The sequence below is a fragment of the Saccostrea cucullata genome, unplaced genomic scaffold (assembly GCF_032062105.1).
Source record: "Saccostrea cucullata isolate Sc308-1 unplaced genomic scaffold, CSIRO_AGI_Scuc_v1 ctg720, whole genome shotgun sequence".
In the NCBI taxonomy this organism is placed as follows: Eukaryota; Metazoa; Mollusca; class Bivalvia; order Ostreida; family Ostreidae; genus Saccostrea; species Saccostrea cuccullata.
Window position 1 is genome coordinate 1 of NW_026923311.1, and position 52787 is coordinate 52787.

General features: G+C 32.9%; 3 protein-coding genes across 4 annotated transcripts in view; all 3 read left to right on the top strand.

The window, feature by feature from the left end:
• Window positions 1-7529: 7529 nt before the first annotated feature.
• Window positions 7530-22842, top strand: LOC134263716 (prostaglandin E2 receptor EP4 subtype-like). 2 transcript variants are annotated; one of them, XM_062746098.1, is made up of 3 exons: window positions 7530-7891; window positions 18885-19838; window positions 21941-22842. In XM_062746098.1, exons 2-3 carry the CDS (start codon window positions 18897-18899, stop codon window positions 22577-22579), a joined length of 1581 nt encoding a protein of 526 aa, XP_062602082.1. In that variant the 5' UTR covers window positions 7530-7891; window positions 18885-18896; the 3' UTR covers window positions 22580-22842. The 2 variants fall into 2 exon arrangements, with proteins under 2 accessions (XP_062602082.1, XP_062602081.1); XM_062746097.1 differs by lacking the exon at window positions 7530-7891 and adding an exon at window positions 10040-10512.
• Window positions 22843-33653: 10811 nt separating this feature from the next.
• Window positions 33654-38818, top strand: LOC134263717 (xylose isomerase-like). Its single transcript, XM_062746099.1, has 15 exons — window positions 33654-34027; window positions 34972-35048; window positions 35216-35288; window positions 35634-35775; window positions 35983-36120; window positions 36288-36397; window positions 36513-36608; window positions 36692-36775; window positions 36907-36962; window positions 37091-37161; window positions 37265-37370; window positions 37807-37909; window positions 38002-38081; window positions 38315-38389; window positions 38522-38818. The coding sequence occupies exons 1-15, from the start codon at window positions 33934-33936 to the stop codon at window positions 38606-38608; spliced, it is 1392 nt and encodes a 463-aa protein (XP_062602083.1). The 5' UTR covers window positions 33654-33933; the 3' UTR covers window positions 38609-38818.
• Window positions 38819-47378: 8560 nt separating this feature from the next.
• LOC134263718 (protein HID1-like) overlaps window positions 47379-52787 on the top strand; it is a 13467-nt gene continuing 8058 nt past the window's right edge. Inside the window, exons 1-11 of the mRNA XM_062746100.1 lie at window positions 47379-47487; window positions 47808-48021; window positions 48600-48727; window positions 49067-49111; window positions 49387-49440; window positions 49624-49792; window positions 50028-50085; window positions 50445-50667; window positions 50871-50927; window positions 51153-51293; window positions 51756-51846. Of these exons, the coding sequence (XP_062602084.1) occupies window positions 47422-47487; window positions 47808-48021; window positions 48600-48727; window positions 49067-49111; window positions 49387-49440; window positions 49624-49792; window positions 50028-50085; window positions 50445-50667; window positions 50871-50927; window positions 51153-51293; window positions 51756-51846 (1246 nt within the window). The 5' untranslated portion in view covers window positions 47379-47421. The remainder of the gene's footprint in view (window positions 47488-47807; window positions 48022-48599; window positions 48728-49066; window positions 49112-49386; window positions 49441-49623; window positions 49793-50027; window positions 50086-50444; window positions 50668-50870; window positions 50928-51152; window positions 51294-51755; window positions 51847-52787) is intronic.

The window sequence follows — 52787 nt, forward strand, 5'->3', positions numbered from 1 at the left end:
TATCAGAAGGTAATTAGTTTTTCAAATGACATTCATGCAGAAAATGGGGGTAATAAAGGTAACTGATTATACTTATGATAGTTTTTTTTAACAATAAGTGAATTAGAATCAATGGTGCCCTACAGGGTGAGGTTACTCAGATGTTGTGACTCATGGGCCTCTTGTTTCGTATATTCTTTTTTTGTTGATTGGATTTCTTTCCTCAAATAACGGTATGTCTTTGGAGTAAATCTTTCCTTTAAATCTGGCAGATCGAAAATGAGCCAACCAGTATGAACGACTATGTTATCTCACGCCACATGGATAATGTTGATGGTGATGTGAACGACAACGATGCAGAAGATATCGAGACAGATGAGGATCTGGATATAAACAAAGAGTCAATGTTGAAGTACTTGTGATAAATTTCTTAATATTCATTACTATCAACTGGAATGGTGTCTGAAAGTACAAATGGTCTATGAAGAGGGATATTGTTTTCCGATCACATCATAATAAATTTATAGTTTCAAATTGAGAATGAATATATTGCTTTTAATAGATGTTCTTCAAAACTTTGTTTTATAATACATGTGTATCATACAATAAACTTTAGAAGAAGTTTAGAAGACAAGTTAATTAACCTTTGACGGGAGACAAATGTTTTCAATTATTTCTAATATCTACATGAATGTCTCGACAATGAAAAGTTTTGTATTTTTACATATTTGATAATGTACCAGTCTTACTTAAAAGTAAATGTATTCCATATCTTACAAATGCAGTTGTTCTTAAGTACCTGTATTTATTTTTAGCTATATTGGATTAACTTATTTATAATAATTGATACCCCAGTCCATCTTAGACTTAAATTTGTAATTACGACTAGTAGCCGTTTTTCTACCAGAGACACATCAAACATCACATTACACAAGATGCGGTACCACAAGATACGATGAATAAGAGCAGGGACAAGATCAAACAAAATATAATTTTTTTTTATTTTGCATCTAAAATCAATTACAATTAAATGAAACAAAAAGCGATATTATACGACAAGAAGTAATTAGAATTTAACTAATTCTTCACAAAGAGGGGAGGTCCTTAAGATGGCGTGTGCTGCAGTGATGCTTGAAGAGGATATTCCTTCATGTCATTGATGATGATAAAGTATTTTGCAACTTAAACAAAACAAACGAGAGTATTTTTAAAACCCGGATAGCTTTACAATTGTGGTGTCTTTTTAAATGACACTAAAATAATGCAAAGGAACATGCAGCATGACAATCGTATTCCCCATTTTAATCTGATGCATTTCAAATGACGTAAGCGAGATAACTCTAAATAATTTGAAAGTATGAATCAGAGCAGTGCGTAATTTGATTGATATTTTAATTTTTTTTTCTATTTCATCAAATGTAGACTGTTCAATGGATTAAATCTATTATAAACTATTAAGAAGGGAGACGTAACAAAATACCAGGTCTAAAAAGGTTTGTCATCTTTGGTGGACGTGCACTCAAGTGGCAAGCCTAATATTGTTCAGACCTGATACTTTATTCTTAACATTCCAAAATTGTAAATGAAAGTAAACATTGTGAAGTAGCGTATTTAAATGTTCATGATTATTTTGAATCAACAACAATAAGATCTTTAAGAGTTGCAAAAAAGTAAACATACTTATTGTACAAAGTCAAATGATGTCGTTGCACGCTTCCTTTTGAATCAGGGTGCAACGATTACTCCAAAATTAAAAGAGATATCACAGGACATATGTTCAGCATTCATTCATATAAATTCATTCTTTTTTCTGGGAAAAAAGAAGTATTTTTATAAACACATAGTAATAAAGTAAGTAGGGCTGGGCAATAATATCGATATTTCAATATATTGCAATACAATGACAAAAAATATCGTATCGCAATACGATTTTGTAATATCGATATATTGGCAATATACTTAGATTAAGGAATTTTGTCATTAAATATAAAAATGGACTTATGAAAGTTTGTTATTAAGCCAAACAGTAGGTCAGAAGTTGTTTTGGGGGAACATTTCAGAGCATAACTAAAAGGAAATCAACAAGATTTTTTTTTCGTGTTGGTTACTTATCATAGTTATGTACATTCTGCATGTAAATTAACATAAATATAGTAAGAAAATGCCATTTTTATTACATTGAAAATATTGCAATACGTATCGCAATACAGTTTAAAATATCGCAATATATCGCAATACGAAATCTCGGGCCAATACCCAGCCCTAAAAGTAAGGAATAGCAGTAAAAGTAAAATACATTCATAAATGTTCAGATCCTTTAAAAAAGTTAAAATATGCAATATTAATTTGAATATTGCATTAGAACATTTAATAGGAACCATAAATCACAATCGCTAAATAATTCATAATCGCTAAACAAGGGATGGAATATGAAAAAGGTTATGAGCTAAACCTTTGGCCTTGAGATTTGTTTATTATAATAGTCGATAGTATTATCATTCACGCAGTTGCATCTTAATTGAAACATATAATTTATTTCTCTTCAGTAAATATTATCGACAAAACATCACATATAAAAAAGAAGTTTTTTTTAATTTGAATTTTTTTGAAAAACTTTCTTTGGAGCATGTACGACTCTATATCAGACACCCTTACCACTGCGCCACTAGGGTGACTGGAACATGTAAAGTGTAAATGTTATCAAATTATCTAATATGATAACGTTTATTTTTCCAAGAAACATATTTTAAATTCTAATCAATATGCAATAGAAAAACAATATATTTCTGCAAGCAAAGCATTAATATTACACTTAATTATTAACAATTGATATCAATTACCTTAAATCAAATTTTCCGTTTCCCATACACAGTTCACTAAACCACTTCTGACATGTATTGTTCGGGATATAAAACATGATCAAAAAATGCAATACAAACCGTCAACAAAGATCGCTCAGCTTTAAAATCAATTAAGCAAACAACTCTGATTGCGATGTGAATATTTGACAATTACTCTCCTCCACTTAATATACAACTACAGCTATCCCATCTGTGGAAATTATTTGTTGTTTTCTGTGCTGACCTATGGTAACCATGAGGGCCAGAGAGGACAAGAAGCTCAGAGGTAAGAGTTTATCTCGACATTGGTGGCGAAAATTCAGAGAAATGTCGATAGAATTGATTGAAGTCAATCATTATAAATGAGTGATAGTAACTTGACAAATTTCAAGATAACTATTTATTATATAATGAACACGTATTCAGTCACGTCGTAGGTTTCTTGATAGGGTTTTGATGCTTACTCGGGCGGCCGGGTTTTGTAAACTACCATTGGCACTTGGAATGCACAATCCTTCTAACTCGAGCTAACTTCGACTGAAATCTTAAGTGAGCGATATTATTCGTATTTATCACAATTTTTATGTCCTGTAACTGAAAATACACCGGTTTATAGTTTTTATCTTACCCGTCCTTGACCTTGGAGTTTGAGAGTTGACTCACTTGCAAAACATTAACTTAAGAGGGAGTCCTTAACCTTGGTCATAACTTTTGAACAGTTGCTGGGTTTCAGTCTTAAAATTGTATTTATTGTGCCAAGATCTTTGTATAAATATTTTCAAACTTGACTTTAAAATTCGACCCACAGTTTACAAACTAAACTTTTGCCATATCTTCTAAACAATTAATATATGGGCTTATGTATTTCACAGATTTATTAACTGAGAAAATTCCTTCCATAGGATACCAACAATTTTGACCTTGACTTTGGAGCTGGGCCTACAATGAAAAAGTGAAACCTTGGCCAAAACTGTTAGGGCTTTTATATTTCACTTGTGTATTTCTTGTGACAGGTTATTTCCCTTTTTACCATTAACTTTGACCCTTTGATATAACATATAAGTTATAACCTTTTTTAAGAAAAACGTTTATCCTACCGAAAACTTTTGAGTGGTAGGCGCTTAGGCTTTCAAAAAGTCATTTCTTTGAATAACAAGATTTATTCATCTATTGGCCTTGAGAAGGAGTTTGAACTTTAACCTTCGCTATAAAGTGCCAAATAGGAGTATAATTGTTTACAAAAACGCATCTTTTTTTTATTTTATTACCGTAAACAACTTCGGAACAAATTTCAATCAAATTTGCCACAAAACCTATTTTTGTACGGTAGACAGGAATTCAAAATTTGTTCAAATGGAAAGAGAAGCTTTATTTCAGCTGCAAATAAGTAAGAAATGAGAATAATGTCATTTACAATGCTTTTAGTAATCCAATGGTCCAGAAAAGGCGAACATTATGTGAAATATTTTTAAATATGAATAGTTTTCTTTAATGTTTAATGGTATGGATGTTAAGTTTTGTAGATTTTTGTCCTACCCATTTAAGGTGAGGCGACACGTTTCCTAATTTTTCCAAAAACAATATGATTAAAGTCTAGCCATTTCTAACAACATGTATTCTCACAACAATTGAGATACGTAATCAGACATATGTGCAAAATATGATTTAAATGTATTTCGTATTCTACATCCATGAATTGCGTATATCATTTTTTTTAAAAATATTTTAAGACATAATTTAAACAAGTTGGGAATTACAAAGTATATAATTTTAATATTTTTGGTATTTAATAAAGAGAAATAAAATGTGTTTGTGAAGCGTTAACACTGGTCTTCCCTTATTGCAAGTGAAATCCAATGTAATAACTTTTGAAATGTAGTCAAGGTTGAGAGTTTTAAAAAAAAAAACTTTAATGTAAAAAAAATCATGCAACAAAAATACACATGTGAAATCTAAAAGTCTCGGTAAAAGACATTCAGATAATGAAGCCAAATTAAGTTGTTTTTTCGTCAATGTCAAGAGGTCAAAAATAATGATACAAAGTCCTGTCACAATGAATTCATAAATGAAATTTGAAATGTTCAGCAATAATCGTTCAGAAGTTACAGGCAAGGATAAAGTTTTCTTTCTCAAGTCAAATTCCAAGGTTAAGGTCATGATGTCAAAAATGGTGGTCTTGTCACAAAAATACACATAATTATGATATATATGAAAGTCCTAGCACCCAAAGCTAAGATTCAAGCTTTTAAAAAGTATGCCAAACTCCAAAGTCAAGAAGTTAAATACATTGTTATCAAGAGATAAGTTTTGCGAAACGTCTTGCAAAATATGAAAACTCTCGCTCCAACCATTCAAAATAATGGGCATAGTTAAAGTTTTTGCAGACAAACATATAACAGAAAAGAAAGACTGAGAAACAAACCAAAAAATATTAACATTCGAGGAATGTGTGGAGAGACATCATGTTGAAAATTTACAATTTCAACTTGGTATACAAGATAAAGTATTTTCTCAATGATCGAACAAAAGAAAAATATACTGTATATAACCATTACCTGTACTTGTTTGTTATCGCTCTTCGATTACAGGTTACTTCAACTACTTAGATACATAAACACACACAACTACGTAAATACGTCTGACGCTTTATTTATTAACAAACAACAGATGCGCGTGGGCGTGAAAAATCTTTGTCAAAATTTACATGAGGCTGAAATTAATTTCCTCCACAAAAAAATGTAAATCTATGGAACCAATATAATAAAAATATTTGATTGATATTGAAGCATTAATTTGTAATAATTGAAACAACCACCAAGCATCTAAAATTATATTACATTTAATATTAATCCATATATTAGTGAGCATATATATATATATATATATATATATATATATATATATATATATATATATATATATATATTTGTAAGTAATAGTAATAAAATACAGGTGCCATATTGTACTTTTATCTCTGACAATATATGCCGATTAATTGTTGTCATCATTTTAAAAAAATCATCTAGCGTGCATGGATTTGAAGTAGCATTTCTGAAGCCTTACAAGAGACGTTTATAAGCTGAAATACCAAAAAAAAAAAAAGAAAAATATTCAAATAGAAAAACATCAGTAGTTAATTTTCTTATCACAAGGCCTCCTAATCCATTTGTCTTCCTGTATGTATTAGTATGAACTGCTATTACAGCGAGAGAAAGAAAGCAATGTGGATAGGTAGCTAATATGCACTTCACTTAAAAATATTTCTTTGTTACTATAAATGAATGGCATGATAATTAAGTTTGCTCTCTTAAAAGTTAATCTAACTTTAGATATTCACCATATTTTACATTTTCTTCTCGAGTCTAAACTCAATGAAATTCGATCTATCTGTCATCGTGTATTTAATGATGTTTATATTTTCTATAGATATCTGCTTCAGTCACGTTATAAAAAAATCAAATTTTGCTTTCACTAAGGAAACATTTGAGAAGTTTATCAATTGAAGAGGATCAAGCTTTATGTGCTTTATATTAAGTTAAGCGAGTGTCTCTCTGACAAACGAGAAACACCTTGATTCCAAAGCTCAGTAAGTAACAAAGGGTCGTTACAAAGTTCAGACCTCCCAAGTCCTTCAGGAACTATTGCTCGAGTTTTTATGATAAATTTTGCATCAAAATTTTCTGTTCTCTTTCATACCTTTGATAATGACTGACACAGTTAATTTATCATTTAGAGACTTGCATAAGTTAACCTTTTACGTAGGCACCCAGTTTTGTTTCCGTTATCTTGTTCTCCATCACTTTAAGGTGTACTCTTCCTTTCATCACCGAAGAGGTCTACATTCTGTTTCTTTACTTGTCAACTTTTTTGATTGCCCACAAGAATCAAAACCTTTAGAATGAGTCGTAATGTATTTGTAAGTTTATTTATTTTTCTTTTATTTGATAAAGTCTAATCAGGTTGTTTGAATAATCGTGGGTAGTATTTAACGTCTCCTGCTATAATCAGACTAGATCTTGCTAAATGGTCTAGTTAAACAAGCAATTGTCATCTTGTGAATATTAAAAGAATTACCATACAAACCCTATTTCACAGAAAGAAATAGCTAGCAATGTTAAAACACAATTATCTCTAGATTTATTATTAAACCCCCTTCATTGAAAAGCGAAGGGGGGGGGTAGTTGTATATAGTAATGGAGCGTCGGAGTAGTCAGTGTTCATTCTACTGTAACACTTTGGAGTATCCATCGCTTATAAAATTGCATTTACTTCTACGCCACTGATAAAAATTAGAGAGGCTTTCATTGAATCTTCCCCCTTCTATCTTCCCTCTTCCCACTCCTATTGAAATGTGTTGATAAGAATTCATTGATAATTTGTCAGAGAGATAGCAGCACCCTCTTGTGCTTAGATCTTTGTACAATGCATTTAAGAAATTTGTACTGATTTGTAAAGGGGATAAAAAATGTTTATACTATAACAATTTTGCCAAAAGAGTTCAAGCATTAATACAAAAAAAAATAGTTTCGCTTCAAAGAATTATTCTTGATGTGTTTTTTGAAGATGTTTCAAACGGGAAGTTTGATTTCTGCTGTGCAAGGTCTCTTTATGTCTCTCTTTTGGTCTAATTTTAGTCAAATTTAAGTGGAAAAAAATAAACATAAATTGCTGAAGTTGAAAACATACATTTAAATAGCTTTATTTCCCGATCTTGATCGATCAATTTTCACCTTGTTAATTACATCCTTATTTTGGCTTATGGGTTGAAATATCATTTTGCGTTGAATCGCTTCATTTGGTATACTTTTATCCGAGGAAAAAATTCTCAGCTTACGAAACAGTGACGCAAATATTTACTTAAAATATGTCAACGGAATATCGCATACCCCGATAAGCAAACATATATACACAGAATGTCAACGGTGCCATTACAAGATGTGAACCTCGTCAAAATTACCAGTGTATGATAAGAAGATAAACTTCCCTTCTGATGAAGTAGAATTTTACCACACTAGTCAACATGTCTACCTATGTAACAAAGTGGAAAATATTTTCCAGCATGATTGATTACTGTAAGTGATTTTTTTCCTCTGTAACGTTTAATATCAATAGAATTTGCTAGTTGCTGAAGTAGGCTACGATTAAAAGTTCACGAGTTTTCAGTCTTTTTCCAGAAGATAAGAATTTATGTTTATGCATATAATGAGCAGTATGGTTTTGGGATTTTGATCCTTTATCATTTATTAAAGTTTGGGCTATCAAATATTGTATAGATGCAGTTGATTGTCTGTACTAATGCTGATGTATAAAAGTTAGAAACACAAATAAAACTTTAAAAAGCGTTTACTACAAGTATCATTAGATGTTCTATTGCAGAAATTTTGAGTTTCCCATGTTAATTAACTTTTCCTCTAGTGCATTTGAATTATAATGCTTTACTTTGTTTTGCATGAGAATATTGTTTTTTTTTTTAATTCATACTTGCTTTTACATTCCTGTATGTGCACGCATAATGTATTAGTCATTTTAACTAAGCAAATATGTCTATTGTTAAATCAATTGTGATTGAAATTCTTCAAAAATCAAGATATATGTACATTTATACTATAATTAAAATACTGGAGAAAATTAATTTAAAATCATGTACATCAAATGTAAAAGCTTATGATTTCTTTATAACTGACGTACTTTATTGCAGCAAGTATAAGATTCATTCAAAACAACAACAAAGTCCAAAGTTTTGCCACCATACTAAGATTTTCTTCTTTCATTTGAGACCTTTCAAGTTCCAGAAATAATTAGTAAATTAACATTCTGAAATCATTTATTCAATTTCCCAAAGATCAAAAAAAGAAGAAGAAGTAAGTTCCAATTAATTTATTCCATATTAAACTTGACAAAGCTTACCCCAAGAAACATTCTTTTAGCCATGATTACATTCAATAATGCATATTTTTGGTAAATGTACATGATCATTTGCAAAACAGATATATTGAAGATCGCCTTATTTTTAAAAGGGTTAAAAGGACGTTAAAAGTGCGTACTTAATAAATTAAAAAGGAAAACTTATTTATCGCTTAATACTCCAAAGCTTTAACGCAAAGTATACGTGTCAGTTGGTTAATGAAACATATCAGAATGTGTGAAGTTTATCATACCTGTATTATGTTTGGAGTTAGGCGTCTTAAGGTCAAGATCTAGTAAATAACTTTAGGCTAATTATTTGATTCATTTGCTCATAATCAATTTAATGATAGAAAACTAATGAAAAAAGTATTTTCATGACATTCAATTTGAAATCATATGAAAAGTAAACCGGATACCTATATTAAATTTGATATTGGTTTAAAGAAGAGGCCATGAACATACTAATTACCGTTTTCTGTGAGACTGTAGGCAAATACATTGTTTGCATATGCATGAAATTTTTCATTGAAAATGACAGTTTAAAATGCACAGTCAAAAGCCCCGAAACACCTTATTTGACCAAGCTAAATACACATGAATTTACATATATAGGCATCCTGAATACTCTGATTCCTGATCAAATAATGATACTAATGAAAAAAGTCAGACACGAGAAGAAGAGAAGACCCATACGAAATACATTGTTTGCAAATGAAATTCTTGTAAGCACAGTCAAAGTCAAATACACATGTACATATATACAGACTTTTATTTGTACAACCTTATGAAAAAAAAAACAGTCAAAAGAGTATTTAATTCTTTAAATTGAAATCGAATATAGTATAGGATGGTTCTTGGAAAAAAAAACTTCACGAGTTCAGGGAAAGCTGGTGACACATGGCAGACGAAGTAATAGTCATCATCAAAATTTCATTAGATTCCTGTTTAAAAGCTGCAATCACCCTGTCGACCAGTTTTGATATCTGGACAGCTTTCGACGCATTATCTCAGAGTGGAAAATATTTGAGAGATTATTTGCAATTAATTTCCGTTCAAAAAGTATTTTTTATCAATGTCAATATTTTTGTCATCTCAAATTGCGTGAATGGCACTGAGTTGCCATCAAACAAATTACATTATGCAATGCAATAGTGTTTGATGGGTTTGAAGATTTCCCTAAGTGACCATCGCATTGAACATGATGTTGTGCACGAACGGGTATCCCCCCAAAAACGATTCACCGAATGATACTAAGTTTCATCAGACTAAAACGGTAGGGACGAATACACCACGTGAAGTCTAGAGATTGCCCTCATTTGTTTACTTTACGAGAGCTTGGGTAAGGCTCAGTGATCGGACATTTTATAGATGCTAGGGAGTTTTTGATAAGCAGTTTGCAGGAGCTTGAATGATCAAGTATTGATAGTAAAGCTTCTGTATGTTTCATCAAATATAACTAGAAGATCTGGGTGAAAGTTAAAGCACGTGTGACTGTTTACAAACGTCTTAAAGTTATTGACAAGAGTTTCGCCGTCCCTCCCGAGCAATCTATTGAAGAATAATTAATCACCGGCAATCTTTTGTGGAGTAAACATGGAGTTCATATTGAAATTCGGATTATCCTTCCTAATTTCTACATAGTCTTCTATTTAACGATAAAGTTATATGAATATCAGCTGATTTAGGATTTTGACCTTCTGAAGACAAGGGCTCGAAGTACTTTTGGCTAGAGTTATCCGAGTACCCATTTTTTCAAACTGGATTAAATGTGTAAATCATCGATCAGGTAAGAATCTGAAATAAAATTATTTAAACAAACTTTATTGTAACAGCATTTTTTCTTACACATTCAATTTGTAATAAAATCTTTACTTAAAATGGATTCATTCTTCCTTATATTTCCAGTTCACTGCAGATTGCATTTAAAGTAGAGTAGTAAAATCGAAGTGATAAATCAAAATAGATGTTTTAGTGCTGAAAATAGTTGTTTGTTTCTGTTTATCATTATAATCCAATTTCCGATTCTATCACCGCGGACGACATCATATCCGTGTTTCGAGTGTTAAAGTTTCCTTAAGCTTTACGAACCTGCATCTCCTCCGGGAGAAACAAAGAATGATGCATGTAAATTTTATTTTAATCTTTGGAAAATGAATAATCCTTACATGAATAATTGCAAAATGAATGCATTTTTCTGTTTGTAAAGTGATTGTATTGAAGCTGGAAATAATTTTCTGCCGCAATTTTTTTTTTGGCTGTAAAAAAGGATACATGGCATGTGTTTTTTCACAAATCATTTTAACTAGATACAGAACTTGTTAAATACACCTGTGAGGCGAATAAATTTGGTGTTTTGTTGGAAGCGGGACAAACCCAAATCTTAAGTTTGTAAATAGAAATCGAAACTTGAAAACTAGACCTGTTAATTTCCATCTCAAACTATGCATGTAACATCTAAGTGTACTTTTCATGCTTTGAATAACATTTTATCCTGTACTTGCTTCCCTAAAATAGCAAGACAAGTGGTGTTTCCTTTTCCATTAAATCCAAAAGTTTTCTTTAAAGAAAATCTTTAAGTTTTTTTTTTTTTTTTTTTTTTTTTTTTTTTTTTTTTTTTTGGAGAAGGCGAAGTCTAGCTTCATTTCATTCCTTTTCATTATGATTTACTTTGCTTAACACTGCTGTAATATTATAAATATGTAGTAATTGTACGCTCTTGTTAGGTAATCCATAGTATGAATAACACTTCTATTTGTTTAATTAAAGTTAAGCGCTAATTTATAGATGAAATATTCGGAGATAGCGAACAGTATTCGAGCTCAAAAGTCCATTAAACATTACAAAATAGGAGCAGAGCAAACACGAACCTCTGTACATCAGAGGTGGGATCAGATGCCATGGAGGAGTTAGCATCCCTGCCGACCAATCACACCCGCTCTGTGCTCTTTGTCATATTCGGGGAAGAAATGGAAAAAAAATCCATGGACAACTCATTGTGTAAATAATGACCTAACTTTGACTTAATGATAAATTGTATTTGCTGACAAGGTCATTATATCAACCAAAGAACTTGCGAAATGACTTTAAACTAGACTGCTGATATTCTTGCTTCATCAACTTTTTTGTCAATGACTTACCCCATTTTAGAAATTGTTCCTCCGTATCGAAACTGAGAGATATAAACTACGTGTGCACGCGACAAAGGTATATTGCTGCATATGTAAGGGAATTTGACGACTGAAAAGTTTAAGTCATCAAGTTTATCATAAAGCTTTGTTGTTAGATAAACATTTAGGTCTTTTTCTAGTAAAAGATCCAAATATGAAGCAGATGCGTCAGACTTTGTGGTATCTTTTATTTCAAGGTCACTGAGATATATCGTATCGTCATAAAAATGAAAATAACTATTTTTCATGAACAATGCATCGACGATATATCTAAATGTCGAGTTGGAAACGTTTTCTTCTTTTCACGTAAAAGATTTTGAACATATTCTGCTTCATAAGAGTACAAAAATACGCAATTGGTACCCATTAGAATCCCAGTAGATTGTTGGAAGACATGGTTATTCAAAAACCATATATGTAGAATTAATCAGAAACTCTAGCATCTTTTTAATATCTACTTCAGAGTGCTTGCACGAATAATCTGAATGTTTATAACAAATTAAAGTAATTTTGCAAATGACTAATGACAAGGTGAGCTAATTTACGTTCAATTTTTATTGAAAAAGCAGCTGTCAATGATATCAAAAAGCCTGGACTTTAATTTATCGTGGGGAATGGTTGTGTATAAAGTTGGAAAGTCATGAGTTTTCGAGTTGTTTATTTTGGTAAAGTTTTACGATTTCAAATATTCCAAAAGTTGGATTTTTTTAGTATCCACATCTGATTTACACCTATTTCCGAATATATTGTTGAACAGTACTCTTAAAGTAAGTTTCTCATTCACTACTGTTAATAGTGTGAGTAGTAAAGAAAGAGGTTTGGTAGAACATTAACTGGAACATGCTTTGTATCTTTGTAACAAAAAAGAACGATTTTGGTTTAAGAATTATCAAAATATATCAGAGTCTGCTTACTAACTGGTAACTTTTTGTGATTCTCGAGTTTTGTTGTACCTTTTTAGCGATACAATATATAATGATAAAATCATCCCTCTTATATTTTTGTCATCTTTCACAAAAAAAGTAAACTTCGACTTCCTTATTAGACACTTGATCTATTTATAGAAAAGATGGTAGAGGTAATGAAAGTATGACAGGCTTCTTAAGTGGAATGCAATATTTTACCCTTAAATTTTCCTGACTTTTCGTCAACTTGGATCATTACAATTTTTTGTTTGTAAAAAGTTTATGCATATTATACAACAACAAAAAATCCTTCGAAATGCAAAATAATTTTCAAATCTTCCATTACCAAAAAAATTTTGAAATATTGTTTGATTGCCATCTCCCGACCTACTGGCTAAGAATGACCAGACTAAACACTTTTCTTATCTTCTAGAAATTATTATTTTCAATCCCTTTTAATTTCTGAATTTATAATGAAATATTTTTGGAGGAAATATGGAACGCCAACACTGCCTTATAGCATACAACTATGCATTTATTATGTCAATTTATCATTACGTGATGTGAACATATCTTTACGTTATGTCAATTCTTTATGAGATTATGTAAAAATATCTTTACATCATGTCAATGCTGCATTACATGAAGTAAATACACCCTTTCATTATGTCAGCACTTCATAACTTGAAGTCGAAAATTCATTATGTGAAGCGATAATGTGTTTACATTGTGTTAAAACTTTATTACGTGAAATGAATGTTTCTTTACATCATTTCATTTCTTTAATATGAGAGGTCAAAATTGCATTACGTCAAGTGAATTGTGTTTTATAATTAAACTTATCATTACATGAAGTCAAAAATCCATTCCTTTTCGAGAGTGTATATTTTTATTATATCAAAGCATTATTACATGATATGGGTTTATCTTTATTTTACGGCGAGAGCATCATGATGTGAGGTGAACACATCTTACCTTTATGTCAGTGCTTTATTACGTGGTGTAAAAAGTGTATGACATTATGTGAACATATCTTTATATTATATCAACACTTTATCACATTATGTCAAAACTCCATTCCGTGATGTGGATATATAATTACGTTATGTCAACTCTTTCTTATGTGATCTTAAAATATCTTTATATTGTGTTAACTCTTTATCATGTTGATTCCAAAAGTGCATTACCTGATGTAAAAATACATTTACATTATCTCAAAGCTGTATATCTGGTATAAAATGAATGTTGACGACCGTGTTTTTATGACTGGTAAGAGGGGGGGGGGGTCCTGATTGATACGGAAGAATTAGAGGCACAAAATATCAACCCCCCTCTTTTCCCAAACATAACTTTACAATAGAAAATGTAATGTTCATTGAAAGTACAGCCCCCACCCCCACTTTTTGTTGAAGTATAGTCCACTGAGGGTAATGTAGTATATCTGACAAAAAAATTAGGACTGATCGAAGTTGGACCCCCCTCCCCGAAATAGGATTTTTTCGGGCTTGGATTAGACAATTTTTTTTTGGCTTCTCAAGTTTTTTTTTCGGGCGAATATTTTTTTTCTGGCTAACCCCCCTCTCCTTTCGAAAAAGATGATACGTCACGCACTGGAATTAGTAATTTTTTCAACTATTCCAGGGCCAGAATTCTATTACAAAAAATCTACCAATCCCTCATCTAAATCAATTGAATATGCCTTAGTAAGCATGCATGAACACATGTCAGTAGCGGATATGAGAATCTTGAACAAAAAAAATTGTCCAAGCCTGAAGGGGGACGGTTTATGGTTGGAGACCAAGGGGAAAGCAGAGAAGCTCTCAGGCTTTATAGTTTTATAAAAAAAAGTTTTCAACTTAATTCAGCTAAACTTAATGTGAAACTAATGCAATGTCCTACAAAGTAAAACCAATAAATTTATTAATTTTTTGTACATGTAGATTTTGGTCACTAAAGATGGTAGGGCGGGATTTTCCCCTCCCCCCAACCCACCAGTGCACGTGTGTTATACGATGTGTTTACACTTTTAAAAAAAAGGAAAGTTCAAGACTGATAAAAAAAATTATGACAATGTTCTTAGTAAGATCAGAAGTTTAAGACTTTTATCCAAAAAAAAAAAAAAAACCAAACAAATAAACAAAGAACAATTTAAAATAAAAAGAAAAAAAATTGCTGCACGACTCATAATATTTGATTTATTTAATTATCAGATTAAAGTAAACGCCATTGAATTTCGACGTGACTTTAATTCACAGTCGCAGTGTTAAGGCTTTGCACGTTTCAAGATTGTCAATCCTTTGTCGCTTAAAATTTTTATTTAAAGATGCCATTCCCAAATCGCTGAGATTTCTTCTACGGCAATTTTCTCTCCCGCCAATTTTAGTGCTCTCGGAACGCGGAAAATACAATCGGAATTCCTCGGATGACTCGTACCTATAACGTTTGAATGGAGCGTAGCGGAGTCAGCCGAGGATTGCCGATTGCGGAAAATACGGTATGCTCATATAAAGGCCGAGGATACCCGTGTTCGCATAACGTAATAGTGAATCGACATAATGTAGTAGTGTGAGTTAATATCATAAAGAATTGACATAATGTAATGATAGGTTAACACAATGTAATTGTTGTTTAATTAAATGTCATGAACAGTAAACATAACGAAATGCAAATGCAAGAATGTGTAAATGTCTTAAAGTGTTGACATAATGTAAAGGAAGGTTTACACGATGCAATAGTAGTGTGGGATAATATCATAAAGAATCGACACAATATAATGGAAGGTTGACACAATGCAGTAGTAGTGTGGGTTAATGTCATAAAGAGTTGACATAATATAAAGGAAGGTTGACACAACGCAATAGTAGTGTGAGTAAATGTCATAAAGAGTTGACATAATGTAATGGAAGGTTGACACAATAAAATAATAGTGGGAGTAAATGTCATAAAGAGTTGACATAATGTAAAGGAAAGTTCACACAATGCTATAGTAGTATGAGTTAATATCATGTAGAGTTGACATAATGTAATAGAAGGTTAACACAGTGTAATAGTTGTGTGAGTAACTGTCATATGGAGTTGACATAATGTAATTGAAGGTTGACGCAGTGCAATTGTTGCGTTCTGCTATAAGGCAGTGACGGCGTTCCATAAGGAAAGTTTCCGCACCTGCCCTGGTGACTGGCCCTTATTTTAAGCAAGACTCGGAAGACGGCAAACAAATATTATTTTTAAAAGTAATGGGAATCGAAATTCGAAAAATAGGCCTATTTATATCCCAAACTAAGCAAGTAATATCAAAGTGTAATCTATTGGCTATGAATAACATTTTACCTTGTATTTGCTTCCTTAAATAGTTAGATAAGTACGTGGTTTTTTCCTTTTCTACTAATTTCAAAAGGTTTTTTTTTTTGCTGAATATTTTACGCTCTTTGGGAGAAGTCGGAAGTCTAGCTTCATTTCAAGCTTTGTATTTCTTATATATTCTTTACTTGATACTACTGCAATATTTATTATGGTTGAATAACACTTTTTTTTATTAAAGTTAAGCGCTAATTTAAAGATGTAACAGCAAAGAACGATTTGGGTTAAGAAACCTGAAATATATCAGAGTCTGCTGACTACACTTGTAGCATTTTTTCATTCTCGAGTTTTATCGTACCTTTTCAGTAATACATTATATAATGATAAAATCGACGTTCTTATCTCTTTGTCATCTTTCACAAGAATTGTTAATTCGACTTCCTTGTTAGAAAAGTTCAAGATTTATAAAAAGACAGCTGTCACTTGATCTATTTATAGTGAAGGAAGATGGTAGATTTAGAGGTGATGAAAGTATGACAGGATTTTTAAGTGAAATGCAATGTTTTACCCTTAAATTTGCCTGACTTTTCGTCAACTTGGATCATCACAATTTTTTGTTTTTAAAAAGTTTATCATATAATACAACAACAAAAAATCCCTAGAAATGCAAAATAAGTTTCAAATCTTCCATTCCCCAATAAATCTTGGAAAAATTGTTTGGTTGCTCTCTCCCGACCTACTGGCTAAGAATGACCCGACTAAAAACTTTTCTAAGTGAGAAACCTCGAAGAAACGATAATTTTCAATCCCGTTCAATTTCTGAATTTCTAAAGTTTGTTTTATTTTTACCCAAAATTTTGTTGCATATACTGTATTATTTAGGTTGTATATATCCAGGCACATAGGAAACAATTTCAGGTCGGGGAAGGAGTGGGCAATTAGTTTCAATTTGGATGGTCACTAATTACAGTATTACCAAGCAAATTAAAATTCCTTGACGAGAAGAAAAGTTCATTAAATGTTTCATAAATCCACAAAGAAACTTTGTTTTGCAGTATTCTTTAGAACAGCACAATTAAGAGAGGGTTCACCCCCCCCCCCCCCCACCACCACCACCCACACACACACATGAAAAGTTAGTTGATTCGTGATGTAGTGTTGTTTTACTTCTAGTTCTAAATTTGTACTCACATGTGTACGCTGAGGAATGCTCACGTAAAAACATCAACTTCAATATGTAAAGAAATACAGATCATAGTAGCAGTTGTTTTAATTTTATAAACAGTGAAAAATATGAATAATGAAAAGAACCAACTTGAAAAATAATAGAACACTTACAATATATGTATATACGAGTGTATGCAATTACCGAGAAAATCTCAGAGTTTTCCTTAAATATTTAATGTCACTTCTACTTTTTAAAATGGTTAATATTCAATGCCATTTCTGTTTTTTAAATCGGTTAAGTTTTGGTTGCGAACTTAGAACAGTGTCCATGCAAACGGTGGCTTTGGAATTTCATGAAGTATAAGTACATGTTCATAGCTTACTTTTTTGGTTTAAAGAAGTCATTTTGCGTCAAAAAAAAATCGATTGATTGCCTTGCAATTACGGATGATAGTTGTAGAGTTAATCTTTCATATATTTTTTTTCTCTCTGATAAGTCGATATTTTAGTGTGACATATTGCATGCTGACAAGCAATTTGATTCATTACAAAAGAGAATCTCACACAGATGCAAGAGCTGGTCCCATGAAACTTTTTTCATATAACTATTGTTTTATTTCCTGAAAGATAGCACAGGAAATTAATATTTTAAACTTAATGGTACATTGTTGTATGTTTGAAATGTAATTGTGTAAATGGGCATCATCAAAGAGTTTGCCATTCAGATTTTTTGCAGTAATTTCTTTATTTTCTTTTATACCCTCTAGCTTTTGGAGATATATTCTAAAATAAAGTTGGGGAGACCAGTGTTCATTCATTTTTTTTTAATCTTGGAAGCTGTTTATATTTTTATTGTCTTTAAATTACTCTTCCAACAAGCTTTTTAATTGTCTTAAATGTCACGAGGGCTTTCGTAATTTATAGTTCTTTGTTATTTGAATGAAATAATTTCTAATTAAAACACCCCCACTCGTTTGTTTTCTGTTGAGATAACTCGTAGAAAAAATAATAAACTTTTCAAGTTTGGCTCACTTTGATTCTGTGTATTAGCGTGAAGCAAAATCCGAAGTAGAAAAATGAGTTAGTGAGCACAATTTTGAGTTAAAGGGCAAATTAAGTCATATGAATATCAGACTACTATCAGACTAGTATTTCATATGATTTTCACAGACAATGAATGAATTTTTCTTTATAATTACTTATGGAACAAAACTTTTCTTAAAATTTTTAAAGACCATCAAAACCACAAAAAAAAGAAATTAAAATGCTTACAGATAATAGAAGGTGAATGGGTGAATGAGTTCCTAATGGGGGAATGAGTTAATATGCATGGGTTGGGATTCTTCGTTAGAGGCAATCGCCTATAAGTAGAGAAATTAAAAGTATCGCTGCATTAAACAAACCTTGAACCATCCATTTAATTAGTATCTTATAATTGTTTTTTAACTGATCATATTTAAAGCTTTTTTAAGATTGGTGAACTTCAGAATATCTGTATTTATATTGTAATTGTCAATCGTGTAGTGTACACGCACATTTTTAACACGTTTCCTAGAGAAAGAAAACAATCAAGGGGAAAACAATAAATGGTAAATATCCTTATTTATATATAATTTCAGGTCGTACAGACGATGGTATTAGACAGAAAAATGGAAAGTACAGAGGTAACAAGTTACCACGTCACGCAACCAACGGGTTTGTTCTCTCTACTCAACACTAATGGCATAACGCAAGATCTTACCACAATCATGGCGGACGATCGGACTCGAATGGATAATCCTTGTGATTCTTTCAACAAAACCGGATGTCGTCAGGAAGGAATGGGAATCAGTCTTTCTACTCCCATTATCATGTTTACTACTGGAATTCTGGGAAATATTCTAGCACTTGTAGTGTTGTATACGTCACGCAAAGAGGCCAAAAGGACGGTATTTTACACATTACTGGCCGGATTGGCTTGGACAGATTTGATTGGCCAGCTAATGACGTCACCGATTGCAATTGTTGTGTACGCCAACAATTTAAAATGGGTAGGAGGGAAACCCCTTTGTCGTTATCATGCTTTTGCTATGATCCTATTTGGAGGCTTAACGCCCCTTCTTGTGTGTGCTATGTCAGTAGAACGATTACTTGCTCTACGGTTTGCTTATTTCCATGCAAGAGTTGCCACGAAGAAAAAGGCTTTTATAGCTATCGCAGCTTGTTGGATTATTGTGATGTTTTTCTGTTCATGGCCATTTGTTGGAATAGGAAGCTATGAAATTCAATTTCCAGGATCTTGGTGTTTTTTGAACTTTCATAAAGAAAGTGTGAGTGACATCATATATGCATCAATATTTGCATCAACCAATATTGTGATAATTTTATTGAACCTCGGGTGTAATATCGCTGTTGTTGTGACATTACTACAAATGAGACGAAAAAGGGTGGCGAACAATTCACCGTATTGTCACAGGAGACACAACACGAATCAGAGTAAAACAAAGTCAATAAAGAGAGAAGCTGAAACTCAGATGGTCATTTTCCTGTGTGCTATCACTCTTGTCTTCACAACTTGTTGGTTGCCAATCAATGTAAGTTTCAAAAATTAAGTTGTTATACCATTTATTTTTATTTTCAATTTTTTTTTCAAAAAAAAATTACATTGTTAAACATTTTCGATGTGGTCATAAAAAAAAACTAGAGGTACTGTGAGCTCTGAGCTCACAAAATGATACTCCCGCCTTCCGTATGATTATAGTGGCAAATTCCATGTTTTGCTGTGGGAGACTCGAAATAAGTGTCAGATCAAAATGTTAAATAGGAGGTCATATGGCATTTTTAAATAAAGAATCTGTGAAATATAAGTATTCAGTGATATAGGAGGAGTTGCGGATATTATAGAAAGAATGACACTGTCGATGTTTTTCTATAGGAAACACGAAATATGTGCCTGATCGAAAAGTAAAATAGGACATGCGGATAAGAGAAGGGTACCCTTCAATTTTATAGAAAGAATGGCACTGTCAATGTTTTTCTATGGGAAACACGAAATATGTGTCCGATCGAAAAGTAAAATAGGACATGCACGATGGCAATATGTAACAAAAATATTCTGCGAAAGTGGGAGGTTATATAGTGATCGGGATGTCCGTCCTTCCTTCTGTCTAGCTGTACCTCCGTCTGTTACGCTTTGGGATAGCTATCTCTTATCCGCAAATCCTCGTATACCACTGAATGAATCTTAATGATGCTTTCATAGAATCTTTCAGTTTGTTACATAGCTCCATTGTGCACCTCATACTTTACTTTCTTTATCCGATATATATTTTGGGTTTTCCATTACAATAATATTGAAGGGTACCCATCTCTTATCGGCAACTTCGCGGATTCTTTATAATATAATTGCCATTGCACATCTCCTATTTCACTTTTTTGATCTCTATTTCGGGGTTAACCATCAGTTTCCCAGAGCCTGGATTTTGCCATTAGGTTCATATGGGAGGCGGGATGGGGTATCATTTAGTGAGTTCAGTACACAAAGTTCCTCTAGTTGTGATGAAAATAATTTAATTACAACGGACTTTTTCAAACGCAAAGAAAGGTCTTTTTAAAGATGTAGCTAACTCGTGCATATAACTCGTTTTAACGAGGTACTTAATCCGGTATAAAGAGATAATCATCTCGTGTAACGAGATAACTAACTCGTAAAAATGGGAAAACTGTCTCGTTATAAAGTAATGCTACATTTTTTTTAAATAGAAACTTATCTTTTTAATAAGTTTATAAAGAAAGTAACGTGAAAAAACTATTTTTAATTACTCAAAAATGAGTTTATCCAGCTTTTGTTAATATACAAAACCACGGATTTCGTATTCTCTCGTTTGTTTGTATGCATATTGTTTAACGTCCCTCTCGAGAATTTTTCACTCCTATGGAGACGCCATGCACCACTTGCCGGTGGAAAGCTGCAAATTTTGTCCTATATTCGACACTTACGGCCATTGAGCAGCGATGGATCTTTTTTGTGCCAGCATCTACTGGGTAATGGGATCTCGGTTTATATGGTCTCATCCGAAGAACCGGCCTGGAAAATTACCCTCACTAATGACTTATATGAATCAATAAACTTTGGTCAAAATACTTATTGCATTATTATATTCGGTATCTGTCAAAGGAAATCCCAATCAACACAGATGCTACTTTTAATTCAATGTCGTAAAAAAAGTCGAATCTCGATCGTGAAACTTATTAATAGTATTCAAGATAATCTCGACTAATTTTTTGGTTTTATCAATTATTCATAACTATCACCTTAATCTGGAAGATCTTTTCCTTGACTAGCCAAATGTCTGGTAGCATACAGGAGTTTTACCTACGTCTGGTAAAAAAATCACTGCTTTTAGATGCAGATATCTTGAAATCTTCGATGCTCATTACTCTCTGTACACTTACACGATCATAATGCAACAGACAAGTGCAAAATTAAAAGGATAAAATTCTTCAGTTTAATGAGTACACAACATTCTTATGAGCAAGGCATTAAAGAAGATATGCATGTACATGTTAAAAAAAAAACTCATCTGCTCTTTACATAACCTGTAAATATTGTTTAGCATCTCGTAGAAAATTTTCCACTGTCACGGGAATTTATGAACGAATTAATTGCATTCTTAAAGTATTTTTTTTATTTCAGATAAACATCATTATAAATCAGATCACAGGTGTAACAAATAGGAAAGCAGATCTCCTGGGTGTTCGATTTGCAGGAATAAATCAAATTCTTGATCCCTGGTTGTATGTTCTGTTGCGGAAAGCACTGATCTTGAAGCTAGTGAAATATCTTCACCAGAAGCTCTGGAGCCGCTCTAAAATCGACGGAACTGGTAGACAAATCTTACACTCTTACGAAAATGTTCCAGTTGATAGAGAACATATCTCACTCGGTGCGCTCGACGATCTTCAAATCAAAGTTTTGTGTGTGAGCAATGACAAGCATCCATCTAACCACGATTGTGAAAAAGAAATGGAAAGTAGTGACGAAAGTATGTCGAGCGTGTCAAATCTCATTTCAGCAAACCAACATACAGATAGGGGATATCATTCCAATTCATCTGAACTGCGTAAAACTGTAACTCTTAATGACAACACAATACACCAAAATTATAGTGACAATCGGCTCAGTCAGTCTACACAAGATAGTTCTAGAAAAAGAGTCAAGTTAAAACGTATCCATAGTTCCCCTGCTTTTAATTCTACAAAGTGTTCGAAACCCCATAAAAAATATGAAAAACAAAGTAGCTCACATAATGACGACAGTGTAATCACGATATGAATTACAATTCGCAAACTACCATTCAAGTGGGATAAATTGTTTTATTCAATTCACCATTTTCTTGAAAGAAAAAAGTATGTATTTTCAAATGGACGCTCATAAAATATGTACATGGGTCCATGTATAAAAATAAGACAACTGTGATCAAATGAAGGCTATTTCATAGCATCTTTTGTTTAATTTGTTTCAAGTAACATGCTATTTAGCATATGAATTTGTTGTACATTTATTTTTCAAAGTTTTCAAATAAAAGAAAATCCAGATTTCAAGATAGTCCAATCTTAAAGTAGATAAATGTACTTTGCTACATTAACTACGTACAACTGTAGAGTTGGGGTTGCCTAATGGCCAAACAACTATAACTTCAACTTTTCTATAGTCAAGTTCTTTTGTTTAAGTAAAATTATACCATTATCTTCATACTCATTTTTTTCTACTCCAGATGATTCGATACGCAAAGTATGCTCTACATATGAACAGTTTTTACAACGAGACAAACTATTGACAAATAAGTTAATGAAACAAGAATATCAACAGTCTCGTACAAATAAATTCAATTTTTCCCAATTTTTTTAGTTGATACCATGACCTTGTCAGCAAAAACTTTAAGTCGAATGTTGACCGTCGTTTTTAAAATTGTTACATGAAAACTTTTATTTTAACACTGTTTATTTCCGATCATGACAAGGAATTGGTGTGACCCGTCAACAGGAGATGCTTAGTGTTCCCTGGTATCTGATCCGATCCTTGTTGTGTTTGTCGTCAGTGTTTGCTCTACTTCCAATATGAATTGTTTCAGTGGACTTTGAGCTTGATTACTTGACGTGTTCTTCATATTTTATGATGGTACTAAAGTCCATACATTCTGATTTACGTCCTCTTTAAGTAATTTGCGGTCCCATTATCTCTAACACATGAAGCAATAATTTCTACACATTCAAAATTAAAATTTTAATTTCTTCAATTTATTTTTAAGCATATCACCAAAATACTACATTTTATCAGAAAATGACAAAATTACAGTGATCATTTCATCAATAACAAACTGAAGTTTTAGGATAAATTTTTATATTTTCTAAAGGGTAGAGCGCATAACCAGAAATTTTATGGCTTTACGCTGCTTCAAACAACGATCATTTTCCTAGAATTATTCCACACTTTATTGAATAGTCGTTGATAGGATACGATATGCTTTGTTAATCGTAATTAACTCAATAGTTAATCACGAAAGCCGAGATAGATGCTATGAGTGCCTCAAATAAAAACAGAAAATGAGATGAGCCATATGGATAACACGAAAAGCTAATTCACAATCTGAAATTTATGGGATTTTAATCTCATGGAATAAAACACACTCACTTTAGTATAATTTGATCTTGATGTAGGTCATTATAAGGATTAGTTTAATCATTCATCTTCATATTTATGGGAATGGTTGCAACATGATTATTTGTCATCTAAATATTATTTAGATGACATATAACCATGTTGCAACCATTCCCATAAATATTATTTTGTTAATCAAGAAGAAAAAAAATCAGTAATCAAACACAATCCATTTTTATTGATTCATGAATCGTTTTCCAGAGTGATGGCGAATATGAATGTGTACAAGAGAAAATAAATAACAAACACGTGAAAGCTACAAATCAATCAAATCAAACGACTACCACTGTCACAGAATGATGCCAACGAAATCGGTCCACGAGGATGTGTTCTTTGAAAGAGGAGGACAACAAAAAGAAAACAACGTATAAAATGGAAGAAAACGTTTCTTTTTCATAAGACAATAAGACATGGAAACATTCTATTCCCAATTTTTAATTGAGCACACAGTCAAAACCAGTGATGGGGAGGACAGCAGATTTCACGTCACGTCATATCAAAGAAAGAGTTAACACGTCCATGTTTATTTGTTATAACCACATCCTTAGTGTTTGTTGACATCAGGTACTCATTATGCAAAAGATACACAGTTTATAAACAACTCAGTTTCCTCTGGGAAATAAGTCACGAGATCATGATTATCGTTCAATTACTGAAAACTAAATTATACGAAATTATAGTCAAGGGAATTTGATGATATGTAATTCTCACTTTGATCATTTTGAAATTCTCACAAACAATTCAAATTTTAGTAATCTTGGACTCTGTCAAAATACAAAAAAAAATAATATTGCACATCTCAGTGTACCGACAAAATGCAGTAGTAATAACATTTCAAAAGAATTTCACAGAAATTTAAGTAACATCCAATTTAAATCCCTTTATTGCAAATCAAAATCAAAAACCCAGCTGAACTATTAATCCCCTTGTAGTTTACATGTACAAAGTCTTATTAAGAGTTTTAATTAGCTTCACAGAAAGGTCTATATTTAATCTTTTTTTTTACAATAACATCCTTGGGAGGGAGGAAGCACCTTCATCTGTGCTTGTAGAGGCTGTCCCTGGATTTCTGTTGTCTGCTGCAGCCGTATAAGCCTCTTGAAGTTGCTGTTGTCTTATTACTCTTTCTTCTATTCTTCCTTCATCTGTTTTCACCTCTTTAAATGAGTAGTTTCTAGGCCTGTTCTGACTGCTGCAAGTGCTTCCAAACAATACAATGTATGTATCAACGCCGAAAGTTTTTGTCACGTCTAAGAAGTGGGGATGTGAACGATGTACCCTTCATTGACTGCTTAGTGTTCTCTATACAGGATATCCTAGGACATGCGTCCTTCATCTATTCTATGCACTTGACTTATTCAACAAGACAGAGGAGGGTGTTCATAAAATATATTCATGTACCTGCTTTTAATGACACATTGTTGTTGATCCGTCTTGTCGGGTGTACCAAGGATTCTCCATTAGTGTTGTTCCATGGAATCAGATTGTTTAATTTCCCATACAGCTTTGGATATATTGACCGGTGTTGGTGCGGCTTAACTGATGTATTCACTGCTTTTGATGTCTAGAGGTTGTGTCTGTAGCTTAAGAACTCTGGTATTAGAATGAGTTGAGACTTCCAGTTGTTCCACTCTTTGGTGTAATTGGTGTTCCTTGGCCTATGTCCTGAGTCTTTTGGACTAAAAATTAGCCCAAATAGATAATATATTCTTGAAAACTCGTCCATCAGTTTCTGGCGTTCAACCTGAGTATTAAAAGCAATTGCTCTTTTATATGCCTATACATTTGAATGTCTCCAATAGCGACATTCCTTTCCTTAGATTAAGAACGCAAGTAAACCATAAAGAGGCAGCAATCTATCTAATGTGAAGGTAGATTATTTGATGACCCAAAAACAAATTGAAAAAAAAGAGCAAAGCAGATTTTAAACGCTTTAGGAATAGTATACACCCTACTTAAATCCACGTACTACTCCAACGTCATCTGAGATGTCGCCGTCAAACTGAAAGATGCTTATTGAAATGTCGTAAATTTACTTTACTAAGCTCTGCAGTTTAGGTGGGCAGTATCTCGAAAAGGCGTTTCCTGATTGTTCGGTCGACCACCTATGTCAGATTGATGAATGCAATGTAAAGTAGATTGCTCTGCGTACTGCACTTTTGAAGTAAGAAGATGACTATATTCGCTTATGTTTTGTTCACATGAGAAAAATTCATAGCCGTTTAAATAACATTTCAAAGCAATTTGTATCAATTTAGAATTTCCAGGTCTATTTTTAGATCAATGTAGAGGAAATAAATCCTTATATTCACCTGGAACGTCACGTGTAGGTAAATATAACGTAGTATTTCTTCCACATAGTTGGATCTCTGCCAATCAGAAAAATAGGAATATTCAATCATATAATAATGCTAGTTGTTTGACTTTGTCCAATTCAACATTGCCTAACTTAGACTTGAGACAGGTGTATTTATATGTGGTTGGATAAACTATACTTTCTAAGTGCCATTGTACATGTATAGTCTTGATGTTTCCTGTGCCTGAACGTCTTTCGTATGGAGCTGCAGAGACTAGTCTAATAGCCATTTATCCATTTCCTCAATGTACAAGGGATGTTCAATAAATAATGTCCTCGGTGCTCGGAAAGAAACCAAAAACGTTTTTCAATGATTTAGTCTTAATGATTTCTTTTAAATGCTCTCTTTGATTAAAATCGATGTCCGTAACATTTTTATCAAATTTTTTTTATTGTTTTAGAACACATTTTTGAGTATGGCCCTTCGTAAACTGAAATATGGTAGATCCTATGATTTCCTGGACTTGTTTCTTCTTCCTGAAAGGTGTTTTTTTAAGTTTGGAAAATGAAACAAGTCAAAGGGTGAAAGATTTGGCGAATATTGTTGGTGTGAGAAAACATTAACGATCTGTTTATCTCGAAAACTCCTTTACTTTTCATGGCGTGTGGGTTTGGACGCTGTAATGAAGAAATTTAAAGTATTTGATTCCTGATTCTGGTTCCATCCTTTCATAAACCTTTTGATTTTTTGCAAAATTTTGCTTTGTAGATTTCTCCAGAAATTGAGTCGTCTCCCCGAATAAGAATTTGAACGACAAGACCATCAATATTTAAGAAAATGGCATATAAAACTGTTTTTGTGATTTAGCAATTCTTTGCTCTTCTCAGACTTTGGCTGTTTTTGTCGAGTGCATCTTATTGTGTTTTTTAAGGTTTAAAGCAATGGATTCAAGTTTCATTATCTGTTTGAATTTCAGACGAACGTGGAAGACTAATTTTTTTTATTTTTTTTAAATAATTGTTTTGATATTCTCACACGCTGTTGTTTTCGCTCATTTTTCAAAACATAGGGTTACCATGGAGTACTAAGCTTTTTTACTGTCAAGTGTTTCTTTTAAACAGTGTAAGCTATACCCCGAAAATGATGCTTATCAATTTTGCTCAGTGTCTTAAAGTCAATCAAACATCACCAGTGTTGATTTGTTGAATTTTGACAAACAGTACATTGCTTGTTGTAAGTCCTTGTTGCCAAGGACGGTACACATTTTCGATGCCCATTATATCATTTTTGTTCATTGAAATCAGTCGATGCATCCGCGAAAGAAAATAGCAAAAGTCCCTCTAGTGATAGTTATCTCTAGAGCGATAATTATGTAAACATATTTCACGTACAGGTTTGTGATAACCACTAAAAAGAAAGTAGAAAGTTGTAATAATTGAATATAAAAGCGGACAATGAAAATGTATTTACGAAGAAAAAATCACTTTTTCCTCATGATATTTACTTATTTAGACAACAATTTATTACCTTTAATCAAAATGTAAGCAGTTTAAACACCAACACTTGGAAAAAATTAAGAAAGACATAAATGAAGTGAAAGGTAATAAGATACTTACAATAGGAGAAATTGGGATTGACAAGCATTTAAAACATTGCATAATCAATTGTAATACGGAGTGTGTATGGTCTTAAGAGTGAATTCAATTCCCCTTAAGGACCCCCCCCAAAAAAAAGCAAACAAACAAACAAACAAGCAAACAATCAAACAAGAAAAAAAATATAATAAAATTCTCTTAAAGGGAATAGATTGAGTCTCTTGTAACTGAGAGGAATTTAACAAATAATCCATTCTCTTGATCACACACACTTCATTTTGTACAAATGTCTTTTTTATTTATATTTTATATCTGTAATAAATGAAATAGTGTTTAAACTCACATTTTCTCTAGAAAGTTCGGGTATATTGTATTTATTCCTTTTCGTCTGTATGTCACACATTCTTCTTTCTGTAAGCCATCTTACAATTTAATAGCCATATTTGAAACCACTTAAACTTCGTTGCCACGCTGACCTTCAACTTTTGGAAACAATCATTGCTAATTGTTTGCTTTGCCGCAAATGTTAATTATGGGGCTCTAAACATGTTTTTAAAAAATGCCATTTTTCGACCTTTAAGACATGTTGCCATAGTAACTATAAAACATAGCAACCAATTTTTGCCCGATTTCAGTTTAGGGTATCAATGACTTTTATCATAGAGAGTTTGAAGAAATTCTGAGAATATGCGTGCCACAGCTCCTATATAAAATTTCAAATCATTACAGAGAATGGCTCTTAAGCTGTAACCAATTCACATTTTGGAAAATGATATATAGTTGTTACATGTATTTAAATATAGTGGTTGCGATGTTTCATCCACTTTTTTGATAAAAAAAAAAACTCATTATTGAAATGATTGTTTCGATCGTGAAGTTTTTTTAATAGTCGTGTACTAGTAATTATTGCAACCTGGTTTTGGTTTTGATTTGCATTTTTAACCTCTTTTAAAACGATTATTTTAATGAATAGTTGAAGTTTTCAACAGTGGTTGTAACAATGCTAACTTCGATTCATTACCCTTTTGTTTAGAGTTAAGATTATATTTAGCAAGCTAATTCAGAGAATCTATGTCCCCGCTTGAGGAAAAAAGAAGAGCATGCGCAGGTCTAGGAAGATCGAGAAGGCACTTCGAAAAGGATGGGCAGGGGGCATAGGATGTTATGGTAAAAGAAATATATTGAAAAAAATCAAAAGCTACTTGAGATATGGCCCGGAATGGGTGACAGATTCTTTTCAGGTTTTAATTTTTATCTTCTATTTCAATTCCTCCTTACACAGGGTGAAAAGAGGAATATTTTAGGATTTTATATTCAAAGATTCATTTTATTTAATAATGACATAAGATATCCATATATGGTTGAAAGTAACAAGATACACTGGTTTCGGTAAATTTTTCATAATAATGCAAACTATGCCCCCGTTTAAGTGCAAAAAGATCACAAATCTGGCATATTTCCAGATTTTTGAAAACTGGTGAAAATATTCATTTTTCAAAAACCTAGAACTCAGAAAGTGACGCTTAGAATCAACTCAATCTCATACCAATTATTAGACAACATGACTGTCTACATTATATAAAAAATCTGTCTTTGGACTCTCAAAATTTTTGGCTGTATTTTTTATTTAAAGTTGGACTTTTTTTTCAATTTTCAAATTATCTCATCCCTGAACTTCGGAAAGATTTTTTGCTTGGTTAAATATTTTCAAAAATTAAAATTTTGCTGTTGAAAAAATACCAGTATGTTGTACATCTTTGTTTTTTAAATCAATTTAAGTATTTCTTAGGGGGTTAAATGGGGTCGGGGGGTGGTGTATACCAGAATCCTATAATTTTACATTTTCCATGAACAGGGTGATATTCACATACTGCTTGGCACCTGTTTGTCTGTCAATAGACCAAGTGTGTTCTCTCTTATCTTAAAAAACCATTTGCTTGACAGACAATAAACATAGTACACTGGTACCTACTAATAAGTAGACGGCCCCTCTTAACTTGCAGATCACAAGGTCAAAGGTGAAGGGTTATAATTCTCTAGATATATCGGTAAGTAGATTTTAATCATTCAAAAACATGAGGACCCATTGCATGACAGACATCAAATTTAGTACACTGGTTTCTTGAAAAGTAGGTGACCCCTCTAGATTTTGAGGTCACAGGGTCAAAGGTCAAGGGTCAAATTAAACAAAAAGGAATATCAGAACCATTTTCTTGACAGATATATTGTCATGGCAACAAAATCAAAATTATTGAACACCAAGTTTTAAAACTCAACAAATTAGGATATTTCTAATTTCTTATTTCATTGCAGATTAAAATTTGAATATTACTCAATTACTAAGTACATTCAACAACAACACAATTACAATGTTTGACTGCTTCCTGATATTTTATATTCACTTCCAAAATTAAAATGACCTTGAAATTTTGTATGCTTGAAAAAATTCTACTTGCTTGAGTATACATCATGGTTCTAAATTAAGATAAGATCTAAAAGAAAAAAATCACAGCTTCCCAAATTAAATTCTAAATTATTTGCTATACTCTAGATCACTTAATTTTCGCTCCACCTTATTTTCGCGAGATAGTCATTGACTCTTTATCAGCGAGACAAAATTTTCACGAATTGTGTTCGTTGCTCTATATAATCTTGAGGAATTCTATGATACTCGAGAATGAAATTTTCGCGAGCATACTGTCTTGCGTAATTACGCGAAAATAAAGGTATCGCGAATAAAAACTGATTTACAGTACCTATATACAGGAAATTAGTCTTTATAAGAGTGTTATATTTGGTAAAACAAAAGCACTGTTGACCTTGATCTTTGACCTTATCTAATATAACAAACTCTGATAATTTACTCTGAATTTTTGTGTATTCCTGCAAGTGATACCTGATACATATTTAATATTAAGATGTTAACAATGTTTATATTAAATATGTATCAGGTATCACTGGCAGATAACTTAAAGATGTTAACAATGTTTAAGTACATGTACCAATAAAATCGTACAAGTTAACATATATAAAATACCCTGAAATATTGGTCACTACACAAGCTTCTTCAATCATAAACTGTCTTTTTTTCTTCATGTTTGGTATACCATTTGCAGGTTGACCTTGAGGACTCAAGCTTTCAAAAGATATAAGGTGTATCCAAACTATTCTGTTCAGTATGAACCCATTTTCTTCCACTGTAGCATCCAATAAATTCTGGACAAGCACTGAAGTCTCGTGGTTTAAAGAACAACTGGCCGTGGACTGTCTCCAAATACACTTAAAGTAGTACTCAAAACATGTACATTGTACCTGTGAAAAAAGACAGTTTTAAGATTAAATTGAAATAAACCATACAAGACATATTCTAAGATTTTTTAAATAAATGTCATGTTTATGATAATGCTACATTTATATATTACAATTTAAGAAAATGTCATCAAATAAGATAAGATTCTTCACAAATTCTTCTGGTAATCTTTAAAGAAAACAAGAGCTTCTTATCTCCTTGATTGATTGTATACTGTTTAACGTCCCTCTCCAGAATATTTCACTGATATGGAGACTTCACCATTGCCGGTGAAGGGCTGCAAATTTAGGCCTATGCTCGGCACTTACGGCCTTTTAGCAGGGAGGGATCTTTATCGTGCCACACCTGCTGTGACACGGGGCCTCGGTTTATATGGTCTCATCCGAAGGACCGCCCCATTCAGTCGCCTTTTACGACAAGCAAGGGGGAACTGAGGACCTATTCTAACCCGGATCCTCACTAAGGGCTCTTATCTCCTTGAAGCAAAGTAACAGAGTAGACAGACAGGGCAATTCAAAAATTTTACTTTCTCTTTACTTCTCTGTTTACAGTACCGGTATATGAATTGCAGTTAGTGTGTGATAGGATTAAATTTAATTTGTAGAAATGGATTTTGTTATGACATATCTTAACCATTTTATCAGCAGCGGCAAGTAATTGGTCATGCTGCATCTGCATTGTCTCTCCTCTTCTTATTTCTGGATTCTGTTCACAAAACTATACTGGAAACCTTGAATTTAGCGCCCTTTGGTATTGGTTGTCATTGACTCTTGATTAGCGATACAAAATTTTCACGAATTCTGGTTATTGCTCTATATAATCTTCAGGAATACTATTATACGCGAGAATTTAATTTTCGCGAAGACACTGTCTCGCGTAATTATGCGAAAATAAAGTTCTCGCGAATAAAAGTGATTTACAGTAGTTAATAGTTTAGATATTCAATTTCAAATTCGATTTTTGCATCTTATGTATCCAACATGTCACATGATCGTTCTGGGCTCTCGTAATATTGTAACAAAGCGAAATCGGAAATAAATTTTTCGGTGAACATGGATTTCCGTAAATACCGGTTATAAAATTAATATGTTTACATTTTCAAATACGTTATGTGACGTTGTCTTACAGTATCTACAATCCTCAATTTTTTTTAATTAGAAAGTGGAAGAGAGAATAGAAATCACAGCGTAAGTAAAACTGTCTGGAGAGTTCATGTTGATGTAGGCAGACATAAGAGGGCGGGGGCAGCCCAACCCCAATCATGAGAATGTTTATTGAAAAGCCTCTTGACACCTACCCACTTTAGGTTTGTTTTGGTTGCAGCATAATATGTGTAATGGTAGTAGTATGTATAACTAATATTTGGTACTGAAAGAAAAACTGGAACCTACCGCTCCTCCCCCCCCCCCCCCATTTGTATTTTCGAGTTTGGATATTGCAATTTTCCTTTTTAATAGATTTAGCCCTGTCCATCCGTCTGTCTAGCTGTTTGTCTCTTTGTCCGCAAAAACTTTAACCTTGCCTATAACTTTTGACTGGGTGGGACTATATGGCTTTCATATTTCACAAATGCATTCCTTGTGACAAGACCTTTCTTTGGGTGCCAAAAATTTGACATCTTGACCTTGACTTTGGAGTTTGACACTTAAACACCAAAATTCCAAACTTTTACTTTGGCCATAACTTTTGAACGGTTGGTGCTTGGATTTTAATTCATACTTTACAAATGTAATTCTTGTGACAAGAGCTTTCATTGGATTCCAACAACTTTGACCCTGACCTTGTAGTTTGGCCTACTTTTCAAAAACTTTAACCTTGGCAATAACTTTAGAACGGTTGGTGCTAGGACTTTCATACTTCACATATGTATTCTTTGTGACAATACCTTCCATTGGATACCAACAAATTTGACCTTTTGACCTTGACTTTGGAGATTGATCTACTTAAAAAAATTAATTTGCCCGTAACTTTTGAAAGGCAAGGGCTAAGGCTTTTTTACTTCACATGTGTAATTCTTGTGACAAGACCTTTCATTGGATACCAACAACTTTGACCTTGGAGTTTGACCTTCTTTAAAAAAAAAAAACTTTAACCTTGGATGCTTGGCAAATACTTTTTCAATGTTTAGGGCTAGGGTTTTCATACTTCCCATAAATAATCTTTGTGACAAGGCCTTTCTTTAGAAATCAAAAATTTCGACCCTTTGACCTTGACCCCAGAGTTTGGCTTACCTTTAAAAAACCGTTAACTATAACTTTTTAACAGGTGGTGCTAGGGTTTTCTATTTCATATATATATTTCTTGTGAAAAGGCCTTTCTTTGGCACCAGGTATCAACATGTTTGATTTGCATTTAAAGAAAATTTACCCTGCACTGTGTTGCCATACGGGATCATCAGTGTTTCTCAAACATATTGTTTTCTGTTTTCATTTTTTTTTCAAGTTAGTTGAATTTTCTCTCCCCCCCCCCCTCCCTTTTTCAAAATTTTTGCTTTTTCCCTGTCGTAAATTGTACAAAGTCCGAGTGGCTTCACGATTTGAAGACATACACTGTATAATCTCATTAGTGAGAGGTCCGGCTAGTTATCTGCTCCATGCGACTCGTTCCTGGGATAAATAAACTCCCTGGCCGCTATCTCGTAAACTAAATTGAAGCATTTCTGTTTATCTTAAATTGTAATCAACACGCATCGACCCAGATTTTGGCTGCGGAGTGTGCCTTTGGAGAAGTTTGCAGGTGTAGTGATTTGAAATCCAGAGAGAAATCATGTCTTCCTTTGCTCCGACGTCAACGAGTGGTTCCAAAGATGATGAGGCAAAATACAAAGAATTTGATGCACCAGATGCAGAATTTTTCAAAGGTAAGGTTTATTTCATCGATAGTCTGTTGATTGATTTCTCCAGTACGTTCTTTAACTTCTTTAACAGGTGCCTCCCAGATCTGAATTTATCTCTCAATGCATTCGTCAGCATCCATTCCATTCGCCTGCCTACAGCATGAAACCGGTCCCTTAACTGTAAAATATTCCTCACATTAATCATGTTTAATTGTACCATCAGAGCCCCTACTTGACATCGAAAACTGTACCCAGATAAACTAATTAAGTAATGTTAAAGTACATCATACGAAAATAAAAACACTGAGTGCATCTCTGGAACTAGCAAATATATTTATCATTTTCCAGGTTGAAATTTTCCGGTTTTAAAACATTGTCGATTAATTGTTAGATGTATATATGTAATAACTTTTTACTTGTTGTCAGAGTCAATAAACATGTAAAAGTACTTTATCATATAAAAGTATCGTGTGAACTAAATGAATTTAAAGTCATCAAGGAAGACTAATTTATGTTTCCTCATTGCTTAATGTCCAGACCCTCAACATAATCGTTAATAATCGTTAATATAATACAAATTTTATTTCATGAAATAAAAAAAGAACTGTATAGAGAATGTTAATTCAAATACGTACCTGTACCATAGACGCAATAGTGTTTACTTTTGTATCTTGAATATATTTCATGAAGAGTGCTTTACAACAGGGTTTATCTGGTCTTTCTTTTAAAAAGCTTATGTAAAACCTATTTTTGAATTTAAAACTTTAAAGTGCTACGACAGGAAATTTTTTTTTCTTCTTTATCAAAGAAATCTCAATATTTTTTTCTTGTTCTTTGTGTCTCATGCGGGAACAAGTACCTATTTTTAAACCAATAAAAGTATGTTCAAATGTGTGAAACGTGATGACATTCATGTTGTTTAGTGTTTTCTTAATTAACGGCGTTAAATCCGTCATTACTAATTTCAGGAATCGGCAAAATCCCTTTGAAAAAGGATGCTGGTGCCGGAGAAACAATGGTATTCAAAACATACGAACCAGAAAAGGTAATATGTTTGAATGTCATAATGAATTTAGAAACAATAAAAAATAAAAATGGCTTATAAATGTATCGCCTTCTGTCAGCCTATGATGTTTTTTTATTCAATGGATAATTAAAATTTGCCTAATGGAACTAATCTAACTCAGTAAAATAAAAAATACTGAATTTCAGCAAGTTATGGGAAGATCGATGAAGGATTGGCTTCGCTTCTCTGTTTGCTTTTGGCACACCTTTCGTGGAACAGGTATTTTATTTATTTTTATTGGGCCAAAGTACGAGATGTTCTTTGCAAAAAAGAGTACAATCACTACAATTTACTGTGAATCAATTTATACTTTAATATTTATCAGAAATATAAAACGAGTGAATATTTAAGCATTGGTATTCAAAGACATTTACCTCTTGTAAGACATCTAATACATATTTGATACAGAAATTACATGCTGAACTAAGTATGATAATCCCTGAATTATTTTTATTTGATTTGTGCATTTCCAATTTCTCAGCAGTTGTTGCTCATCTCTCTATTAGTACACAAGTACTTAAAACCGATTCTCTAAAGCAACCCTGTTGTTTTAATTAATAAAAGGAGCGGATCCCTTTGGTTTCCCCACCTTAATCCGTCCATGGGATGATGGCAGTAACTCCATGGCCAACGCTAAGAGGCGTCTGAGAGCTGGGTTCGAGTTCTTCACAAAGCTTGGTGTACCTTACTGGACATTCCATGACAGGTAAGAAACAAAAATACAAGGAATAATCAATTGCTTGTGAAACATTTATATATACTAGTATCATGTTTACAAACCATGGTTATTGGAATGAATTTCAGTATGGTATTTACCATTTTGATGGTTTTGTACAGCAGCTTCTTATGGTAATAATAAATTCATGCTATGCATAATTTTTTTTTTTTTTTTACGAATTTATGTTTTTAACAGAGACATAGCGCCTGAAGGGGCCACCCTGGCGGAAACCAACAAGAATTTGGATGAGATAGTTGATCTTGCCCAGGAGCTACAAAGCAAAACTGGAGTAAAGTTGCTGTGGGCTACATGCAACTTATTTGCTCATCCTAGGTATAGGAATTTGTTTTCTATTATGACTGAGAAAGATGATGATAAATATTTTCCATTTTCTTCGTTAGCCAATGGATGACATTTTTAGCAACAGAAATATTTTGTTCATAAAATGTTAGATATGAATCTTTCTCTGATAAAAGTTTAATTATTTGGTTATTTTAAAGATACATGAATGGAGCTGGGAGTAACCCAAATTCACATATCTTCGCAATGGCGGCGGCACAAGTTAAGAAAGGTCTAGAAGTGGCCAAAAAGCTGGGTGCAGAAAATTTTGGTAAGCATTAGAATAAGTTCATTTAACAATATTGTGTACTTGTGCAATTTTAATAGGAAAGATATATTCTATATATTCAGTACCATCTAAAATGAAGGTATTTTTTTATCCATAGTGTTCTGGGGCGGAAGAGAGGGCTACCATACAATCCTGAACACCAATGTTCTCACAGAACTCAACAATTTGGCAACATTCTTTCGAATGGCAGCGGGTAAAATAGCAAGTTGATGTTAGTTCTATTTACAGCGGTACTTTACACTCTGAGTATACTATTTTAGAGGTTTATATTGGCAGATTACAAGAAGAAAATAGGATTTACGGGGACACTGCTGATTGAACCCAAACCAAAAGAACCCGCTAAACATCAATATGACTACGGTACATTCACAAGTTTACCTGCTTTACGTGGATTTATTTTTTTATCTTACCATTTTGTCAATCCTAAATATTTTTGATTTGCCCTTCAATGTAAGCATTTTTGGAGTATAATAATATAAAATATGTTTCAGACGCCATGACAGTAATTGGTTTCCTGAAACATTATGGACTCGACAAGGACTACAAGGTAGACAGACATTAGCTTTGTGGAAAAATAAAATATGTCATTGTGTTGTACTGTATTTAAATATTCTATTCTTTCCGGTTTGTTAGATAGTAGAAAATCTTAATATAACGTTAACTTTGATTTCACAGCTTAACATCGAACCGAATCACACCACTCTGGCTGGCCATGGTTACGAACACGACATCGTAATGGCTTCCGCGTGAGTACTTTTCATTTTATATTTCTAATAAATAAATTCTTTTATATCAATATTGCATGTTTACTGAAATAAAATAAGGAAACCTCCCATGTTGACTCTCCAGGTTCGGTATGCTGGGATCTATCGACTCTAACACGGGATCCCCAGACCTAGGCTGGGATACTGATCAGTTCCCGATGGACATTAAAAACACAACCATGGTTATGAAGGTATTTTTACATCCAATCAATTCAAGGTTATATTTTTGAATTTAAAGATTAAAGGTGCAAAGTATTAGTTAATTATACTAGATCGGGGACAAAATTTGACACATGTATTCTCAACAGCCACTTTTCTTCAGTGAAAAATATTCTCAAAGTATTTTACGACAGCAAATACCAAAGAAAAAAGAAATGTGAAATCCCCCTTAAAGAATAATGTAACTTAAGTATGTTTACATGTAGAAGACGCTCAGAATTTCTTTGTACGTGCACATTGCTCATGGTTTAAGTAACTTATTTGATATTAGGTGTTGTAGCGTCTAGATGACCTTATGTTTGTTGTATGAAAGATATGAAAAATGTTATAAATTCTTATACAAGAAGTGTTTGTTTTTTATGCATACTCACCGCGGTATAAGTGAAAAACATGTACCTCTCTTTACAGACAGTGTTAGAACAAGGCGGCCTCGCTCCCGGTGGTTTGAACTTTGACTGCAAGGTCCGCAGAGAATCCAGTGAATTACAAGACATGTTTATCTCCCACATAGGTAAAATATCAAACTTACCAGCTATAGTTATTTTCTTTACACTAAAGCATAAATTAGTGTGGATCTGATCCTATTTTTCTGCTCTTTAACAGGTGCGATGGATTCTTTTGCGAGAGGATTGTTGAATGCTGAAAAGCTTCTCTCAGATGGGGTTATTGCAAAACAAGTAAAGGTAAATTCTCTTATTTAAGTATAACACATTTCCAGTTTTGTTTATATTAAAAATGATTCAGACAGGCGATTTTTTTGGTTTTAACTTTAAAGGTTAATGCACATTGTCTGGGTGATTTTGGATTCGTAGAGTTTGGTAAGCAATCCGAATGTACATGTATCGCATACATATAACGTACTACCATAGTACATACATGTGTATAATATAATAAATATAATTATATACGTGTGTAGGAAAGATACAGCTCATATGAAACTGGGATTGGCAAAAAGATTACAGATGGCCAAACGTCTTTTGAGGAACTAGAGGTGGGTTTGATGTTGTTTTTAATGTCTGCAATGACACGAACTGAGTATATTTCATTATCCACCTCATATTATGTTTATTCCAGATAATCTTTTTTTGTCAAATAATCATTGAACCTTACATTTTTTAAACAGAAATATATTCTTGACAATGGATGTCCAACAATCATAGCCTCCGGTCGCCAGGAGCATTATGAATCCATGCTGAACCACTACGTATAAATCTTTAATGTTTTTTCTCCATTTTGAAATGTGCACACGTGATCGAAAACACAGTGAAGTAATTTCTAAAGTGTCATGAAACAAAATAATTAAAACCCACTTAAAACAATTAAGAATATGTGAAAAGAAATTTAATTATTGTTGGATATGACTATTTTTGAAACATCCATAGCTCAGGATCTTTTAAGATCATGACAATAGCTTCTTGTTGTGAGAATGCAATAATGTACAGCTGTTGCAAAAAAAAATATGACTTGCGCGATTGAATTAATAAAGTACTTTTTTCATAAAAATGCACACAACATTTCGCCATATTTAAGAGAAAGCAACTATATGTTATGTGTATTTATTATGGTTATAAATATAAAAGCATACATGTACGTTTTATTAAAACAGAAAAATAGACTTTTTAATTTGAATTTTGACCTTTAGAAAATATTCAAAATAATTATTGCATTATTTTTTTTAATTTACATTCTTCGTCGAAAGAATTATCCTATTTTACTTTTATTGAAAAATGCATAAATATATCTTTAAATAAGTGAATGAGATCACGAAATTATTTATATTGAAAAAAAAAATGCACATGTACGTACCAAGACCTAAATTTACTTTTGATAGCAAGCATTAAAAAAAACATTATTACGAATCATTCACCTGTTAATTCTATTTTTATAACTCCGCTTGAAAAGTAAGAGAGTATATACATGTAGTTATAATATAGATTGTATAAATTTATGATCTTGATGTTTGACACTTTGACCTCGAAAGTCATAGGGGTCTTCCTTAGGCCTATAGAATTCAATTGAAAAAGGTCAAAGGCTTTGCAAGATATCGCTCGGGAACGAAAGTGCTATAGACAGGCAGACAGACATACAGACGGACAGACCACACAATTCATATTACACACTTTAAGGGAAAACGAGGGACAAAAGCATATTTAATTTAATAATAAAATGCTTTCTTTGGTTGTTAGTACGGTAAATAATGTCACAGCTTTTGAAGAAAAATACATACTAGTAACCACAGGCCTTCAGATATACGTTTAGAAAAAAATTGAGATGTTGCAAAAAAAAAATATTTTCTTTTTTACACACAATTTTTTTAAGCGATCCAAAGGCCTGTGCTAGTAACCTAGGGTACATAGTTTATTGTTTACACTCACAATTGTATGTCCAAAGTAAAAAAAAACATTCCGATTAAAAATGAAATATGTTGAATATTGAATTATACTATTGAGATACAAAAGAATATGTAATTGTATACATAACTGCATGATGGAACAGCCATTGTTCAAGAAATCCATGCACGTGGCTTGCTTAGACAGTGCCGTTTATGCATTGATTAATAATGGCAATTGTCTTCATGAGAAATAATATAGGGTTATTGAACATATATTGGTGATATATTGGCACAAGTTGTGCTGTTCAAATGCATGAGCTTGCGAGTGCATTTGAACAGCCATTACGAGTGCCAATATTCAAGCATTATACCTGTAAGTTCAATAACTCCTTTATTATATAGCTAAAACATTTCCACATAATTTATAATAATTATTCCATCTAAAAAAGACAAATTAATGATTTTTTTAAATATCGGTATTCAAATTAACGTCTGTCCTGTAAGCGTTCAATATCGCTTCATTCCGATGACCCTACCGAGCGATATGATTTGATTATTTAGGTTTTAATGGGTCTAAAACGTACCGGTACTAAATTTTTAATAAATAATTTCATTTTGTGTGAAAAATAGACACATCGTACCTTCATTTCGTTAATTTAGCTCTGAGAATTTGACCGTTTACAACAGGGCGTTCGATATTGAACGCTCAAAAAATATTCGGAATGTTTCGGGAATTTACTACTATAAAGTGCATTAATTGAATATCAGAGTATTATGTTTTTGATTGATATCTAAAGTTAGAGAATTTGGTCGTATTAGGGATGGAAACCCTTGAGGACGAAATTTACAGCTTTCCCTCAGAATTCTCAAAAATTATATATTTTACAAGATACATGTAGTCTCATAACTTCAAAAAGAGGGTGCAAACATGGGCTAGCGTGTTATTTTACAATTAAAACAACCACAAAAGGAGTCTCTATTTCTTCTACTCTCTCTCCGCTCCCCTCCTCACCTCCTTTTCGTACTCTCTCTCTCCCCACTTCCACTCTTTCCTCCTCCCTCCACCCTAGTTGGTGTGCTCCTCTCCCGCTCCCCACTTCCTCTCCCCCTGTCCTCCTATCTCTCCCCACTTCCTCTCTCTCTCCCTACTACTACCACCTCTCCCCACTTTCTCTCCCTCTCCCACGCTCTCTCTTTCTTTACTTTATTAGTCTGTTTTTTTTTACTTAGTTAATTGACATTGTGAAATAAAATTATATATATGCCTAATACAGATTTGTTTCAAAAAGTTTTAAAAGTAAAAAAGATGGAGAAAATACTTGCTGTGAAATAAAGAGTATTGTTTCTTGTTTTTATAAACATTATTATAAAATGTTTATTCTTGATTTTTTATCTTTACATTTGATGTTGCAAAATTGTAGTTTTTGTCAAAAGATGAATGTAATTTAAAAATTATAAGGGCGATAACTTCAAACAAAAGAAACTACTGCTTCCCATTCCCAATTAGATCACTGCGCTATATGTTTGTGCATTCAATTTTATATGCTTTTGTGACAATATTATGATATGTCAGCTTGAAATCCCAGTTCAGTTTACTTAAATTTTATATTTCATAATTCTTGTCCTGTTCCGACATCGAGCCGTTGCATTTCATGTTAATCAAAATGCACTTGCATCAAGACTCCCTCGTTGGTCTACAATCCAGTACACATGTACCAAATTTTCTTAAATAGTTGTGTATAAAAGTGTTCGGTGTTTTTTATTCAAATATGTACTGTTTATAAAACTACATGTTATCTTTACTTGTTGCATGGTTCTACTCTACTAACCATAGATTTCGCGTTTTTGAATGGACACTGTTAAATGATTTACCGTTGGGCCATAAGCGTAATTTGAGTAAATGTTCACCTTATTATAGGTCTACCAGTTAGGTCTACAATGGCGCAATTCCGGTGCGGGGTGCTCCCTCTGCGTATCGAGACTGGTCGCTACCGCGGAGAGCCAATTCCAGATAGAATATGTAATCTCTGTGATTTGAACGAAGTAGAGGATGAACTTCACTTTCTTTTTGAATGTGATCTATATAAATTCTGTAGACAGGACTTTCTACGAAATATTGGAATTTCAAATTTACAATATAATGATTTAAATGTTCTCTTTAAATATCTGTTAACTCACTTCCCTCGTTAATCTGCAAATTTTATTTATAAAGCCTATAATTCAAAACAACGAAAAATCACACGCATGTAAATTGTAATGTATATAAATTGTTAAAAGTGACTTATAGGTCCGATGGGCCGGGTGTTGAACATATATTATGTTTAATTGTATAACGAATGTTAAAAATAACTGTATATACACATGTCACTATAATAAAATATTTACTTACTTACTTACTTATAGGTTCTGGCAATGCTTCTAGGAAAATTAAAATCATCCAATTAAGCATTAGAGCCATGCAATCAAAAGAGAGAGTCGAGTAAGTTATGGGCTTTTAAAAAAATGTTTTAAGTTCAATAAGTTGCCTCTGTCGCGCATAGGTACCCCTCAAGCTACAATATACATGTGGACGTATGTAACATTATAGAGGTAAATGATTAATAAGGTAATCCGATCCTCAGGTCTATTAATCAGGAATTGGGTAATTGACAGTACTCATAATTTTTTTTTTCAGAATTCTTAGAATAATATGTATTTACCCATGGTATTTTTTCAAAGATCTTCATAACAGTTAGAGCTACATGTGTAAATATGGCGTATCTGAGCTAAAAAATAAAAAAATGATATGTAGTTTGATATGATATTTGCTATCTACATTCAAATTAAATTATTTCACTGATTTTGAACTTAAATATCATGTCGTGTATATAGGTTAAATTGACTTTAAACTGTGTCTGATATTTTTATCCGAATCGGAAATAAATCAGTTATTGTTTTAAATCTCGGATATCTATGAAACGCGATTAATTTAAATTGTGTATATTTAACAGGAAAGTCCTATCTTTATATAGAATAACAAAACAAATGGAAAGATTAATTTTAGTCTTTTAGTCAGTCTGAACTTATCAAAAATACGCCATATATGATTGTAATCATATTATATAGGATTAAATCTTAAATATATTTTCATAAAGTGCGAATCAAAGTACCCACTAGGCATTTTCTAATTAAAACTGATCAACAAATCAACAAATGTTAAAAATTGATCGTCCATTGTAGCGTCATCCTACCTTCAGAGATCATGATTTGAACATACTTGAATCTACACCACCTAAGGAAGTTTCCATATACATGTACATATAAATATGACCAATCATTTATGGAAGGGAATTACCGCCAAAAGTCTATGTATCTTGCTTTTATTCTTATTCTGCCTACTTCTTTATGCTTTGTTATTGTTGTAATTATATGTCACTTTATTATTTTCATATTCGTCTTTATTACATTTCACTTTGACTTTTATCCCTCTTCATTTTGCCCTTACTTCTATGTTGCTTTATTCTTGTAAATTCATTTTACTTTCTTTTAAATTGATACAGTTTCTTAAATGATTATAACTATTACGAACGCTAACTCAATCACGCAAACAATGAAGCATATTCAATGAAGACGAATTCAAGTTGTCCGAATTTAGTGCCGCATTATAACGCTAGGTGGCAGGGGTGTTCGCTAAGAGTGTTGGTAAAATTAGGTAAGCAAACCCGTGCCGGGGTTATTCGAGTTTTTTAAATTTTTTATTAATCAAACTTAAATTTTCAAAAGAACGATGTTTGTTATAAGTCCAGGTATGTACCCGATACATGCCATTCCCTCGGAAGTCTCGCTAGATGGTAAGATTTCCCCTGGAAGACTGACTACATAGTGATGCTTCCTTCGGAAGACTATATGTACAGTGGGACTTCCCGCCGGGGAAGTTTCAATATATAGGTAGTCTTCCGTGGGAAATCTCGCTATATATAGCAATTCGCCCCCATTGCTAGCAACCCCTCCCCCGAATAGTTTTTTTAAATCGTAAAACATGTTTATATATACTAACGTTTTCAGTTTTTGAAGAAAATTTATCCGTTCTATCAGGGACTACATGTATATACTAGTATATAGGTCCCTGGTTCTATATGAATAAATATCTAAATAATATCATTTTAATAGTGTTTTATAAATATTTTAAAAGTGTTTTATAATTAAATCATTTTAACCATTTAGTTAAACATAGATAATCTTCACGAGTACATATGGATAATGACTCCCCCCCCCCTTGGATGCAGTCCGCTGTCGCCCGCGTGGCACTGTGGTTACGGCGTTTGCTCTATATAGAGTCACGAAGTACAGTAGTAAGGAGTTGACCAGTACGTCGTGGGTTCGAATCCCACTATAGGATGTGGAGTTCGGTCCTTCGGATGAGATCTAGACCGTATTATCCGAGGTCCCGTGTCGCAGTAGGTACTGGCACGAAAAAAGATCCCTCACTGCTCAATGGCTATAAGTGCCGAGTGTATAGGACAAATTTGCAGCTCTCCACCGGCAAGAGGTGGCTTCTACATTTGAGTGAAAAATTCTCGAAAAAGAAATTATACAATGTACAATCACACCACCAAAGTCTCAATATATATACTGAGTTCTGGGTGGACGACCTCCTATGGGTAAGTTCCATCGGTAGAGGAGAGGATGGCCAAGAAACATTTTCCTAATCGTAAGTTTTTACTACTGGAAAAGTTCAGCGAAAGGCTTGTTGCCCCCCATCCCTTATCCCTAACACTTTTTGTTGCAGTACTAATAGTTGATTTATATATTAAAAGTCATGTACTTAGTGGCATATGAGTAAAATTTATTACTGAAAAAAAGTTGACGACCCCCCCCCCCCCCTTCACAACCACCAATTAGAATTTTCGAGTTTTAGGATTTTTTAAGCTCTCCTGGTTGATGACAAACACGGTGCGTACTAAAGATATTTCTTTCTTTATTGAAAAGTGTTATTTTAATATAAAATATTAACGCAGAAAAAAGACCGGGGTGTTTCTAGTATGCCTGGGTGCATGTAGTCTGGTTCCGACTTCGCCTTCCATGCGCGGATCTGGAAAGGGGGTAGGACCCCCTGGAATTAACAAGGTTACTAAAACAAGGAAAAAAAGTTACCACCCCCCCCCCATCCCCACTCCACGAAATAGAATGTTGACGTTTGAGCGAGTTTAGGTTTTTTTCTTCATTTTATGCTTGTCAAGAAAATTCTGGGATTTAATTTTTTTTACTTGGTTCCCCCCCCCCCGGAAAAAAATTCTGGATCCGCGCCTGCCTACCCATAATGCTCCTCACTCCTTTGCAAAGCCCTGTCCCTAGAATCACGCGCATCAGCAGTTACTATCTGTCGTGAAATAAAGTTCAGTTTAGTGGAAGGTTCTGAAAAACAACCCAATTTATAAGGGTTAGCTAGTATCAAAATATTTAACATTTTTATAACAATTAAACTGTAATTCAAATATCCAACAAATAACTTTATTAGAATTATATTTTTCAGGCGAGAGAACAGTGACGTAGCATCGTTTTTGAAAGTGGGGAGGGGGGCAACAAGAGAACAAATATTCAAGCTACCCGGCTGAAAACAACTTGACAAGCGCAAAATAAACCCCAGGAAATTGTCCAAACTTGAAAATACATAGACGTCGGAGCCGGGGAGGGGGGGGGGGGCGGAATTTAGCCCCCACTTCTTTCCAAAGATAGACTTAGTATAGACATTGAACATTTTTACAGGTTTAGCCCCCACCCCCACCCCACCCCACTTTCCATGGACACGATGCAGTAAAGGTTTAAAATGGGGAAAGTGGTGGTATTTGGAAAAAAAAACTTTGGCACTGGAGTTCGAACCTTCAACCCACCCACACCCCAGCCCTCCTCACGCAATAGGATTTTTTTTGTTTTGAAAATGGACATTTATTCTTTTTTTTTTTTGCTTGTCAGGTTTTTTTTTTGAAAGTCTAAAATAAATTCTTACACTTACCCCCCCCCCCCAACTTTCAATTAACTTGCGACGCCAATGAAATCCTATTTCGGAGGCGGGGTGGGTTTTGAGTTAGATTCAAATCCTTCTATAGAATCAAATTTGAATTTTCTTCCTACTATACGTACTACATTTACTTATTTGACCCTTGCTCTTACAAAGAGTGGGTCGGCCTTTAAATGATCATATTCAGTATAGTATATATAAAGTTATGTCTGAAAAAAAGCCGCTATTCCTATGTGCCCAGAGAAAATAAATATGGAGTTTCCATCATTGGATCGGGAGATCGGATCCGGCCTTCAGAAGTTCGATTGATAAAGTATTAAGGCGTATTGAAGAATCTCAAATAAACCGACCCGGGTTTGCTTACCTAGTTTTACCAACACTCGTAGCGAACACCACGCCACCTAGCGTTATAATGCGGCACTAAATTTTGACGGTTTGACAACTTCCATTCGTCTTCATTGCATATGCTTCATTGTTAGCATGATTGAATTAACATTCGTAGTAGAGATAATGCTAATAATTTATTAAAGAAACTGTTTAAGTTTAAAAGAAAGTAGAATGAATTTACAAGAATGAAGCAACATAGAAGTAAAGAAAAAAATGAAGAATGATAAAAGTCAAAGAGAAATGTAATAAAGACGAATATGAAAACAATAAAGTGACATATAATTACAATAATAACAAAGCATAAAGAAGTAGGCATAATAAGAATAAAAGCAAGATACATAGACTTTTGGCGGTAATTCCCTTCCATAATCATTGCTTTGCTGTTCTTGAGAACTTTAAATGATTTTCTCTATATCTTCCTATGTTAAACTTTGATCGTCCATTGCGGCCATTGTGGGCCCCACCCTACCCCTGGTGAAGGGTGAACAAAATTGAATCTACGCTAGTTGTGGCTGTTTCCATATAAATTTGACCAACTATACTTGAGATGAAGATTTTTTAACGACTTTTCCCATATACGCGCCTATAAGATCGTCCATTGTGGCCCCACCCAACCCCCGGGGGTTCATGATTTGAACAAACTTGTATCTACACTATCTGACAATGATTCCGCATGATTTCATCTTTTCTGGCTCATATATTTGTTCTTCAGAAGAAGAATTTCAATGATGCTATTAATTTTTTCGCTATTTTGTAATTGTCTCCCCTTGGAGGAGGGCATGGCACTTCATTTGATAAACTTGGGTCCCCTTCACCCAACAAATGCAATCTCTACCCAATTATCGTTCCAAGAAGAGATTTTTTCACAACTGCAAGGTCACTTTAATAAAGCTGTTTTGAATCTTCTCGTGTTGTGAAGAATCAGAGACCTCTTAACTGTTTAGAGTGGGACCACAGTATATGATGACCGTCAAGCAAAAGCATACATTTTAAATAGTGAAATGAAGATTTACGTAACATTGTTGTCATATTTATTTATGTGTGAATGTATTTCAAAGCAGAAAAAGTGTCTGGCAAGTATGAAGCGAGTATGAAGCGACTCTATACAACAGAATGAGCAATATCAACAGAAAGCCTAAAGGAATGGGCATTCGGAGATAGAAGGACTAGAATTACCGTTTGCCACGTACGCGGAATAGAGTTGTGTCCCTTTGAGGAACTCTTCTTTGTATGAAGATGAGCAGATGAAAACAGACAAACTTAAAACTAGTCGAAGGAAAATATTGTGTATAGTTTATTTATTATCATGGGAAACACAGATACAAAACTAAACTTTAGGAAAGCAGTGATTCAACTTACTACAAAGACACAGGTAAAAAATCATCCCGGTGTTCGGGTTTTGAAGTTAAAAATTGGTTTATCGTAATTTGCCAACATGTCGCTAGTTGCACGGATCAATAAATTTCCAATAATAGATAGGCTATCTATGACGTGCAAAGATTTTGGTATAGAAAATTTCAAGGAATTCAGACAGAATAAACTAGATAATTTTATTGTAATTATTCTATTTGACTTACTTTCATTTGATGAAATTTAATAGGTCTGTGGTTTTTTTTTTTTTTTTTTTACATCTTAATCTCATGTTATCTACTATTATAACATGTTTCAGCTGTGCATGTAATTATCTTGCAGCCCATTGAAGCAAATGATGAGGCATTTTGGGAACAGTTTTGGTCAGAAAGTGTGACGTGTGTCCAGGATGTATTTACACTGATCCCTGCTGCAGAAATAAGGGCATTAAGGGAAGAATCTCCGTCTAATCTAGCCACACTATGTTACAAAGCTGTTGAGAAATTAGTAGCAGCTGCAGAGAGTGGGTGTCCTTCTCAGAGAGAGCAACAAACAGGTACACAGAGAAAACAAGACAGAGGCAACATAAATCAAGCAGTGTTATTTCAATGTGAATGATTGATTATACTGGCATACACAAGTGAAATTATATTGAAATATGTTCATTTTTTTTTTACATTGAATCAAGCATTTTGCACATATTTTCAAGATCAACTCAAAAAGGACAGTATATTGTAAACCAACATTTATTCGCATGTGAGAAATATTGAAAGTGTAATTGAATGTTAAATGGAAGTAGAAATGTACATGTAGGCTAATATTAATCGCTGCAAACCATTTCCTTTGCTTGTTTCGTAGAACATTTTTCCTAAATCCTTATTCGTGAAAATTAATAGTAGCAGATTGATTTTAAGCTGACGAATCACGAATAAAAGATGGCGTGAATAATAGTTGGTTTACAGTAAATCAAAGATTTTAAGCAGTATTTAAAACATTAACTTAGCATTTAATTGAAATATTAAATGGAAGTAGAAATGTACCTGTATAGGCTATATTTTATAATAAATCATTACATGTATTGTATTTTTTCACAGAGCAGGTGACCAAGTAAGCAAATGTTTAATTTTCTTTCAGTTTTAAATTGTGTGAGACTTCTGACTCGCATATTACCATACATATTTGAGGACCCTGACTGGAGGGGATTTTTCTGGTCTACACTACCAAACCAGTCTGAGGAATCTAAAACTATTAAGATTAACATTGTCAGAAGAATGTTACTTATTATACATGTACAATCTATAATGATGGACACATAACTAATTATTGTCTAGAATGTATATTTTTTTCCTTTCATAGATCTTGTATATTTTTTGTGTGTGTTTGTCAGTGACATACAGGCTAAATCTATATACAAACATATTTCTGCCAATTTATAAAATCATAATATAGAATATTTCATAAACTTAAGTTCTAAAGTCTAACTTCTCAGGGGTGCCTAATTCAATTTGATAATTTTTACAATTATCAAATGACATCATTTTGAAGATTTTTTTTAATTATTCGTAGAATTTTGTGAAATATAAAAAGTTTCTCTTTTCCAGATTGAAAGCTCACCACTAGCACAATCCTTACTAAATGCATTATGTGTGAGTATTTTATTGCACTATTGCTAGAAATATTATGTATAAAAACAAACATCTTCCTTGAAAATGCACACACATTTTGTAAAAATAAAATCAGAGACCTTTCTTAATATATTCCTGTCTTGGAAATCGTTCCTTGAAATTTTAAACGAAAAAGTTGGCAGGGTGATAATTTGTTTGCTATTAGCTTACTTGTATATCCTTATAAAAATACCATTATTAAAGAAGATGACAAATTTGTATGAACACTTTGACTTATATCCTTTTTTTTCATGTAGGATCTCCTGTTTTGTCCAGACTTCACAGTTCAATCTAACAGAAAGTCAGGACCAGTAAGTATATATAAGCATTCAGTAAGATTTAAATTTAGAATTATTAAACTTTATTAAAACTGATGAAACAATGATATCATATTAAAGTTGATCTGATTTCTAATTGGGATCTTCAATTTTAAAAAAAAAGTTTTCTGATGACCACAACCTGAATTAATTTGCTTGATTAATTTTATTCTTTAGGACAATCCTGAGGACATGGGCTCTATAGACAGTTGTGAATACATCTGGGAGGCAGGGGTGGGGTTTGCCCACTCCCCTCCCCACAACCTTCACCATGATCAGCACAGAACAGAGATCATCAAACTGTTTCTTACCTGCTTCTCTGAAACAATGTATTTACCACCAATAGGTAGGAACATCTGTCAACATGTGTACCCATACATTTATATATGTACATACTTATAAATGTTAAGTGTTTGATAAAAATATTTAACAAAATTGTATGTATTCTTTGGCAGTAAATTGTTAAGTTCAGAATTTAATAGAATCATGCAATTTTACTGTTTTAATGAGATACTGTTGCCGAAATACTTCATTTTAAATGTCAGTTGTGTTAAATACTATGACACTGATTTTTTTTCTAGCTGATGCCCACACAGTTCCAAATCAGTGGATTCAGTATTTCACATCAACAGACAACAGGTAAGATGTGTTAGCTTTAAGAAATATATTGTTAGGTATGGATCATTAATCGGTGCTCATGGCTAAAATTTTACCTAAAGCAAAATACAGGTTGAATATATTTACCAATAGTAAGATTATCAGGCATGGCTGATAATGAGAAGACAACCCTGATTGTTGATCATAGGAAAGGCTATCTTGCACCTAGAAAACTTGAAATTAACTGTAATGCCTATGCATACACTTGCTGTGAAGCAAATTATACAAGATCTGAATTCTTCACTCTTTGATAGTTTGTTGACTACTCTTTCTCTAAACTGTTGAAAGATAAGTTTTGAAATTTCAAGGAAAAATTATATACGTGTATTTGATTATTGTAGACATGCTCTGCCATTGTTCACATCCCTCCTCAATATTGTCTGTGCCTATGATCCTGTGGGTTATGGTGTACCATACAATCATCTCATGTTCACTGACTCCCGAGAACAAATGGTAGAGGGCGCCCTTCAAGTGTTGTGTGTTACCATGGAGAATGAATCATCCAATCATAATGTGTCTGTGGATGGGACATCTGGAGGCACTGCTATGGATGCTCAGAGTGATGTAATAAATAATAACTTTTACCATGCTTTTTTTTTTAACATGCGATTTATTTACATATACATATAATAAATAATTCTTAGAAAAAGTGTTTAGTGTAAAAAAATTTCGTATTCTGTAACAACTCCATTTGGAAGATTTCTTTCTTATATCAGACAGGAGTTTGAGAGATAATTTGTTTATAAATTATCTATAACTCATTTCAGACTGGAGGTCCAGATAATTTATTTGTGAACTATCTATCCAGAATCCACAGAGAAGAGGTAACTTAGAACATGATGTTGTTTTTGCCAATAAATTCTTTGTATAAATCAATTCTCAAGACTTCTACTTTTAAAAGTCATTTTCCTTTACATGAAAGTGTTAAAGTTTGAAATGATGTACATGCAACAAATTTTATTGCCGCAAAGGATTTTAAAAGTCATTTTCTTCTTTACATGTAAGTGTTTAATTTTGAAGTGATATACATGCAACAAATTTTATTGTAGGATTTTGCCTTCATACTAAGGGGAATAACTCGTCTTCTAAATAATCCACTCACTCAGACCTATTTACCAGGCTCCTGCAAAAAAATTCAGTTTCATCAAGAGTTACTTGTCTTGTTCTGGAAAATGTGTGATATTAATAAGGTATGTGTATCTTGTTAAGGTACAATGATTATGTTACACAGAATTTCCTATGAAATCAGTTTGTATGTTCATTAGAAGAACAGTAAAATGTGCCATAAACAAGCAATTTTGATTGCGAAGTGGTGTATAAAAAAGCGTAAACTGCTCCAACCCAGGTTATACCAGCATAAATTGGGTTGTTATGTAATTCATTCCTTATAATTTAATTTACAATCGTAAAGTATAGAAATCAAGACAATTTCTATCTTAAAAACATCTTCAAATTATTCATATTTTAAACGTAACATGAAGCGGATTGATATGTTTTTGATGCAAGTCATTGTGACGTAGGCAACCCAGTTTATACAATTTAGATTAATTTTTTATCCAGTCAAATGACAAGTTACAACCAAAATTAAATTATTTAAATATGAACCCTGTTTACAATTTTGACAAACATCTATTTGATTTTTTATTTATTAGAAATTCATGTTTTACGTGCTGAAGAGCAGTGATGTGTTAGATGTGCTGGTCCCAATTCTGTACTTCCTTAATGATGCCAGGGCAGACCAGTGTAAGTATACAAGGCCGGGATATCAAGAACAATTACTCATATTATTAATTTGCATTATAAGTGATTGATGTGTTGAGCAATGTTATTTTTAGTGAATTGCATGACTATAACACATTTTTATTTCTGCTTAACTTCATGAAGTATAAATTTCTCACCCATATTTAAACAAATATCATCAAAATTAGATAGTCTATAAAGAAAAATAGAGTATCAAATTTTTTTCTCATATATATACTGTCAAACCTGTCATAGTGTTGAAATAGAGACCATTTCCTGTCATATGCAACCATTGAATTTCCTATGGAGAATTTTTTTCATTATACAGTAAAACTTGTTCAGTACAAACACAGTTATTGTGAATTCATCAATATAGCAAAATTATCTCCGATCCCCAGCTACATGTATATAAATTTAATGAATTCCTTACACGGATATATCCAATTATATATGCATGTATAGCAAAGTAATTTCATAGGTCCCAGCAGCTTTGTTATAACAGAGTTTTACTGTATTTCACCTGCATTAAGTGAGTCTAGTACATCATTAAAATACTGTAAATCACTTTTTAATACATCGTAATTGTGACAGTGTTCGCAAAAATTCAATTCTCGTGTATAAATATAGGATTATATGAGCAATAACCAGAATTCATGAAAACTGAATGAATTCAGACTTGAATTTGATAACAAATTAATGAAATATTAAGATTTCTCCTTACCCAAATGTCTCATTTGTCAAGAAAACTAGAAATGATTTTAAACTATTATGAAAGATGGTGAAAAGGAAAACAAGTTTAAGTCTGACCATTCAGTATTTATGAATTTACATAAAAAAATTGCTAGAATATGATTCCCTGTTTTAAGAAGTCTGTTGTGTGTGACATTTTTGAGAATTTCTCTTGATCGTTGGCTAAGAGTATGTTTGATTATACTGTTCTATGC

Excerpts from the sequence above, each read along its gene's own strand:
- LOC134263716 (XM_062746098.1), top strand. The coding sequence starts at position 18,897 with ATGGTATTAGACAGAAAAATGGAAAGTACAGAGGTAACAAGTTACCAC. Across the intron at positions 19,839-21,940 it reads CTTGTTGGTTGCCAATCAAT|ATAAACATCATTATAAATCA; the intron begins GTAAGTTTCAAA and ends TTTTTATTTCAG.
- LOC134263717 (XM_062746099.1), top strand. The coding sequence starts at position 33,934 with ATGTCTTCCTTTGCTCCGACGTCAACGAGTGGTTCCAAAGATGATGAG. Across the intron at positions 35,049-35,215 it reads AAACATACGAACCAGAAAAG|CAAGTTATGGGAAGATCGAT; the intron begins GTAATATGTTTG and ends ACTGAATTTCAG. Across the intron at positions 37,162-37,264 it reads GACATCGTAATGGCTTCCGC|GTTCGGTATGCTGGGATCTA; the intron begins GTGAGTACTTTT and ends TTGACTCTCCAG.